Genomic DNA, 60,948 nt, shown 5'->3' on the forward strand with positions numbered 1-60,948 from the left:
CGAGAGAATCACTGACATGATGTCAGCTGGTCCTTTTGTGGCAGGGCTGAAATGCAGTGGAATTTTTTGAGGGGGATTCAGTTCATTTGCATGGCAAAGAGGGACTTTGCAATTAATTACAATTAATCTGATCACTCTTCATAACATTCTGGAGTATATGCAAATTGCCATCATACAAACTGAGGCAACAGACTTTGTGAAAATGTATATTTGTGTCGTTCTCAAAACGTTTGGCCACGACTGTACACAACCACGTCTCAATTGTCTCAAGGCTTAAAAATCTGTCTTTAACCTGTCTTCTTCCCTTCATCTACACTGATTGACGTGGATTTAACAAGTGACATCAATAAGGGATCATAGCTTTCACTTGGATTCACCTGGTCAGTCTATGTCATGGAAAGAGCCGGTGTTCTTAATGTTTTGTATACTCAGTGCAGAGTACTATATGCTGATGTAGAAGAAGCCTCTAGAGAGGAATGATGTACAATTAGAAACACAACAGTCTAAGGACTGGCAAGGACCAGGATATATTGGTCACATCTGGAATCGTAACGGTGGTTGTGACAATCCAAACCATTTTGTAGGTCATTGTGAATGTACATTGCTAATTCAGAAGAAAATTAGGTTCTCCAGTGCATTCCTCTCCTCTGACATCAGTTTGTCATAGCAAGAGGCTTTTGGGGATTCATTTTTACAGTTTATTAGTTTATCACAGAATATAATCAGCATAGTTTTGATTTATGCACAGCAATGCATCAGAAAACATTCTACATCGTTTGGATTTGAGGTATCATTTAATGGAGATTACTCAAAGTATTACATCCATTGGAAACAAGTCAAACAAGCTTATGCTATTATCTCATTATATTGAACATCAAATGTCTCAGATTAATATCTTGCAGTCTGTCACGAGTCCGACTGAGGGTGGTTTCCCTTCCCGGTTGGGTGGCGCTCGGAGGTCGTCGTCACCGGCCTATTAGCTGCCACTGATGGTCTTTCCTCCCCCTCCTTGTATGTTTATTGGTAGCACCTGTGTGTATGATTAGTTTGTCTTTATTAGACAGCCGGCCCGCCTGGTTGTTTGTGCGGGATTATTCTTTGTAACCTTCGGCTCTGTATCAGAGGAACGTGTTAGTTCCTTGTCGTGCATTTTTTCAATCGTCATTTTGTCATTCCCTGTGTTTTGGGGCCGTGATTATTGTTAGCACCCTGTGGTGCGTTTAGTGCATTAAAGAGCACAGCATTGTACTCTCTGTCTCCTGCCTTTGACTCCACACCCACGACACCCGGATTGTTACAGAATCCCGCACCTAAAATTGAATGGAGTCAGCAGGAGCAGCAGCCAACCCTCTCCCATCGATGGAGGAACGGGTTCTTCATCACACCACCATCCTCCATTGGATCGGATCTGCAATGGATCAAGTAATGGAGAGAATGGACCGATGGGAGAGGAGTGGTCTCCTCTCTCCACCTTCGTGCTCTGGAGTGGGCGAATGCAGTCTGGAATGGCCCAGACCCAGCACGGGAGCACTACCCAGAGTTTTCCCGCCGCTTCCGTGCCGTGTTTGATCACCCTCCAGACGGCCGAGCGGTGGGAGAATGACTTGTCCATCTCAGGCAGGAGAGGAGGCGCGCCCAGGATTACGCGCTGGAGTTCCGGACCTTGGCAGCAGGATCTGGGTGGAACGACAGGGCCCTTATTGACCACTACAGGTGTAGTCTCCGGGAGGACGTCCGCAGGGAGTTAGCGTGTCGGGACACCGCTCTGTCACTGGATGAGCTGATAGACATGTCTATTCGACTGGACAATCTGCTGGCTGCCCGCGGGCGTTCGGAGAGGGTCCTGTGCGTTCCACCACCCAGCCCCTCCACTCCCATTCCGATGGAGTTGGGAGGGGCTGTGCCGAGGGGTACCGGAGGAGGAGGCCTTCCCTGCACCAACTGTGGTCGGAGAGGACACACTTCTGATCGTTGCTGGGGGGTCCGTCTGGGAGCAGAGATGGCAGGCGGAAAGCTTCTCGATCACCCCAGGTGAGTCAGCATCAAACTCACCCAGAACCCCTTGTTGGCCACCTGTTTGTCTTAACTTTTTTTCTTCACTTTTTTCCCTCTTCCCAGCATAGGGCGCTAGTTGATTCAGGCGCAGCTGGGAACTTTATGGATCGCGGACTCGCACTTAAGTTAGGGGTTCCGCTTGTGCCGATAGATTCTCCCTTTCCCGTGCACTCCCTAGATAGCCGGCCATTAGGGTCAGGGGTGGTCAGGGAGATCACGGTCCCACTGGACATGGTGACGCAGGGGAATCATAGGGAGCGCATCAGTCTTTTTATTATTGATTCGCCTGCGTTTCCAGTGGTGCTGGGGATTCCCTGGCTGGCCCGGCACAATCCTAAAATTTTGTGGAGACAGGGGGTTCTCCAGGGGTGGTCAGAGGAGTGTTCTGGAAGGTGTTTGGGAGTTTCCATCGGTGCCACGTCGGTGGCGAGTCCAGACCAGGGTTCCACTGTGTGCATTACCCCCGAGTATGCCGATTTGGCAATCGCTTTCAGTAAAGTGAAAGCGACTAAATTACCACCTTATCGACCGGGAAGGGATTGTACAATAGATCTCCAGGTAAACGCTGCGCTTCCCAAGAGCCACGTGTACCCGTTGTCCCAGGAGGAGACGTTGGCAATGGAGACATATGTCACGGAGTCGCTGGGACAGGGGTACATTCGGCCCTCCATCTCACCCGTCTCCTCGAGTTTCTTTTTTGTGAGGAAAAAGAGGGAGGTTTGCGTCCGTGTATTGATTATAGAGGTCTAAACGCCATCACAGTGGGGTATAGTTACCCTCTACCTCTCATCGCTACGGCAGTGGAATCATTCCACGGAGCGCAGTTCTTCACAAAACTGGATCTCAGGAGCGCATATAGTCTGGTGCGTATTCGGAAGGGAGATGAGTGGAAAACCGCATTTAGTACCACATCAGGCCACTATTAGTACCTCGTCATGCCGTATGGGTTAAAGAATGCTCCAGCCATTTTCAATCCTTTGTAGATGAGATTCTCAGGGACCTGTGCGGGCAGGGAGTGGTTGTTTATATTGATGACATTCTGATCTACTCGGCCACTTACCCCGCGCATGTGTCTCTGGTACGCAAGGTGCTTGGGAGACTGCTGGAGCATGACCTATATGTGAAGGCTGAGAAATGCGTGTTCTCTAAACGAGCAGTCTCTTTTCTGGGTTATCGCATTTCCACCTCGGGGGTGGTGATGGAGGGCGACCGCATTAGGGCCATGCGTAATTGGCTGACTCCGACCACGGTAAAGGAGGTGCAGCGGTTTTTGGGTTTTGGCAAATACTACCGGAGGTTTATCCGGGGTTTTGGCCAGATAGCGGCTCCCATTACCTCACTGCTGAAGGGGGGCCCGGTGCGGTTGCAGTGGTCAGCAGAGACGGACGGAGCATTCAACAAGTTGAAGGCGTTGTTCACTGATGCACCCGTGTTGGCACATCCGGACCCCTCTCTAGCATTCATAGTGGAGGTGGCGGGCGTTACGGGCGGAACCTGGACGTCCGAGGCTGGGGTGGGTGCCGTGCTATCACAGCGCTCGGGTACGCCACCAAAACTCCGCCCCTGCGCTTTCTTCTCAAGGAAGCTCAGCTTACTTTGGCTAAGGACGGAGTCGTAACTAGGCACCTTCCTAGATGTGGGGGACCGGGAGTTGCTAGCACCACGGTGGTTAGAGCTCTGAAGGTGTGGAGACACTGGTCTCGGGTGGAGGGAGCTAAGCACCCCTTTCTCATCTCTCCAAGGAGACCTGGGCTGAGGCCCAGAACTCACTACGTCCAGGTCCCCTTTTCAATCCTCACCATGGCATCTGAGCCAGACCGCTCCTGAGTGGGTACGGCAGAAGAGGAGTGCTGGACGGCACCCGCCACCGCAGTGAGGCCCCCATGTTTGTATCGGGGGACAGGGTCTGGCTCTCGACCCGAAACCTACCTCTCCGCTTGCCCTGCCGAAAGCTGGGTCCGCAGTGTGTAGGGCCCTTTAAAGTCCTGAAGAGAATAAACGAGGTGTATTATCGATTACAACTCCCTTCCTATTATCGCATTAACCCCTCGTTTCATGTGTCTCTCCTCAGGCCGGTGGTAGCTGGTCCCCTGCAGGACAGTGAGGTGCCGGAGGTCCCTCCCCCCCCTCTGGACATCGAGAGGTCCCCGGCGTATACGATCCGGGCCATTCTGGACTCAAGACGCCGGGTGAGGGGCCTGCAGTGCCTCATGGACTGGGAGGTGTACGGTCCGGAGGAGAGGTGCTGGGTACCGGTGGGGGACATCTTGGATCTATCCATGTTGAGGGATTTCCATCGCCTCCATCCGGATCGCCCTGCACCTCGTCTTCCGGGGCGACCTCGAGGCCGGTGTCGGCGCGCTGCGGGAGCCGCGCGTCGGGGAGGGGGTACTGTCACGAGTCCGACTGAGGGTGGTTTCCCTTCCCGGTCGGATGGCGCTCGGCGTTCGTCGTCACCGGCCTATTAGCTGCCACTGATGGTCTTTCCTCCCCCTCCTTGTATGTTTATTGGTAGCACCTGTGTGTATGATTAGTTTGTCTTTATTAGACAGCCGGCCCGCCTGGTTGTTGTGCGGGATTATTCTTTGTAACCTTCGGCTCTGTATCAGAGGAACGTGTTAGTTCCTAGTCGTGCATTTTTTCAATCGTCATTTTGTCATTCCCTGTGTTTTGGGGCCGTGATTATTGTTAGCACCCTGTGGTGCGTTTAGTGCATTAAAGAGCACAGCATTGTACTCTCTGTCTCCTGCCTTTGACTCCACACCCACAACACCCGGATTGTTACACAGTCCCTTTTAAATATATCTCAACTATGACAATCATTTACTTCATCATCTACTTCTTGAGGCACAAGGCACCTGATGCAGAAATTACTGTATACCAACAATTAGAGTTTCTACTATCATTATTAATCAGTCTATTTAATAGTTTATCTGTTGGTTTCTCATCTTGTCATTCACAGTTTAATATTTTAAATTCTCATATTGCAATATTCATATTTCAATATTATTACCATAGGCATTCGCTGTTATGTTTTATTTAAAATCAATAAAGGCACAGATCCTTTCTGCCATGTCATTTAGATTGGAACGTTCCGTTGAAGGTATAGGGTGTCAATAATGACTTCCCCAGCTGCAACTGCCTCCCGCACGATAAGCAAAGACAAACCTATCTGGAAAGCCAGCAAATGCTGTGATTCAACACAGCCTGACCATATTCTTCACACACAGTGCCTTCACAGCAAGGGAAGGTGTTTACGACTTCATGGTCACATCTCACGATGCAATTTATTAGTTTTGATTCCATATGTCCATGGCTGGGATATGCTTACAATGATATAGATGTGTTTATTTACTGATATTTTAAGAGTTTATTTAAATGGACTTAGTTATAGATATCTAAATATATATTCTGCTCACTCACAGTATATCCCACATTGAAGGAAGTGCTCTCCTGATAGCAGTAGCTACAGGCTTGTGGACATACAGAGAGCATGATGGGTGTGAATGACCACTGACCACCTGTTTTATGTCTTAGCCCGCTTGCTGTGCAGCATATTTCATGAAGATGAGCAGAATTGCAAATGGCCTACAGAAAGTGTTCCTTTTAATCTAAATTCCATTGATCTTTTTGAATTGTTTTTATTTATCCTTTATTTAACCAGGTAGTCCAGTTGAGAACAAGTTCTCATTTACAACTGTGACCTGGCCAAGATAAAGCAAAGCAGTGTGACAAAAACAACAACACAGAGTTACACATAAACAAACGTACAGTCATTAACACAATGGAAAAATCTATGTACAGTGTGTGCAAATGTGGAAGAGTAGGGAGGTAAGGCAATAAATAGGCCATAGAGGTGAAACAATTACAATTTAGCATTAACACTGGAGTGATAGATGGGCAGATGATGATGTGCAAGTAGAGATACTGGGGTGCAAAAGAGCAAGAGGATAAATAACAATATGGGGATGAGGTAGTTGGGTGTGCTATTTACAGATTGCCTGTGTACAGGCACAGTGATCGATAACCTGCTCTGACAGCTGATGCTTAGAGAGGGAGGTATAAGACTCCAGCTTCAGTGATTTTTGCAATTTGTTCCAGTCATTGGCAGCAGAGAACTGGAAGGAAAGGCAGCCAAAGTAGGTGTTGGCTTTGGGGATGACGAGTGAAATAGACCTACTGGAGCGTGTGCTACGGGTGGGTGTTGCTATGGTGACCAATGAGCTGAAATAAAGCAGGGCTTTACCTAGCAATTCATCTATTCTTCCTCATCTAATTTACAAAACATTTTGGTCATCGAACTAAACCATCGGTTTGTTATTTCAATTAGTTGATCATGAATCCACAGCTGCTGTGACTGCACTACACTGCACAAAATTATTCAGGGCTTAGTAAATATTATCCCCCAAAATATATGATTTTCACTTACAAATTCAGGTTTTACTTCAAAACTTGTAATACCTTACTTCAGTTGTATGTGTTCAAAGAGCATGACATTTGAACATGTCAATTCAATTTAAAATGCAGTGTATAATTTACTACATATTCATAATATTTACTCTCAGCTTAATAATTAAAGAATTTTACAACAACTTGCCATGTGGCCTCGTTTTTAGAGGATTGTGGGTAATTCTAAATTGTTTGACTTGATGATACTTTTACACAACTTCATATGCATGTTTCTGCATCTGTATTAAGCAGCTTGTTGTGCTTTGAGGTATAATGGATCATGATGAACTGATATGAAAACCATCAGGCAAATTGACGTTCAACGATGAGACCACCCATTCCCACCATCAACAAGGTTACACAACCCTTAATGCTAGAGACACATGCAGCATCTTACAATGGCCACAGTTCTACCTCCACTGACTGCTAGTGGAATGCACACTGTGTTCAGCAATGGGTTAAAATGGCAAATAATAAAAGACAAAAAAATATTTGACATGATCACTGAAAGTAACTGATCAAAAAGATCAAACTGTTTTGGAATTGTATATTATACATAGTAATACCTCATGTTGGAAATACTCAAAAAGCTAATGCAAAAAGCTCATTTAAAAAAAAGTAGAATTAGCACAATATATATATATTGTTTTACAGTGTATAGTAATTCAGTGATCCCAGTCATCTGGAATTTAACAGGAAAGTGATACACAGGGTCTGTGAGCAGACCTAGGTGCAAAACAACTTAATAGTGCACTCAAGGCCATCTGTGAGAAGCACAAATTGTAGGCATGACATTATGTGAACTCCCTACCAAAGGGCTTGTTCAAGCCAAGGGAGATACATTGGCAATGTTAACACAAACAAATATTGAGCAGTGGCTTGTGTTTGTGTCACATGCTCTGAGCACTGAAAGAGTGTGTTCTGGCCTTTGCCTCAGGACTAGGATGGAACAATCTGGGCTTTGAAAGAAGATATGGCTCCTTTCTTTAAAGGGAAATGCTAAGAAGTCAAAACTCCCCTGCGTTAATATTTTGTGGAATTTGAACGCCTCCTTACATGTTGTAAATGATGCAAACCTCTCACAATTGATATAAAGCCAATAACCATACTGAATTATGATTTGTGCAATGCAATCATTATCTATTCATCATTAGAAGTGAGATAACGATCTACAAAATTAGAATTTTTCTTCTACCTACAGTTCATGTAATACTATTTATAAACGTTACACTGTGGACCTAATTGCATCTATGACAAATAAACAAAATACAGGTATAACCTTTTCTTTATCCTTAGGCATGAAATTAACAATTTGACAGAGATGTACACTCCCATTCAAAAGTTTGGGGTCACTTAGAAATGTCATTGTTTTTGAAAGAAAAGCACATTTTTTTGTCCATTAAAATAACATCAAATTGATCAGAAATACAGTGTAGACATTGTTAATGTTGTAAATGACTATTGTAGCTGGAAACGGCAGATTCTTTATGGAATATCTACATAGGCGTACAGAGACCCATTATCAGCAACCATCACTCCTGTGTTCCAATGGCACGTTGTGTTAGCTAATATAAGTCGATCATTTTAAAAGGCTAATTGATCATTAGAAAACCCTTTTGCAATTATGTTAGCACAGCTGAAAACTGTTATTCTGATTAAAGAAGCAATAAAACTGTCTTTCTTAAGACTAGTTGAGCATCTGGAGCATCAGCATTTGTGGGTTCGATTACAGGCTGAAAATGGCCAGAAACAAAGACCTTTCTTCTGAAACTCGTCAGTCTATTCTTGTTCTGAGAAATTAAGGCTATTCCATGTGAGAAATTGCCAAGAAACTGAAGATCTTGTACAACGCTATGTATTATTTCCTTCACAGAACAGCGCAAACTGGCACTAACCAGAATAGAAAGAGGCGTAGGAGGCCCCGGTGCACAACTGAACAAGAGGACAAGTACATTAGAGAGTCTAGTTTAAGAAACAGACTCCTCACAAGTCCTCAACTTGCAGCTTCATTAAATAGTACCCGCAAAACACCAGTCTCAACGTCAACTGTGAAGACGTGACTCCGGGATGCTTGCCTTCTAGACAGAGTTCCTCTGTCCAGTGTCTGTGTTCTTTTACCCATCTTAATATTTTATTTATTTTGGCCAGTCTGAGATATGGCTTTTTCTTTGCAACTCTGTTGTCTATGTTAGTTCATGTTTCAACAATAACTTGTTACAAAGGGCAATTGGTTTTGCAGCAAGGAGCACATACAACGTAGAAACATAGAAAAACACATTTGAATCACAAAGATACTAAATGTAAAGGTAGTACATACAATGCTAGTCATTAGTCATGGGTTGGCAGCCATCAATATAAATATATCAATATTAATGTTCAACATGAGCACTAGCAATAGTACAAAGCAAGGCCTTACATAGAAGGTAAGTACATTTTCAAAAACATCAATTCAACATCATCATCATCAAAAATATGGTGACCTAAAACTAATCATAAAAAATGATGATGACATCATCATCATCATCACCATCAACATCAGCCTATGTAATGGAATCCAATACAATAAAGCTAGTTAGGACATTAATACAAGGGTACTGTGAAATGTATAGAGGGGAAATAGTTGTGTTAGTTAAATCTGATATATATTTTAGTTTAATCGGATATGAATTTTTGTTTAATCTGATATGTATTTTCTACACCCCCATAAGCACAATGATAGGAGATCAGTGCAAGAGCAATAAGGATTTTTAGGGGCATTATGATGGTGAAACTGAAACACAAGTGCCCCCAAAAGCCCCTCATTCTCCCTGCGGTGTTACATTTGAACTTCACTGGGCACCACCGCCTGCCACTATTTTGACTATTTATTCTGTCCCAACATAATCACAGTATCATACAAACAAACATAAACTTGGGCTAATTGGTTTTAAGATGAGAGGGTGAGTCCCAGAAGCGGGACTTTGCGGGCCAGTTGGATTCTGATCAAACTCATCTCGCCCACAAGATCCCGTGACTGAGACCACACGAAGGCCACCTGACATTCTCATACACATGACAATTACTTATAGATACAATATTACATCATCCTCAGCTTTTGTCCTCAACTCATTTTCAAAGAGTGCAATTTGTGTGTAGGCTATTGCATAACTGACATTGGGTTATGGTCTAGGTTGGGGTTTTGTCTGGCTATAAAACCACTCACTGTTATTGAGAATGTGTCAGTTTCAGCCTGCTATAATAATGAGTTAATCTAGCTATATCCTACAATAAGGCTGATTTCATGAGAACAATGGCTTTACAGTAGCCTGCGCATTTTATACAAATGATGTGATTACTGATTATGCAATCCTCATGATTTAAATCACTGTGCAATCCTTGAACATATCCTTTCATAAACTACACACTTGATTAGCATCAAGCTGACATTTCCTGTACAACAACTGGATTATAACGTGCACATTAATATCATATTGCTGCAATATACCCCTCTGTATAGAATGTAAAACAACATGTTTTAATATACAGCTCTTGTGTGCATTTAGTGAATTCACTAGGCGTTCGTTGAGTCCCAGACAGTGTCTGGTGCTCCATAGAGAGTTCAGGTACTCTCAGACACAATCTGTCTGCTACTCTGAGAGACCACCCCTTGAAAAGAACAGCACATTTAATATGACAAACTAATCATGCAAACCTAATATCAAAACAATAGCATTATCTAAACATTCACAGACAAGTTTAGCGTTCATTGTGCTATTCAAAATTATCCATAACAAAGTCCTATAATTATTAGATAAACGGAGTGAATAAGAATTACCCTCGCACCTGCTGGCCCTCCCAGCCCCGGTAGACAGACGACATGTCAGCCCCTCCGACCTCTCAAGCCAAACATCTTCCGTGTGTCATGGATATAACATCGCTTTAAACTTACCATGATAATATCAGACCAGTCAGCAGGATAGGAAGGAACGACTGTCTGATTTTATCTGTTGTTGTTTCTTTAAGTATCCGTGCTCCTAGTGGTGAGCTCAGCGGTGTCTGGCGGACTTGACTCAAAGCATTAAAATAAAATCTCGATTACCAGCGCCTCAAACATTGCTTCGTGGTCACGCCACGAGGTAAGAGAGGCCGTGAAAGGGGTGATGCAATCTTAAAAACAGACAACAGCAATATGGCATTTATCCAAATATTTGTTTTTGTTGTTAATTATAGGCTGTTGGAATTCAGAAAAACATTCTGGGGGGGGGGGGTCGTATCAGAGTCAGAGATGGCGTTGTCCTGCGTTGTTTTCTGCAGCTATCAAGCTATCGGGGGAAAGTTTGGCATATGCTAGGTCTACTGTAAATGGAATTATGAGTTTTATTTTCCTGAAAGTATTATACAAATATTGAAACAGGGAAATGTATTCCTCGAAATCTATGGAGCTTCACACTGTTTTGTGCGTGTATGGTGCCCAGAACAGGGCTCCGCGCGCGCCAAAATATTTTCACAATAAGGCTAATGACGAAAGGGTTTGAAAATGCAGATGAAATGGAATGTGACAAAAAACAAAACAGTGCGTTGTTTTAATGTAAAATTCTTACAAAAGTCCCCACGTCTCTTTTAAAATATAAATATATTGCGCAATTTAGCACACTAATTTAGGCAGTTGCTGCCAATATGTCACGTTTCACTCGAGCAACAATGTTATGTACACATTGTAAAGGAAAGATTGTATGGACGCATTAAAAACATTAGTGTTTGCTACCCCCTATTGATGGTAAAGTAGTCCCACACAATGTTTCAAAAGTCATGTATGCAGTCGAAGTAAAAATCTGCAAAAAATTGACTGGTGTGGCTAACCACGCTTTCCATTATAAATTCTACGTCGAGATAGATCTTTGATTTAACAGAAATGCTATTGATAATCTCCTAAAAGGCACGGACGGGGTTCGAACCCGCGATCTTCGGTTTACGAGACCGACGCCTTACCACTTGGCCACCGCGCCTGCGCTGGTTAGCGCATGAAAGAGTGTTCCATATCTCATGTAGACGTACATGTTACACAGCGAACTCGTGGTGACCCTATGCAGTTATATTCCACTGATTTTTTAAATTTTAGAATCATTTTTTTCATGGCCGTGTGCATGTATTTTTTGTATGTTCTACACTCAAACTATTTAAATTGGAAATAGGTAATGTTTTGTTTAAGACAGAAGTAACACAATTTCACTTGAAAGGGAGTAGCTGGTAGGGCCCCTAACAATGCATGTCAAATATAATGTATTTTAGCATAGGCCTATTTAAATGAACTGTCACTTTGGATGTGACATTTGGTTTGAGTAAAAAAAAAAGAACAAGGAATTTTTTTTTTTTACATGAACCACGAGGGGAGGCTATTACACTGCAATGTCTTTCAATACTTCACAAGGCTAGCTAGTACACACACGCTCATACACACGCACACGCACACAATTTATGCAATAAACAGTCCAATTAAAATGATTATTCAATCAGCTTTTTATATTTAAATTACCCTTCAAAAATGTGATATTCAATCAGGTTTTCATTGTTGCAGACATGGGACACATTTGTCACAACATTTTAAGAATGACCCAGCTAGTAATGTAAAAGTAATGTAATTGCGATTGTCCAAACATTTATATATTTTTTATGTGCAGTGAAATGTTATTTTACAAGATACAGCCATAGTATTGACCATTTACCATAGCCATTTACAGCCATAGTATTACAGCGCCCTTGAATGCCTTGTTCAAGGGCACATTGACAGATGTTTCTCCTCGTCGGCTCAGGTATTCAAACCAGCAACTTTCCGGGTTACTGGCCCAAAGTTAACACGTCTGTAATTTTCATCCATCCAAACAGTGCTCAAAATACTTATTGAGGTCTAAACATCAATGCAGAAACGACAAGACACCTAAGCAGAAATGCAATATAATCTGTAAAAAAAATAATGTTTTTGTTAACGGCAGTGTGTGTTCTGTGCTGTTGGCAATGTGTTCTTAGAGGCACAGATGGTTTGGTCAGCTGAGTTACACCAGTTGTTTTACTGGGTCCTTTAATCTTCTCTGTCGGTGGGTTCTTTGACAGTGGGAGTGGGCTTCAGTCCTACAGCCTGGAGGGAGGAATAAACAAACACCTTTGGGAGAGAGAGAGAGAGAGAGAGAGAGAGAGAGAGAGAGAGAGAGAGAGAGAGAGAGAGAGAGAGAGAGAGAGAGAGAGAGAGAGAGAGACTGCTAGTGATGGGGGAGGGGAGAGAGGAGAAGGAGTCATGAGACAGGAAATGTAAGCGTGAGATGTATCCTTATTTTCAGACTGTTAATTGCAGAACACTGGGAACAGACGGACTAACATTCAAATTGAATTGCCTTTTCTAGGGGGGATGTTACATTGTTACTAAGGGTACATCGTTATAGAAATACAAATCTGTATTTTAGAATACTGTAGATAAATGTAAGTGTTATTTCTGAGTCTGGGAAAATGCACCCCAGAAAAGCTAACGAGTTGAACTGCTCTACGTTATAGATAAGGATAGTCAGTACATTTGTATTGCCTCTACATGTAGGGATATAATATGCATGAGGCTGGTGGAGCTCTCACTATCTTCTTCTTCCCCAAAACCTCAGAGAGAAATACTTGCCTTGGGGCTTTCATTTGATCAGATATCCTAGGGGTTGTTTCAAAGGCTTTCCAAAATGAATAAGACTCATTACCATTGGGAGTGAGTCAGTGTTGAAAACCAACAGATGTTGTGGATGAAACCTTGACCTGCTTATCCCTAATCATCAGTACCTAGAGACAAACAAAAGCTTGCTCTGTTTTATGTTAAACTATTCCTGAGGTTTGCTGGTGCTAACAATGTCTTTATTACACTAGTGTTGGCTTTTATGCTTAGTAAGTATAGCAAGCAACTATACTGAGCCATATTTAAAACAAAAATGAAATCTAAAAGCACGAGTTGTGTTTAGTTTGTCTTTGCTTGCTACATCACGGCACAGGCATGGCCAACATAAATAGAACTTCCACCACAGCTAATGAAGTCCCAAATAGTTGTGATTGTTTCGGAAGTAACATGAGCAGAGTGATTTGAGAAGGACAATAGAAATGCAATATGTCATGATGCAATGTTCAGGACACAAATGGTTTGAATGAGCTCTGCTCCTGCCATAGTGTCTATGACATACAGAATGTGTCAGTCAAGATTAGTTGTGGAGGGTGTCTATTGTTTGTTTCCGTGCTCATTGTTTTGTTTGTGACTGAATTGTAGGTTGAGATTAAAAGTGACTGCAGCTGCTGGCTGCTACTTTGTCCCCTGCTGATCATTGGTTGAATTTCATTGCGTGCAGTTTATCTCAGGGTTACATGTTCTGTAGTCTGGGGATGCTGATAGGTGCAGGGCTGCCCAGTTAGTGAAATGAGGTGAAAACAACACCAATAGTAGGAGATTATTTGTTAGTTCACAGGAATTGTGAAATCCATAAATACAGGGTATAAAGTGGTGAAGCGTGGAAAGTTATGGAATTTGTGGATTACAATAATCATCAACCACAACCCAAAGCATTTCTATGAGGTCTAAATTATGATCCTTGAGCTAAAAAAAACTATTGTTAAAACAATAAAAATTGGTAACAAATCTGTAGCTCACTAACCAAATTCAGGATAAGAAAGTCACTTGTATAATGAGGATGGATCTTATTGCATACAGTAGTGACTTCCCTCAGACATCAATACATTTAAGTCATTCTTATCCAGAGTGACTGCACACATTGTTGTACTGGTCCCCTATGGGAATCAAACCCACCACCCTGGCATTACAAGCTCCATGCTCTACCAACTGAGCCACACAGGACACTGAGTCAATATCAATTCCATGTTGGTTCAATGTAATTTCATTGAAATGACACGGAAACAACATTGATTCAACCAGTATGTGCCCAGTGGCTCGAATCAGCAAACACAGCAACACACAAGTTAGGTTATTCTTGCTTTTCTGCTCTGCCAGGCCCTTATTATAAATGCCAAGCACCTGCCTATAACATCTTAGGATATATCACACTCTCCAGTAGCCAGTGCTCAAGGTTCTGTCCAGAGCTCAGTTGGTACAGAAAATGAGTCTCTGGCCTTGGACATCCTGATCCACACAGGAGGACATTCATCCTAGTAGTCATTACAAGCCATATCCATTGTCCATTGCACTTCTGTTGATAGGATTTTGTTCAGTGACTTTAACTAGGCTTTTACTGCCCATTATGGATGAAGAACAAAGGCTACAGAACATCTAGGCTTTATAGTAAAGAACAGGTATCTGAGGCATGGAGAATGTAGGGGAACATTTGAAATGAAACTGAAACAATGGTGCCTGCTCCCGTGGAGTTTGTAATGTCATACAGCATTGATTTTGTGCTCAGAACAGCTCCGTAAATCTGTAAACAGAATCGTAAATCAATTCAACCCTGAGAGCTATTTCTTAGCCTGAAATTACATCATTATGAGGCATTTTTATTCATGTGACAAAACACCAAGAAACTCACTATCTCCCGCTGAGAATAAGACAACTATTTAATGTAGCTATCTTTTTAATAATGCATTGCCCCTTGTTATAGACACACTGGCCAAACTGCTCTTTGATAAGCAGGGCTTGTTTTTCCATTCATGAGGGGAAATATGGGAGTGAGTGTGTCCATGAAAACACAGTCGGCTTCAAATGAGAAATCCACCACTATGGAATATTTCCTGATACACACACAGAGTACAATATAAAACACTTGTGTGGCCAGAAGTCTTAGCACTTGTAGTTTATTTTGTCCAAACGGAGGTCTTTGAGTGTTTGTCTCTGTGGTCATACAATGTAGATGTCTTCATTTGTGTACGTGGCGGGGTATTGTTTGCTTTGTATTTTTGTAGCAGTGGATCTGTTTGACGAGTCTCTCTGATGTAATGAGGACGTCATAGTCAGAGAATGTGCAGAGAATGCTGGGAGGTGGCAATGCGAACAAAATCAAACACAATATAGAGAGGACAATATGTTCCTAACACACCCATGCACACACAGACTATTTTGTCAAAAGTGCATCTACAGTACTATAATAGTCACTTCCACCAAATGAAAGATTTGTAGACTGTACTTTAGATCTAGATTTTGTTCCTTCTCTAATCCATTTGTTCAGGTAAAAATACAAAAAATGTCAGGCAAAACTTTAGATCAAATTTCCTCTCCGTGAATATTTCCTCTCTGTAGGTCTGCGTTCCGCTGGGGGAGTGTTAGAGAGAATCTGCAGGATTAGAGGCAAATAAGACAAAATAAATCCTTGTGTCCATGACAACTTACAACTCATCTTCGATGAAGAGCGACGTAAATAAAATCTTTCTCCTCAAGTCAGGACTTTGCTCCAACATCTCACCCCTCCCGAACATTAATCCTGGCTCTCCTTGATACCACTGGCCAGCTGTTTGTCCTGTGATGCTCTCTTCTTTTTAAGAGTTACATGTCTTTGAGCTTTGTAGCTTCTCTTGTTTCTATTACAGATGCTGACCAATGTGCCCAAAGGAGCGAAAAGAGAACCACTGAAATCAAGCGAAAATCTGAAAGTAAAATTTGTTTTAGTGTGGCGCAATCAAGGCAAATGCAAGTGGCAGGCGACACCATGGATGTTCGTTGGGGTAGTGTGAATGGAAAATCGGTCATTGTGGGAAGGGTTTGTTGAATCTGACCCTGGCTGCTACATGACAAGCAAGTGTGAAATTCATATGAAAGGTAAGCAGCTGATAACGCTATACAACAAAGGCAATATCATCTCTCCCCCGTTTCCCCAATGTTCTTTTCACTACTCTCATCTGCTTATACCTCTTCTCAGTGGCTGTTGTGTGTTTTGTGGCATTTCGCAATCTTCACTTTCCATTAAACACATGCTAGCTTTGATCTAAAAAATAACCCAACTTCAGATTTTATAACAAAGCACAGCTATTTCCACCACTCTCCATGACTAGAGAGTTTATTTTTTAACCAGACTGGATAAAACCAGACTGGATTGCGGAAGAGGACTCCGTTCAGCTTTGTTTGTTCAAAGCCACTTTCATTTTTGTAATTGTCACCCCTAAGTCTCATCACAAACTGTGATCATATCTGCTAATAGTAAGTGGGCTATTTCTAATGTTTACCAAGCAATTAGGTGCAAATCACTCATGCCTGCGGGGTCTGTTGCTATAGTTACAATAGGATTCTGCAGACTATCATCTGGTCCTCAAATCCTCCAATGGGGTTGCAGTGAAGAAGCTGCAACATGAAGTAAAGATGCACATCTTTCAGCAATCCACTAGTAAGAAACAGAAACAGGTTCATGAGTATAAGAAAGTAGTCGAGAGTGGCAAGCAGGCGACTGCGCCCAGTCATGGCGGACCAGAGAAATCAGAACCGACGACACACTCAGCAGGAGAGCCAGGTGAGAGCTTCGACCATTTTTGAGACTTAACTGGTTATTGTACGAAAAAAGTACTTTACGGAATAACAAAAAAACTGTGACAGTAAAACAAGATTATCCTTAAAATCGAGTCTCCGACCATAAAAGAGGGAAGAGAGTCATGTGAGTGGGGTGTCAGAATGGATGAAGAGCGTTGTCGGGATGAAAGCAACAACAAAAACGTAGTCAAAGGCCTCTCAGAATTGTTTTGGTTTCAAATGGCGCGATCATAGAACTCCAGCTGAGCCCTTGTTTACTTACGATATGTTTTTTTGCTCTCGGGTTTTTGTACATCGGAAGAACGGAAGAACAACAAAGTCGGATTGGTTGGATCAAGCGTTTGTGTCTCTACCTTAGTTATCCGTAAAATTTGTGACTGAGACTGTACGGGTGACAACAAATTGGCCTAGATCAATCAAAGTCCTCTAAATCTCATTACTCGGAACATCTGACAGAAAGATGTATTCAATAGACCCTATTGAGGAGCTTTGAATTCGGCCTTCCACACATCAAAGGCCTCAGTGCTGAGATTAATTTTTGCTTGGAATCGCTATTTTTTGGAGAAATTTTTGAAATGTGGTCAGTGAATGTGCGGCGAGGTAAAGGAGAGCGGCCAATGCTGCTTGTTTTGAGCTGCCCCCCTACCAGGCAGCACATGAGCCTGTCGATATGGCGGTTTGATGTCAGTCAGAAAAGAAGAACCCCCACAACAATCGCAGAGGGGGCCAGGACAGAGAGACAAGAACAGAGTAAGAGAAGGGAGAAAGGAAAGAACCATCGACAGATGAACTCAGTTGTGATTAAAGATGGCGGCTCTGCATACCGCAGACTGCGTAGCACGGGACGTGATCCATAGCAAGACAATCGGAGCCGTCTGCATTTCAGCAGAACAAAAACAAGCATCGCGTAACAAGGTAAATTCAAATGGAAGTGGTAGTTATGCTGTCTGCACAGCTTTGAACCTTTGAGAGCGATGGCTGCTTTTGCATTGTTTATCGCTCCATTTCTTTGTCATTTCGAAACAGTTTCTGTTTTTTCTGTCCCAGATGATCTTGCTACTGTCACGGGCCTCCTTGTTTGCCAAGGCAGAGCACATCAATTGTTTTGACTGCTTGAAGTGCATCCCAAGCCCAAAATACTGGGCATAATGACAAGCTTTCATGCCTAATTTCATGTGCATTTGTCCAACCCAACAGATCTTCTTTGATCAGAGGACTGTCGCCATTGGGTGCACGGCCACCGCTGCATGTCACTTCAGGGTTCCATTCCATAACAAACAAAAAGCAGCCAGAATATGTAGTTATATTATATGCATGTTTCGAAGAGTAGAAACTATAAGTAGTAATATAAACTCAAGACGGCAAATCGTTTAATCCTCTGTGCCTAATCCACTCTTGGGTTTGTTAGTCACGATATATTCAGCAATGACAAAGAACATCAGCAGGACTCCAGAATACATTTTCGGACAGTCTTTCGGGGTATTGCTCTTTTAAGACGTTCAAGCACTAAAAAGAGCAGCATATCAATACACCAAAGAGACACTCTTTCTTTCAAGTCCCTTCTATTCAAGCAACTTAATTATTCTTGACCAAAGCTTGCACTGTGGTTCAACGTATCAGCCGCTGAAAACATTTGTCTGTGTTTAATTTCATTGAGTCTTGTTCATAGTTTTTTTAATGAGAACCTTGAGACAAATACATTTGATTTGATTGCTTTGGTTCTTATGCAAACTTAATTCTTTGTGAGTGACTTGAAAACTACTGGTTTTGAAAACATGATATCACCTTGTGTGTACAAAGAAATGGAGCATTCATTTTTAATGTATAGATGGGCTATTGTCAAGTGAAGAGGCCTCACCAGAGATAAGCCTATTTCAAGCAAGGCCTACAAAGGGAGTGAAAATCCACATTGGCAGCTGGAACAAAAGGCAATAGAAAAGAAGAACTGGGGATGTATTAAGTTGTTAAGATTATTCTATGAAAGCAAGCTTGCATCATTCAATTAGATGATTGCAGATTTTTTGTTGTTGATTGCAATCATGTTTTTTATCCTATCACGAAGGAGAGGAAACACAAAACATACTGATGAATGTGCTTTTTAATTCATCGTCATTAGTTTTCATTGTCTGTATTTTAACCTCAAAACCCCATTATTTATCTTGGTTTATCCTAATTCAGTCCCAATGATAATGCAAACAAATTAATCACATCAAGTAACAAATGTGAAATTAAGGATTTATTCATGTTTATTAAGAAAAATTACAGTGTATGCATTGTATGTATGCTTTGTCCATCCATCTCTACATCTTAAAACTGTTCGTAGTGAAGCTAGAATGGTGGCAATTACTAGATTTACAGTAGTATTGAGTCGATGCCTATTTCGAAAGATCCATCTACAGCCAACAGCGGTTCTCCAGAGCAGTGTGAAAGGAAGTCAAAGGAACATCTGCAGGTCTCATTCTGTTCCCTCTCAATCTCAATCGGCCGTTATGGCTGTCACTGCCTGTTTATTGAAAGCTTGAGCCACATATTATTCAGTCACAGCCACTGACATAGTTGGAACAGAACTTGAACATTTTGAATGGGTACATGAATTAGTGACATACAGCTGAGAGATCAGAATGTCTTTTGTCTTCGTTCCTGCTGATTAGGATGTAGGAGTGATTGTCCAGCATGTCCTCAAAGGAAGTTAGAAACTCTGAAATAAAAAGCAATGAATCAAGTAAGTAGTGTAAAGAACATGTGCACAGTATCCTAAACTGGGTCGTAAATGCCATACACAAAATAGGAGTTTATGTGTCTGGACTTTTGGCAAAGTGGTATATAGCATGTTGGGTTGGCAAGCATCATGTAACTACAGATCCCATTCTCAATACTCTCCACATTTCTACAGCAAGGAATAATGTGTCACATACTGAAGGAAAATAGAGAAATAACTCTACAGTCAGTAAATTATCCCAAAAAGGAGTGAAATTGCAAAAGAAAGGCATGCCCGTTGTTGCTTCATTACATTTCAGCTGTTATTCTGGGATGTGACCTTTAACATAGTCACTTTCAAAATTGCACATTGGTCGTTTTTCCCCCCCTAACCAATGAGACTTTACTATCTTTAAGCAAACACAGCTCTCAGATGTGCAAATGAGATAAAATGAGTAGGCCCGGGGGAGAGCCCTGAGATTTATTTTGGATTTACAGGAAATGTGTCTGGAAAATGAGAAGCTAAGCAATCTTAAGGAGAGGAGGAGGAGATGAAATTGAAATACCACTTGCTATGCGGAAAGCTCATTTCATGTCATCACGGTCTAAGACAGTGCATGGATCCCCTGCGTGGCCTGGCTCAGGCTCCATTCTTGTGTGATATAACTCACTGGAGGGATCCCTGTAGAAGCATTTTCATCTGCTGTAGGTGAGCAGATGGCTGGGTCACAGACAATGGAGAACATGAAAGACACCTAGAGGCCTGGTTTAGGTTACCTTATCATCTTCGGCAGCTGTGAATTGCAGCACAGGAAATCAAGTGCGCCATATCCCATCGGTGGCAAATGTTTAAGCTGCTGTTAATTCAGATATGAACATTTTGAATTCTGGTCTATGAGACATAAATAAAGATGGAGTATTCCGTTGCGTGTACCTGTTCGTTCTATTCACTTGTAACACGATGGATCTCAGTTCAGTGAATATCTGACTATGGGCTCAATTCAATCAAGCTCACATTGCAGTGGCATAAACATGCTTTTCCACACTAGGTAGTCCCCCCCCCCAATTCTATGTCAGGTCTGATTGAATTTTTGAAGTTTTACTTGGTTTTTACCACTAATGCTAAAAGGCCTCATGTTAAATTATATCTCAATTCATAACACGTCCTATGTTGACGGTAAAGCAGTAGGGATGATTAATTATCCATGAATATTCTTGCAATAAAGAAGTATGGTATTTTGCATGCACAGCACAGCAACTTTGTAAACCTTGCACTTTCCACACCGCATGCATACGATATGTTGATAGTGTACCTACAGATAATACATATTACTTGGACCATTACAATGGATTGAAGGAATCATCCATGGGTATAACATAAACATTATTGTACCCAAGGGTTTGTCTCCTGATAATTCAGAGAAGAAGACAACTTAAAGCATAGCGGAAACCAAGATATATTCCTCTGTATTGCATCACTTTGCATTGTTTCACGTGTACAGAAAAATCATCAACATTTGAGACATAGTTTAACAAAGGCATTCAAAAGGAAATCCATCTCATGCACAGTATATGTCCCTGTTTTAGGAGCTAACTACCACCATGATGTAATGATGTCAGGTTAATGTGTAACGTAGAGGGTATGATAGGGTTGGGATTACCACCCTGAACATTGTATCTGATGTCCTGACCACCTTACTCATGCTATTCTCTAGCTCTGCAACATGCAATGATAGGATATTTGACCATTTAACTGTTTGTTGATCTCAAAGTGATTTTATTACAAGCAACAAAAGGCTCCATTTTTCCAATTATACTTATGAGAATAATGTGTAATATTGCTACGTGAAGTTATGTGTATACTTATAAAGGAAGTGACCTCGTTAGTTACAAGTAGAGACAGTTGGATGGCATGGTGTCAATAAGAAAGTGAGAGCAAGTGCTTGGTTAATGAATTTGTTTTATTTTGTTAGATAATAATTCGCTGCAGTGGATGACATCATTGTACACTTTGGAATCTATTTGAACAAACTAACCTCTAACATAAATCTAAGCACACTCAAGTTGTGGGTGTGTCAGAAATATTTTTGCTATTTTGACAGTGGGAATTATGGGCGCAGGTTGTAGGTGTTACGAGGGTCCGCCAATGAAAAACTGCTCCGAAGCCTTTTATGGTTGCTTGAAATTGTGTATTTACGGTGTTTGGTGTTCTGTTGTCATGAACTCCGACAGGAGAAAATGTTTGTCCTATCCGTGAAAGATAGGGCTGCTAGTTTATGAAATAGCATAGAGTATAAATAACTCTAAAGTATAAATGACATAGGGTAGTAACACTATAGTAGTCCTAGTTATGACAAATGTTTATGTATCCAAATTTTCATATGCCTTTTAAAAAAGGTCATGTCCTTCAACATGGGAATGTTGCATTCAAATTTTGGTAGCCTTTAGCCCAAATTGCATTGCATATTATTTTTCAACTAAATGATAAATGCGATACAAGCAGACTATTTTAACTACTTGATATTTCTAAATAGGCTTCCTACACATAACTACTTGATGTTTCTAAATAGGCTTCCTACACATAACTACTTGATGTTTCTAAATAGGCTTCCTACACATAACTACTTGATGTTTCTAAATAGGCTTACTGACATCTTTCATTCAATGGGCATCGCACGTGTCTAAAGTTTTTTTAAGGGACCTGGAAATAAATATTATCCAAAAACTGCCCCCAAAAGTTATATTTTAATATAACATTGGTGATATGCTATTCTATTGATTTGGATACCGGGTGCCTCCGCAGGCTAATTCCATGCCATAGGCAATGCCATTCTGCTAAGACCAGTTTTTGGTCTGTCCTTAATACCCCCACAGTGCTGCCTGAAATTGTCACCTTAGTGCGCGTTTTTAAGGACACACCTCAAATATTTCCACCCCTCCCACCTCAGCGTAAGCGAGCTGAAATAAGATAGGTAAATTACCGACCCTGGCGCAATGGTTTGAAAAGAGCAGAGTGCCTGCTTTAAGAACTTGAAATTGCACAATATTGTGCATTTGAGAATTGTGCTGGGTTAACGGCCGCCGAAAATAGAGCCCTGCACCTTTACGAGGCTGTCATCGTGACATGTGTTGTGTCACGTACCATTCTGTTCCTTAGCTGGGTTTATGGTCAGGGATGCCCTTGAAAGCTAGTTTATACCACTTGAGACAGAAAGACTGTGACACGGTGTCTTGATTTTAAAGGTCAAGGAGAGACCGTTAAACTCCCTAAGTACATGGTAATGGTGGTACATAAAAATCTCTTGCCACCCCAAACTTGATGTGTACCCCATCTTTATGTTTGTTACTGCACTGTGCTTTCCCTTGCATATCAACTGTGTATTCCCACCAAACCTTGTAAGGCAGGTAACAAGATTTGCCATACCTGCAAAGCAAATGTGATTTTGCATAACACAAGGGTTTGTTGGACCTTCACTGTACCTTTGCTGCTGAGGAATTGGCATGGGTCAGAAAAGTTAGACTGATGCCGGTTACACTTGTGATTACACACTCAGTGGAGTTTTCCTTATTCAAACTTGTTCTGAGGGCAGCTCTGCCTTGAGGGCAGGACAGAAGACAGCCCTTACTGTCAATAACACACCCACCCTTCACTAGCTTGTCAGCTGCCTTGTAGAGGGGGCAGGTACTAGCAGCCTGCACCTGTCATGTCATTTGTCAATCAGTCCCAAGGCCAATCAACAGGTAGCTGATAGGCATCTGCAGCTGCCAGTCGCAATCCCTACACATCATAGTCGAGGAAAACTGCAGAACACAGCTGTCAAATGATTCTAATAGTTTGCTCTATGGGGGGAACATGATGTCCATACGTTATGTGAAGACATCGATATAATGTAGAATGAACGTGTCACAAGCCAAATAAAATTAATGTAAGGGTTAACGATTATTTGAAGGCAGCTTCAATGGCTTTATGTAATACTTTATGCAAGACTGACCAGAATTGCAAAAGTAGTTCCTCAATCTGTGTAATAAATCGTTTCTCTTGCTGGTCAGCTGGTGTTGATCTGAATTGGTATTCCCTGGACTCCCGGAGCCCTGGGATTTGTTCGCTGTGGGGGGCCCAGCGATCAGGAAGGCCAGGGAGAGGGCTGTGTGTGCAGCTGCTGATGGCATCTGATGGGAGATCTGCTCTGCCGTTTCCACTCAATTGGGGAACACTGCTACAGACCTTGTGCTATTATTCACCAGGTTATGTTGAAATAGCCCCTTATCTGGATGACAGTGCTACATAGCTGAGAAATATTGAAATAAGCACAGTTTTGAGTTAAAAAGGGGTACAGCAGTATGTCTCCTTCAAGGTGCTGTTTCTGGCAGGTTTTAGATATTATTTTGAGATGCTGGTTTATTCTCTAAATAATGGCATAAATTCATTTGATGTTTATGCATTTCTTCAATTTCTGTCTGAGTGAGGTGTCAAAACTAAAAGCACAAGTAAAAGTTTCATTAGCATTTCACATCCTCAGAGCATTGTTGTCAAATTGAAAATATTTTATATTTGGTGATAATGCAACCAAATGTTTTCTTGTTCCTCTGTTTCAGAACCGAATGGATAAAAAATACATCCTGGTATGGCAAGATTCTCCATGGGCAGGCACCTTCATTTTGCTAGTATTGAGAGAGATGTTGTCTTTACTGGTACCTGATTTATCCAATGAGATTGCAATGGGAGCCTCAGCAAATGGGTGTCAAATTGGAGGAGAGAAATCCATTAAACAATGGAGTAACATTTTACTAAAGGTAAGGCATGTTGCTTTACATAATTAAGAAATCTTTTCTTATTTTATTTCAGAACTTGTGGCATTTTTCAATATCGAGCCTATTCATTATGTCATGTCTTCAGTCACATGGGCCTGCAGCCTTATAATGAGACACAGATGTCAGGCAGATACAGCATGTCTGTAAGCAGTGCTGCATGTTCTCCTCTCTTCATCATCATCATATAGAATAGCCCATGGTTAGGTGTGGTCTTTCAAATGGTTTTCTTCACCGAGAGAATAGAGCATTCTATTACTAGCACACCACTCTGCTGCTGTTTCTGTATCTCTTCTGAACATATTTCTTGGAAATGTTATACACACCGCACACTGCTTGCTGTGCAGTCATATGTAGACACTCCGTGTAGACACTCCGTGTAGACACTCCGTGTAGACACTCCATGTAGACTCTCCAGATAATAAATGCTTATACCATGGCAACGTTTGAATACTTGTTTCTGATTGGCTTGAAGGGCATTCTAGAGTGTGCATTAGTTCCCTATGGCGCACGGTAGAATTCTGAAAACAAAAGTGAATTGAAAACATTAATGGCATTGTTGAATTTGATTTTCATAATAGGAAGCTAGGACTGATGGTTTGGTTAGCTAAACTAGCAAGACTGTTTGGTTACCATCTAGTAGACTTGCTAGCTACTTCAGTGGATGTTAGACAGGTTTCTAGCAGCAAATGAACACGTCTAGTGGTAAATGTGTTAAATTACAGCCATGGTATAAAAGGGACAATCAACTTGTTGCTCTATGCGTTCTCTGGAAAATAATGCAACTCCGTGGAAGGTCAGGTCCACTCCGCCAGTGTGTCGTTCATTAGTTTCCATAGAATGCATAGCCTCTTATCCCTTACATAATGAATACATGTACACGTGTCATAGAGGAGGCGTGATTAGCACAGGGGCACTGCACTCCAAGTCACTCTATGTTGACAGACAATTCCTCTAGTCAGCCATTCTGTGTCATTTGAGACCTCTGGCATGCTGTGTGCCCTTGTGGCTGCAACGGTTGAATAATAGTGCACTTGAATGCAACTGGGGTGGCAGGGTAGCCTAGTGGTTAGAGTGTTGGACTAGTAACTGAAAGGTTGCAAGTTCGACTCCCCGAGCTGACAAGGTACAAATCTGTCGTTCTGCCCCTGAACATGCAGTTAACCCACTGTTCCCAGGCCGTCATTGAAAATAAGAATTTGTTCTTAATTAACTGACTTGCCTAGTAAAATAAAGGTTTAAAAAAAAAAATTTCAACTGCAAGGGCTTCGTCAGGAAATCTTCACAGAGGAGGAGGAGAGAAAAGTTGACTTAAAGAAATGTATGTCACTGTAGTTTACAACTTGTCCTCATTGTTCATGGCTGATTACAGCATGATGGAAATTACATTTGCATGAAAAATCACAACCTTAATGTCTCACAGAAGGGACAAACAAAATATAAATGAAACATTTCAGTACCCGTTGGGGTGAGTGTACATCCTCTAAAAGTGGACCTCTACATATTGGCATGTTGGAGAAATAAAGATAATAAGAAGTGTTATGGATGTTAAATTAAATGGACATACTTTTTGGGGAGACTGATGCTGTGCATCCCAAATGGCACAGCGGTCTAAGGCACTGCTTCGCAGTGCTAGCTGTGTCACTACAGATCCTGGCTCAATCCCAGGCTGTGTCGCAGTCGGCCGCCACTGGGAGAAACATGAGGTGGCGCACAATTGGCCCAGCATTATCTGGGTTAGGCCGGCCGGCCGGGTTGTCCTTGTCCCATCGCACTCTAGCGACTCCTGTGGCAGGCCGGGCCCAATGCACGCTGACACGGTCACCAGCTGTACGGTGTGGCTGGCTTCCGGATGAAGAGAGCATTGTGTCAAGAAGCAGTGCGGCTTGGCTGGGTTTTGTTTCAGAGGACGCACGGCTCTCAACCTTCGCCTCTCCCGAGTCCGTACGGGAGTTGCAGCGATGGGACAAGACTATAACTACCAACTGGATATCACAAAAAAGGGGTAAAATAATATAACAAAAATAATAATAAAAAAACAACATAACTACAGGCAGCCTGAATAGAATAGGAGGCCAGGCACCACCTTTAAAAAAAATCTTTAAACATATACAGCTTTCCTCCAGTGTTAGTTATAAAGACGAGATGTTAATGAAGCAATACAGACCCGGTGAATGTCGACACAAATATAAGAGGTTTTTGTCATTTAAAAAAATCTGAAATATTGTAACAAAATATGCACATGAAACAATATTCAAGACAAACAAATTGTTGATACACTCTTCTCATCTTTCTATCTATAAAAACAGCACTGCATTGCATGAGAAATCAGAATATATTTTCCAAGAGAATCTTATCTGGAACGCAGCATTTTCAAGATATCAACCATCACTTCAGGGCAAGTCTGAAGAACACTTCTCAGAACAGAAGCAGTCAAAATGTAGTGGATTCACAAGCTTCTGAAGCTAAGATATGATACATCAATATCCAACCCATCCACAACCGTTATGGATGTTATGGCTAACATTGCGCTGAAAAAGGATACTCATAATGAAATGTAAGAAACCAATTATAGACCATATGAAACCTTGTTGAAAGTTGGCTTTACGGAGAAAGTTTCAAGATGATCCAATATACGGTGCATATTTTACTAAATCGTTTCCTGGATGGATGTTACATTGCCTGTTCCAGTCACCCCACTATCTTTATAAGATAGTAGAAAATGAAACAAAACTTTGGTCTGTATTGCTTCATTAACGTCTTCAGAACTAACACTGGAGGACATCTGTGAGTGGGAAAACAAGCTCTGTGAGCCCTTTCTGAAAAACCTTTTTTTGAGACTTGGAAGCCTACTCTGTAATGGTCCAAATTTCCTACATAAATTGGTCAAATAAAGCTTGAACTCCAACATATAGAATAATTATCAACGTGGTTTCATTAGGAAATGACTAACTTTATTTGTACATGCTCAGGTCGACCTTCCCATGGAATCACCCTCATCTTATTTGTATTGCACAGTGGTGTATACTGAAACATACCATGGTGGCATAAAATCTGCACTTCAAAGACAATCCTCAAAAGAATATAACAAGAATTGACCCTTCATTCGATTCATTTCTCAGACTTTCGTATTTGTCCATCTTACTTTAAAAAACAATAAAAAAATGTATTGAGCTGATAAGAAGAGTCAAAGAAAAACAGGATGAGGTCACTGAATTCTCAGAAGAAGATGGCTCCAGGCCAATCATATAAAGTGGATCATTTACAGTACATGACACACACCTTACTGTTGTTACATTTTTTTGCCATTGGAGGTGAAAGAGTTTACGAACAACAAAAGACAACTTGTGAAATACCAGCAAATACCCTGAGCAAGGTCAAAACACTTTTTTTATGTAAGTGCACACAAAAATTCAGACCAATGACATTTGTTTTTTCAAAATAATTATTTTTGGTTGACAAATGTGTCATTTAGTTGAATAGAAATTACAGTTGAAGTCAGAAATGTACATACACCTTAGCCAAATACATTTAAACTCAGTTTCACAGTTCCTGACATTTAATCAATCAGAGTAAAACGTCCCTGTCTTAGCTCAGTTAGGATCACCACTTTATTTTAAGAATGTGAAATGTCAGCATAATAATAGAGAATGATTTAGTTCAGCTTTTATTTCTTTCATCACATTCCCAGTGGGTCAGAAGTATACATACACTCAATTAGTATTTGGTATCATTGCCTTTAAATCGTTTAACTTGGGTCAAACGTTTCGGGTAGCCTTCCACAAGCTTCCCACAATAAGTTGGGTGAATTTTGGCCCATTCCTCCTGACAGAGCTGGTGTAACTGAGTCAGGTTTTTAGGCCTCCTTGCTCGCACACGCTTTTTCAGTTCTGCCCACACATTTTCTATAGGATTGAGGTCAGGGCTTTGTAATGGCCACTCCAATACATTGACTTTATTGTTGTTAAGCCATTTTGCAAGTATGCTTGGGGTCATTGTCCATTTGGAAGAACCATTTGCGACCAAGCTTTAACTTCCTGACTGATGTCTTGAGATGTTGCTTCAATCTATCCACACAATTTTCCATCCTCACGATGCCATCTATTTTGTGAAGTGCACCAGTCCCTCCTGCAGCAAAGCACCCCCACAACATGATGCTGCCACCCCCGTGCTTCATGTTAGGGATGGTATTCTTTGGCTTGCAAGCCTCCCCCTTTTTCCTCCAAACAAGGATGGTCATTATGGCCAAACAGTTCTATTTTTGTTTCATCAGACCAGAAGACATTTCTCCAAAAAGTATGATCTTTGTCCTCATGTGCAGATGCAAACCGTAGTCTGGCTTTTTTATGGAGGTTTTTGAGCAGTGGCTTCTTCCATGCTGAGCGGCCTTTCAGGTTATGTTGCTATAGGACTTGTTTTACTGTGGCTATAGATACTTTTGTACCTGTTTCCTCCAGCATCTTCACAAGGTCCTTTGCTGTTGTTCTGGGATTGATTTGCACTTTTCACACCAAAGTACATACATCTCTCGGAGACAGAACGCGTCGCCTTCCTGAGCGGTATGATGGCTGTGTGGTCCCATGGTGTTTAGACTTGCGTACTATTGTTTGTACAGATGAACGTGGTACCTTTAGGCATTTGGAAATTGCTCCCAAGGATGAACCAGACTTGTGGAGGTCTACAATTGTTTGTGGCTGATTTCTTTTGATTTTCCCATGATGCCAAACAAAGAGGCAGTGAGTTTGAAGGTAGGCTTGAAATAAAGTGGGGCAAAAAAGTATTTAGTCAGCCACCAATTGTACAAGTTCTCCCACTTAAAAAGATGCGATATGATGAAAATTACAGGCCTAGGTACACTTCAACTATGATAGACAAAATTAGATTTTTTTCTCTCCAGAAAATCACATTGTAGGATTTTTAATGAATTTATTTGCAAATTATGGTGGAAAATCAGTATTTGGTCAATAACAAAAGTTTATCTCAATAATTTGTTATATACCCTTTGTTGGCAATGACAGAGGTCAAACGTTTTCTGTAAGTCTTCACAATGTTTTCACACACTGTTGCTGGTATTTTGGCCCATTCCTCCATGCAGATCTCCTCTAGAGCAGTGATGTTTTGGGGCTGTTGCTGGGCAACACAGACATTCAACTCCCTCCAAATATTTTCTATGGGGTTGAGATCTGGAGACTGGCTAGGCCACTCCAGGACCTTGAAATGCTTCTTACGAAGCCACTCCTTCGTTGCCCGGGTGGTGTGTTTGGGATCATTGTCATGCTGAAAGACCCAGCCACGTTTCATCTTGCCCTTGCTGTTGGAAGGAGGTTTTCACTCAAAATCTCACGATACATGGCCCCATTCATTCTTTCCTTTATACGGATCAGTCGTCCTGGTCCCTTTAGAGAAAAACAGCCCAAAGCATGATGTTTCCACCCCCATGCTTCACAGTAGGTATGGTGTTCTTTGGATGCAACTCAGCATTCTTTGTCCTCCAAACACGACGAGTTGAGTTTTTACCAAAAAGTTATATTTTGGTTTCATCTGACCATATGACATTCTCCCAATCTTCTTCTGGATCATCCAAATGCTCTCTAGCAAATTTCAGACGGGCCTGGGCATGTACTGGCTTAATTAGGGGGACACGTCTGGCACTGCAGGATTTGAGTCCCTGGCGGCATAGTGTGTTACTGATGGTAGGCTTTGTTACTTTGGTCCCAGCTCTCTGCAGGTCATTCACTAGATCCTGCCGTGTGGTTCTGGGATTTTTGCTCACCGTTCTTGTGATCATTTTGACCCCACGGGGTGAGATCTTGCGTGGAGCCCCAGATCGAGGGAGATTATCAGTGGCCTTGTATGTCTTCCATTTCCTAATAATTGCTCCCACAGTTGATTTCTTCAAACCAAGCTGCTTACCTATTGCAGATTCAGTCTTCCCAGCCTGGTGCAGGTCTACAATTTTGTTTCTGTTGTCCTTTGACAGCTCTTTGGCCTTGGCCATAGTGGAGTTTGGAGTGTGACTGTTTGAGGTCGTGGACAGGTGTCTTTTATACTGATAACAAGTTCAAACAGGTGCCATTAATACAGGTAACGAGTGGAGGACAGAGGAGCCTCTTAAAGAAGAAGTTACAGGTCTGTGAGAGCCAGAAATCTTGCGTGTTTGTAGGTGACCAAATACTTATTTTCCACCATAATTTGCAAATAAATTCATTAAAAATCCAACAATGTGATTTTCTGGATTTCCTTTTCTCATTTTGTCTGTCATAGTTGAAGTGTACCTATGATGAAAATGACAGGCCTATCTCATATTTTTAAGTGGGAGAACATGCACAATTGGTGGCTGACTAAATACTTTTTTGCCCCACTGTACATTCACATGTACACCTCCAATTGACTCAAATGATGTAAATTAGCAGCTTCTAAAGCAATGACATTATTTTCTGGAATTTTCCAGGTGGTTTAAAGGCACAGTCAACTTAGTGTATGTAAACTTCTGACCCACTGGAATTGTGATACAGTGAGTTATAAGTGAAATAATCTGTATGTAAACAATTGTTGGAAAAATTACTTTTGTCATGCACAAAGTAGATGTCCTAACCGACTTGCCAAAACTATAGTTTGTTAACAAGAAATTTGTGGAGTGGTTGAAAAACAAGTTTTAATGACTCCAACCTAAGTGTATGTAAACTTCCGACTTCAACTGTACATTTCCCTCCACGTAGGCCAGCCCACTACCAATTAGAGTTCTAGTCAATGAGCGCTAGCCCCTCGCATTGAGTCCCAGCTAGGAAGAGGCCTGCCCAGCATTATCCAATGAGATTACAGTGCAGGCCCAAATGCTCAGTGGACGAGAGAGAGAGAGAGAGAGAGAGAGAGAGAGACAGAGAGAGAGAGAGAGAGAGAGAGAGAGAGAGAGAGAGAGAGAGAGAGAGAGAGAGAGAGAGAGAGATTACTTTGTTCACATATCTGCACATATGTTGCGTAGTACACAATTTTCAGGGACCACTTTTGGCTATTGAGTGATACTTTCAGAACTACTGGCTAAAAAGTATACAAAAGTACACGGATAATCTCTTTAAGAAAATGTGCCTTGAAGCACATACAGTTAGTTATATCTAACCTCAACCAGGTTACAACACTGGGTGTAACTTAGTATACAGCAAGCTGTTGTTTACTCTGATCATTTTACACAACACCAGGACCTCCAATTCTTGAAGGGTTGGGTTGTGTTGGCTCATTCAGTTCAGGTGTAACCCCCCCTAAAATATACTGTAGTTGAAAAATATGTACAGTCATTCTCTGTACTTTTTGAATGATCTAATCAAACAATCAAGACCAGTAATAGCTTTCTGCATTCCAATGGCCTTTGATCTCAGTACAATAAAGCCTTGAGATTACAGACATGATTGTTTGCAGGTGTGTGCAGCTAGTTTGCAGGTCTCGATCAACACACAACATGTGAATACACAGTCAAAACACATATTGCCCTTGCAAATATACATTCCAGTAATAATAAATGTTCATTCTTACTCCCTTGTGTATTGCTTAAAGGGGGCAAAAGATTCAGATAGCAAGTTGGAAGGCACATGCATGATCTTTTGTCTAAGCATTTCTCTCCTTTGGTCAGGTGGAGGAATACAATCACAGGCATACCTTTGATCTGTATCTCTTTACAAGCTGTGAGAAGGGAGCTAGAAGAGTTAAAGAGTAACATCATACCACCCTGCATTTCTCTTTGGTAAACTCCGGCAGAGCTGATAGAATTAAATGATAATATACAATAATGTATTGCCTGTTGTAATGTAGTGGACGTATGGTGATAATAAACCTCTCTCTGGCTCTCTTCTTGTGTGACCTTCAAGGTAGACAAGCTGCACTCCACGTTCATATTCCCCGTGTGTTGATATTGATGTTTCACGGACATTTTCAAAGTGAACTAACTACAGTACAGTGGCAGCAGGCAAACACAATAACTTCATTCTTCATTATTCTGTGCCCGCCTTATACATAAAAGAACAGGGGGAAAGGACAAAAACATGAAATTATTACTTGCCTTTTTGAATCTATATTCTCAAAACAGTTCCTTGGCAACAGTTCTTGTGAAAATATTGTAAATAGCATTTGTATAGTGACAGGTGGTCGACTGTCTCTTATTGCCACATCATCTGCTTTTACATGCGGCATTGCTCCTCTCCGTACAAATGTTATGTTTATCTCTGTAAGAATATCGCTTATACATTTTTTTCATTTGACCCTTTTCTGCGTAAGGATTTCCAAATAATGGTATAGATGTAACGTTATCATTCTAGGCTTTTGATTTGTTTAGAAGGTGTGATCCGGTTGTCTTCGTTATTATCAATACATGTGATATGATAAAAACATATATTGTCGCCTGGGTAGAGAAAGCTACAATATAGAATATTTGAAGAGAATGCACATCATCCCTCTCTCTCTAGTTTAGCCCCCCCCCCCCCCCCTTCCAGTTCTTCCACACGCGGCAGTATGTTTTTTGAACGCTCGTGGCGCTGTACATCTTCTGAACCACCACACAGACAGGAGTGAGAGACAGCCATGGAGAGGTGGAGAACGGACTGTTTTCTTTGTTATTTTTAAACTCTTGCTATTCGCATCTATGACACGATTCACAGTGAGCTGTACAAGCAAAAATTCCCGATGCACTCGAAAACGGCAAGTAGGTTTTCACAGGTGAAGTATAGAGTACTTTTTTTCAGCTCATGGTTTGGGATTGCGGTAGCCGGAGATGATATGTGCCATCGCTTTGCTGTGTGTGTGCGCGCTAGTCAATTCCGAGATCGAGTGTTCTATCTCTGCTGCGTCTTTTATCGATTCTGAAAAATGGTGGAGTGTTGGTCGTGAACAACTCTGAACATTCATTACCTAAGATGCTTACAGTTTAGTAGGCAAATAGTGTTGCAAAGTTGTGTACTAGTCGGTCGGCTGCGGAAGGGCCTGGCTGTGTGTACGGAGTTTGTTTCTGCCTCCCCTCCCCCATCCGTTCTGCTGCTGTGCTGCTCATACTCAGAGGCCAAGACATGAATGCAATGAATGTGGGGCTCACTTCAAAGCATTAGGGATGGTAGGGAATGGGTGTAGTAATACAATTATAGTAGCGACAGATTACGCTCTTTGGAAATGTTCGTGCATATTACGAAACTGAAGACCGCAACACAGTATTTGTGAATGTGCGCATGATAATACTTGCACGATCTACGTGTTCACAGTTGTAATCATATCACAGCCTGTTCTTGATAATGTGATCTTGCTATTTTGGTAAATGTGCTACTACGTAGGCTGCATTGTGGTTTAATAGAATTCCAGCATCAATATTGTTACTTTTTTTGTTCCAGTATAACGTCAGCTTCCTACATGTTTGTTACGTTGTTGCTGGAAGGCTATGTTGCTAAGTTAATTGATTCCAACAGTGTTGTTTTGGTATTGTCCACAGTGAAAGTTGTGAATTCATTGTAGGCTTCGTTTTTCATTCTCACCTAAGCTTTTTCCCCTGATTTTTAAATTGAGCCGTTTAATTAAAGCAGTAAAGAGGGGAATTTAGATTTATGGTTTGATATTGACATGATAAATTGCATATAATGTTGATGATTGTACAAATCATTCTGAGTAGTTGGCTGAACTAATGCCCAGTGGTGAAAGCAGTTGTTATGAGCTAACGTCCACACCTATAGTGCCAATAAAGATCCAATTCTTATTTACAATGAGACCTCAGGTAGCAGGCGCAGCACGTATAACACACACATAGGTTAAACAATATCATAGATACAACAGTCAAAAGTACACACAATGCCCAGCCAGTAATCCAGTCAGTAAGATATTGAGTAATGTGCAGCATTTAATTAAGAGGTAGTGGGAAAACACACGTAGTTATCAGTTAAAATCTCAGACAGTTTGTTTTTAAGTGTACCAGTTGGCACAAAAGAGCATAGTTTGTGTTTTTTTTTAGCATGGTCCAGTCTCTAGCAGCAGGTAATTGAAAAGCATTTTTCACCAAAGATGCTGAGTGTCTTGGGGATTGCCAGGTTTATGTAATTGCTGGATCTCAGATTGGTGTTGGTGGTGCGTCGTCTTAGTAGCGAGCTGAGATAAAGGGAGGCCTTGCCGAGGAGGGATTTGTATATGAATGTGAGCCAGTGGGTTTTATGTCATACATGTAGGGATGGCCAGTTAATGAATAAGTCACAGTGATGAAGTTGGAATGGGGCACTAGTGACAAAGCTTATGGCAGAGTGGTAAAGTATGTCCAGTTTATTGAGGGTGGACTTTGGGGCCATATTGTAGATGACATCACCACTATCCAGGATGGGAGTATTGTCATTTGGACCATGGTGTGTTTAGCACTGTGTGTGAATTAAGATTGGTTCTGGTAGAGAAAGTCTATTCTGGACTTGACCTTTGCTTGAAGATTATTGATGTGTGTGTGGAATGATAGTGCCAGATACCCAGGTTTTTGTATGAGCTGACATTCTAAGTCAATTGGTGTTTAGATAGATGATGACTTTCTAAAGATATTGAGAATCTTGAAATGTAACATTTTTTTAAGAGAAGTACTACTCCTGCTACTAGAATTGAGCGTATCACATTTTTGTGTATATTCATCATCATTGTCAACGTGAAAAGGAGAAATTGAGGATAGTTAGTGGTTCATTGCACTGTGATGTGTAAAAGTCCCTGTCTGTCCACTCCATAGTTCCCGGACAGCCACAGGGGAGGGCCACTTCCTCCAGGTCTCAGCAGGGACTGAAAATATTTGACTCAAGGTTGTCCTCTGATATGATCAGTCGGAGTGCCTGCCTGGCTGCATTCACCACACACAGCAGCCATGGTCACAGTCATGGCAGATTGGGCTTTGCCTGCACCCCACAGTTCCTCTTTTAACCTCCAGAACGCTCTGCCCTTGTCGCTCTATTTCATGCTCAGGGTCGGCTCCTGTAGTACACTGCTCGGATCTGTGTCTGTCATCAGTGGCCTCAAGTGAAGTTTTTGTTCTCTGTGTCCTTCACATGACACATGTCAAACATGCAAGTATTTTCAACAGTGAAGAGGGGTCGATGTGCACATCTGTCTCTACTTACAAGGGGGAAAACAAAATGAGAACCCTGACAGTGTTAAAGAATGGAAGGAAGAGGAACCCTACTACTGGGTGTCCATAACCCTTTTCCGTTCAGTTATTTTCATCCAATCATTTGAAGTCAGAAATACATTCAATATGATTGTCACGAAGCAGTTAGGCTATCTATATCTGAAATAGTGCTCTTTATTTTCACTACCTCTGCATTTTATAGAATAGATTTCATTCACACTAACATATAGCCTAGCTGCAGTTCAGAAACCCAACAATAAAAATATGTTTTAGAATCTTCTGATGTTAAGGTATTGCTGTGGGGAATCATTATGGAACGTGCTAATCTGTGTGAACATATGACACACAGATCACTTTTTTTCGTGTGCATCGATTTCTTCAATGCCCTTTGCTTTAGGGGATATTGAATTGTATTTCTTAGTAGTCAAAATATTTTTTTCAACCTTTAAATGGGTGCTATCGATGTGAGCAATGAAATAATTTATTTAATCTCTGTTTTGGCAGGATTTCTTTTTGAAATATTAGACTTGTGTGAATTCTAAGCTTAGACATAGATATGCAGTCTGCTTTTATTTTCTCAGTATTGAATGGATTTCCAATTTGTCTCAAACGTTTGTTCTTTTTTACTAAGTTGTCAAAATGAGATAATAAACGTCTGAGTCGTTGCCTGTGAATATACGTTTACATTTTATGTGTTTAAAGTTTCCACTCATTATATATTTTTGTATTTTTCTTACAGGAGAAATTCTTTCACGGTGGCATAAGTAGAGGGGTGGATCTGATCGTTCTGCACTGTGGGCTGTACTGGGGAGGGGTGTATGGACGCTGTGAACATGAGCGTGGGCGACAAGGTGGGGGGTTGCCTGGTGGATCTGGGGGGCAGCTTCACTGAGGATGCCCCCAGACCCCCGGTCCCTGGAGAGGAGGGAGAGCTGGTGTCCAGCGATGGACGGCCCTACAGCCACGGTTTCTATTCCTTCAAGAGCGAGAGCCTCAAGAACGAGGCCTCCACGGCCACGCCCAGGCGACCTGACCTGGACCTGGGCTATGAGCCGGAGGGCAGTGCCTCCCCCACGCCGCCCTACCTTAAGTGGGCAGAGTCCCTGCACTCTCTCCTGGACGACCAGGATGGTATCCACCTGTTCAGGACGTTCCTCAAGCAGGAGGAATGTGCCGACATGTTGGACTTCTGGTTCGCCTGCACTGGCTTCCGGAAGCTCGAGGCCAACGAGGGCCAGGGCGAGGAGAAGAAGCTGAAACTGGCGAAAGCCATTTATAAAAAGTACATCCTGGACAACAATGGAATAGTCTCGAGACAGATCAAACCGGCCACCAAGAGCTTCATCAAGGACTGTGTGATGAGGCTGCACATTGACCCGGCCATGTTTGACCAGGCTCAGACTGAGATTCAGACTATGATGGAGGAGAACACCTACCCTCTGTTCCTCAAGTCAGATATCTACTTGGAATACACCAGGACTGGGGGGGAGAGTCCTAAGCTCTACAGCGACCAGAGCTCTGTCTCTGGGGGTGGGAAGGTTTTACCAGGGTATTTGCCCACGCTGAACGAGGACGAGGAGTGGAGATGTGACCATGAGTTGGAGGAGCAGCAGGAGAGTGATCCCAGCAACCGGCTCACTCAGAAGCTGCTTCAGGAGACCGCTTCCCAACGCGTCACCAGCACCAAGAGATTCCAGGACAGTCACGAGTACAGGTAAATCCTCTCCCGACATCCTCTCTCTCTCTCTCCAGTCTCTATAACTATCTAGCTTCTCTGTGCAAGTGCTGAATTAGAAATGAACTTGTCCCCCCCCCCCTCTGTGCGAGTTGCTGCCTGAAGTTGGAGATGAAAAGTGGCTCTGAGTTTAGCACAGCGGACAGCTTAAGATGAGAGGAATGCAGTGTAGGCAGAGGCCTTTAAGTACCTGTGATGGTGAGGCAGTGGCAGGGGTCGAAGGGAGAGCATTTGCTGGTTGTTAGAAGGTGGAGGCAGCCCCTCTTTGTGTTCCCCACGCAGGTTTCCTGTGAATGGCAGGCTTTTCTAGTGGAAGAAAGGTTCTCTCTGAGAAAAGCTCAACACGATTTCTCTTTTGACTGTGGAAAATGGAGAAGTCTTGTTTAACTGCAGCAGAAAGTCAAAGGAATTATTCCCTGTCTAAGGAAATGAACCTGGCACAAAAAAAAGGAAGTACTCCACATATTTCTCTTCTGGATGACTAAAATATGATTGTAAAAGTACAGTCTTGTTTATCTGTCTTCCATTCTTTAATTAATAGTAATATGATGCTTGTGTTATATTTGACAGAAATCTTTGTGTCACAGCCTTCTGTCATTTCATTTGCGCAGAATGGGATTGTGCGATGTGACTGACTACTTAAAACTCTAATCCTCGCCCTGTTGGAACAGAAACAGCGCATCTGGGCTTTTTAGTCCACTATGCAAAGGATTAGGCCTACAAATGTTCCTGCCAGCGTCTGTGAATTAAATATCAATCTTTTTTTTTTAAAGACATATTCGCACATCTCTGAATTTGTTCTGTATTTGTCACTAAGCAAAGCTTGCTATCATCACCAGTTGTGAGAAGAATATGTGGAGGGATTTTGCGGATTTATTTAGCCTTGCTCTGAAATATGTAAGACCACAGCATTTTTACTTTTCAGATGTGCTTAAGGATACTGTATTCACTGTTGGCATTGTCTGGTGCAGAGATGGAAGATTGCAGAATTCTATCCCTAGAAGTTGACCCACTTTTCCATCAACAGTCTTAGACAAACCTTGACATATGCAGAAGTTGCAGTAGCACCATAGTGTGCAGAGGATGTGTTGAAGAGTTGTGGTCGCAGGGCAGAGGGACTTGAAATCAGTCTTTTCAATTAGCCTGACTAAATGGTAACGTTTCCAAGTCTTTGTTCCAGTTTAGGACTAGTGTTGTGATTTGAAAATAGGTCTACTCAGAAATAGCATATTGTTTAGGCTAAGGAATATTGTTTTGTCTGACTTTAGTCTATTTGGATGCTCCGAACTGAGTTTTTAGTATAGTTACAGTGTATAGGCATATATGTTGCCTTTTCTCATTTACAACGGGCCTATAAATGTGCCAGAATGAAAGACTAGGATATTTTAAAACCACAAACACTCCCCACTCCACCCTACTTCTGATTGTGTATTCTATGGCCCCTGGATATGATTGGCTTTAATTAGTGAGAGCAGTGCATTTGTAAGGTTGTTTTCAAATGACTATTTCATTAGGTCTAGTATTTGGCGGAAATTACAAAAAGATTATACCCTCCATTTTTAAATAGCCTTTTAGCATCACCCTTCGGGTTTTTGTGCAACTAAATTTTGCACCAGTCAGATGTCTCTTAATGTGTGAAGACCAGAGTCCAGGGAATTAAAAGGGAGAAAAACATTTTTTTCTTTCTCAGTTGTGTGGTAATGCACAAAAAAAATGTTGCGTGATATTTTTACGTCGTTCTCAGACAAGCAGGTGATGGCCTCAGCCAGTCACTGTTCTTGTAGAGCCAAAGCTCTCTGGATATGTTTACATGCTACGAGGAGCATGAATACACATTTTATATGAAACTGATCATTCTGAAAGACTCGTACAATTCACACCCGCGGAACATTTCTCCTGGTGCCCCTCCTCTCTCCAGGTCTCCCTCGGAAAGTAGCTTAGATGGTTCATCTCCATGACAATTTCTGGTTTGAACAGGTTAGATATATAGCCTCCATTCTTATATAACACTATCATCTTCAGAGTAATTGTAGAGAGAATGTAATGAGTAACTAAGCTGCTAACAGGTCTGATTCCTTCACATATATTGCTGTGTAACCAATCAGTGGTGATCCAGGGGTGGCTGCACTCCAATGTAAAGGGCAGTGACCAAAGGACCAGTAATTATTCTCTAGGTGCAAAGAAATGCGCAAGTCGTTGGAACAACAAAAGGCCCTACATCTAATGCTTTGGCATTGAGCTTCTATCACTGTGCACCAGGAGGACAAGTTAATTTAGTTTTTCAGGACAGGGCTATTCAAAGGTATGGATGATGTTTTGATGGGCTTTCTGAGAGGTACGAGTAACGTTTAGGTGAAACGAAAGCCCATCTGGCCTACTCGTTGGTCGTAAGAAACGTGATGAAATGTCATCAATTTACAGCTGTGCACCCACACTGTCATAGCTAAACAGCAGATAAAAAATCAACCATGATGAAACCGGTGTTGGTTTGAAAGCATCTCTCTCCTCCAGCCTCCTCTCTTTGCTCTCTCTCTGTGATTCTGTGAACATTGACATCATGGCTGCTGCTTCAATCATTAGAAGATTCTAGATCATGGGCTTGAGTGCTACCTGGGAATAATCATCAGAGGCTGCAGTAATCTGAGAGCTGCTTCCACCCGTGATCCATCCCTTTCCTCCTCTCAGGCTGAACCAGGCTGGGCTTAGAGGCTCATAAACAGATGCCTCACAACCAGTCAGTAGGATGGATGGCTGTGGTTCAGGTTCTGGTAGGAGGCTGCCATTTTCCCTGTGGTGCCCTGAAGAGAGAACACAGCCAGGTTGTGGAATTGGAAGCCCTGGTTTCTAGGAGGCAGCAGGGGAAGCAGGCTTCCAGGTCAAGGGGAAACCCTGGTAGAAAGGAGGCTTCCTGCTTGGCGCTCGCTCCCCTGCCGTGCACACTCCTTAAAACAGACTGTGGCCTCCTGCAGCTGCCCCTTTCAGTTGCATTTTCTCTCGCAACGCTCTTTCCTTTAAATGAATCCCAATCAATTTGAAACCTTGGCCATAGAACGTGGTTGTTATCCACAACCACGTTGCACCTCAGCCACAAAATGTACATTTCTATGCATTGACGGCTCGTATTGGTTGGACTTGTTTTTGTTTGATAAATGTAGCATGAGGGATGCCATCATGGTTTGTGTTTTGTTCCTCAAAGCAGTTTTTTAGAGCATCCAGAGCAAAGATGTGTTCTCCTCAGAGCCTCTGTTTTGAGAAGGGAATCGATTTTTACTACTCAACTGTTGAAATGTTGTTGTTTTTTTGAGAGAGGCGTTTTTGACTTCAACGGAAACTCACCTTTATTGCAAAATTGCTGACTATTCCAAATGAAGTACTTATCTGACCTCTTTCCCTTGTTTTCTTGGTTGTTCACGTTATGACATTTCATGTTTTGTTAGATTTGGCTTGTAAGCTAAAAGCAAATGTCATGCATGTTCGCCATTGGTAATTCAGTAGACTTCCCTTGAAGGGCAGATTATGTAATGGTTTACTGCTCACAGTGCTTATGGACGGAAAATGCTAAAAGGCCATAAGCATCATTTCATGACTAAAGTGCTTTAGTATTAAACTGTAATCTCTTTTCCAGTGATAAACGCTGATAGGATTTATGGTTGATGGACAGGACAGGGCTCTCTCTGTTCAGAAAGCATGACTGGACACATGTTCTTTTAGAAGATTAAACCTGTGTTTATGTCCATGTTATGTGGAATAGGAAGTGAGGCATGTTTCTGTGTTGTTTTTCTCGGGGGAAATTTGACTCCGAGATTGTCGAGGACTTTATTGCTCTTTGCCGAATAGTTGTACCTCACCCTGATATGGTCCTGGTGGAATGTGACGGCAGTGCCACTAGCCTAGGTCCTGTCATTTATAGCCAATACCCATGTTTCCATCCATATATTTTATGTGAGTAAAGTCATCCAGTTGAAAAATATAACAGCTGTGATTCAGTTTCAGTACTATTTTATTAGTGCTGACAGATAAGTTGTTCGTTTGACATGGTGGGATCTCTTTGTTTTGGTAAAATGTTATTATGCGAGAAATGGTGGTGGAAATGCCTTTATGCGCAAATATTGATAGCCGTTGTATCGAAGTAAACTTGGAGTCACTCGATCACATGGTGTGCGGTCCCTCCCACCACGACTCAGGAAACCATGCAGTTTATTAGGCTACACATGAAATAATTTACGATGAACTTCACAGGGTGGTGAAAGTGCACGGTGATGAGCTTGATGCTCCTTTCCAATAAATGTTTAGGTTCTTATTCTGGTAACATGATGATCGATGCTTGACCCCCATTTGACAAATCAAAAAAATATTCTCATATCTGTGATGATATCATTTTTTATTTATTTTTTATTTCACCTTTATTTAACCAGGTAGGCTAGTTGAGAACAAGTTCTCATTTGCAACTTCGACCTGGCCAAGATAAAGCATAGCAATTAGACACATACAACAACACAGAGTTACACATGGAATAAACAAAACATAGTCAGTAATACAGTAGAACAAAAGAAAACAAAAAGTCTATATACAGTGAGTGCAAATGAGGTAAGTTGAGGAAATAAATAGATAGAAATAATAATAATAATAAATAGAAATAAATAGGCCATGGTGGCGAAGTAATTACAATATAGCAATTAAACACTGGAATGGGAGATCGACAGAAGATGAATGTGCAGGTAGAGATACTGAGATGCAAAGGAGACTAGCCTACCGCAGAGCCGACCCGATCTGTGTCTGCTGTTGGCTAAAGCACATGTACCAAGAACAAACTAGTCGCATTTAGCTATTTAACGCAAAAAGTGTTTGTGGCAAAACCGTCGGTAGAGTTGAAAATGCGATGGAAACACGTTAAACATTCACATTTTATTCAGTAAGCCGAAAAAGTACATTTTCTGTGCACCACGTCATCAGGCACAGATATAAAAAAAATATCGTCGACAATTCAGTTGGGTGGAAACACCACTGGTGGGAAAATGCGCGGATTTACTTTGTGGATTTAGGAACATTCGCATGAAAATCTCTCAACAATTGGATGGACATCTAGTTTATATCGTCATTTTATTCGATAAGATTGGCAGTCTAGTTATAACAAAATAAATGCTATCTTCTGTCACGACTGCCATTGCTTTTCAAAGAGAACCATTTGTCATTTCTAGACATATTAGAATCTCATCCCTTTACTTACATAATGTAGAACTAAAAGACATTCTTCAACTACTCTACATTATTGTCTTAATCCAAAAATGATTTACCACTTTGCAATAGATGTTATTTTTCTTCGTCCTAGGCAGAATATGGGCTGACTAATGATACCCAGTCAGAAGTAGCCTGGGTTTGGTTTGGTCTCTAGTAAGACTGAGACCTTCAGAGTTCCCAGGGAGGGAGCACGCACTGACCACTTTAGGGATCTTTTTCAGTTTAAAGATGAAGAGAACAGAGGCCTAGCCAGATCTATAATTCATGTGAAGGGAGCAGTTTGAGGAGTGTGTTGAGGGAGGTTGAGTCAACGATGGAGTCTGTGGTGATGCGATGCCTCCAATAAGAATTAAATCAGGATCTCTACTGTACCTACCCTTAGAAACCCTCTGAAGGATAGTCATTATGACAATGTGGGTGGTTTTGGTGTGAAAGGCATGTATTACTACAGAGATACTACAGCAGTCTTATTTGGAAATGTTTCTTTGTTTTATATCTAAATGACATTTACATTGTCACTAACTAACAACGTCCTTCCCTTCTAATGCTATGATAATACAGTGCTGTGCAATAATCTCTGTAAAAATGTACTTGCATGTATCTCATGTGAACCTGAATCTATTGTTTAATGGTGCTAATACACTGTGACATCATTGATTGTGTTATATCATGTGCTATGTATTGTTAATGACTTTGCCTTAATGCTATCTCTCTGAATGTTGGCGTTTCTTCCAGACGCGTGCCGTGGCGGGAGCCTGTCAACCCGTACTATGTCAACTCGGGCTACGCCATGGCCCCTGCCACCAGCGCCAACGACAGCGAGCAGCAGAGCATGTCCAGTGCCAGCGACGTAGACACACTCTCCCTGACAGACAGCAGTGTGTACGTACTCGCACAGCCTCCGCGTCACCTCCCACTCACACGCGTACACACACACACAATCGGTCAAACTGTAATAGTACATACCAGAAGTAAGGGCAGAATGCCTTCGAGATATGAAGTTTAGCTTCCTTGTTCCTTGCTATTCAGCATAAGGACCTTCACAAACCATTTCATGACATGTGAGTGTGTGGGCATAGAAAATGGTGAGAGTGTTATTTTCAATTTCATCCATGCCCAGTGTATCTGAGCTCTACCTGGGTTGTATTCATTAGGGCACACAGTAGCAAAACGTTTTGCCACAGAAAACAGAATTGAAGAAGTTCAGGTAGTCCCTCTTTTTGAGTATGTTTTCTTCCGTTTGGTGCCAAATGAATAGGACCCGAGTCTGACTGTAGCACCTCCTGCTGCACGCAGACTGGTGCCATTTCCCCCTGTCTGTCTGCCACTGGGAGCAGCAACACATCTCTCTCTGCTCCTCTCCTCAGAGAACAGCCATCTGTTCATTACCCACACGACTGAAAGCTGCTAAATGTCATTACTTATGCTAATTATAGAGCTATGAACTGGGAGGTATGACAGGGCCACAGTATGTCATCTGAAGGCATTGACTTGTTACCCTTTAAATCAAGTTTCCTGGAATTCTGAGGAAATGGTGGAGAATTGGCAGTGAAAGGTTGAGTAGATTTTGACTGCCTCTCATAATTGTGTAGAATGAGTCGGTACACAATGAGTGAAAATCTAATGTTATAAGCCCACGTCTTATATGACATACCCACAACGGTTTGTTTCAAGATGGGTAAATGTACAAGCAGTGCCTTTGGAGGACCCCATGTTGGACACAAGCTGTTATTTAGCGCAGCAGTCCTCTTTCTTCCGCCTTAGCGGGAAGCAGCATGTTTCCTTTAGAGTAAATCGAGCTAGGATGTGTTGGCAGAGGGAAGCCAGAGAAGAGAGAAGGCAGGAACGGTGCTGTAAGTTCAGAGATGGCACAGGGGAACGTATGTTTAAAGAAACATCAAAGGCTGCACAGCAGGACAAAAACATGTGTCTGAAGCAGGATAGATTAGAGGCCATTATCAGCTGTTTGTTCCACAGCTCCTGGCGCAGACGAGTCAAACCCAGCAGGGCCACTGAGACTTGGGATAAAACAATTCATAGTGTTGGTGTCAGCGACCGCACCATTCTCTGCTTGTTCACTACTGTGTAGGGCCACAGAGGAAACCCTCAGGGTTTAGATACTCTGGTATTTACCGAAACCCAAATCCAGAAATCTCAACCCGCTCAATTTACCATGAACTCCCAAAATGTTGTCCTTCTCTTAGGATGATTGAGCTACTGTTTAGAAAGGTTACTTTGAAGCTGCATTTACATATGAGTTTTCTCGTTTTGAATATGTTTATAAAATTGTCCTTTTGGTTTTTGTTCCAGAGATGGGGTTCCACCATACAAATATCGTAAACAGCATCGACGAGAGATGCATGAAAGTGCCAAAGCAAATGGGCATGTGCCACTACCTCATATTCCTGTAAGTTAACCTTGGTTTCGCTGCACACACACACACACCCCCCTACACAAACAAGTATACACACACACCTGCAAGAACCACACTCGCTCATCAAAGACTGCTGACATGACTGTTATCTGCTATTCTAGAAACATCCGTCTTTCTCAAATGTTCCCATCTCTCCACCTTCCTGCATTTGTAAGATGCCTGACTGCATCTCTCTCTGGGCCTGTGTAGGGTGTGTGAATAGCTCATATTGAGGTTTGTGCTTTCTAAACTGTGCCTGGTACTCTCCCCAGCCCTCAGCTGTCTGTCTGTGTTGAAGCCCATCAGACAGCAGTGTTTCTCCTCTGTGGCAGTCCCGCCTCCCTGCATGCCTCTGCAGCTCCCTACAGGAGAACTGCCATCCTAATTGGGCCTCGGAGTCAAGAGTCCTGCTTAACAAGACTCTCTCCCTCACATTAGGATGCATTTATTTTTTGTGTAGAATATATTATTTTGTTCATTGACTTCTGTTTTTCGGTACACAGAATACAAAATAATAAAGAAAGTAACTCTATGCATAGCAGAAAAATGGAAACGCTGGCTGCCTTGTGCTTGATTGTTCTGTTTTTGTCTAATGGATTAGTCCCAGACACATACTGCAGTGGTAATGGAGAGACGTACAGTGCATTTGGAAAGTATTCAGGCCTCGGGATTTTTTCCCCCCCACATTTTGTTGCGTTACAGGCATATTCTAAAATGGATTAAATAAAAAATAATCATCAATCTACTAAATAATGACATTTTTGCAAATGTATTAAAAATCAAAAACAGAAATACTTTATTTACGTAAGTATTCAGACCCTTTGCTATGGGACTCCAAATGTAGCTCAGGTGCATCCTGTTTCCATTGATCCTCCTTGAGATGATTTTTCAACTTGATTGGAGTCCACCTGTGGTAAATTCAATTGATTGGACGTGATTTGCTAAGGCACACACCTGTCTATATAAGGTCCCGCACAAACCAAACCATGAGGTCGAAGGAATTGTTTGTAGAGCTCCGAGGCAGGATTGTGTCGTGGCACAAATCTGGTGATGGGTGCCAAAAAAATGGCGGCAGCATTGAAGGTCCCCAAGAGCACAGTGGCTTCCATCATTCTTAAATGGAAGAAGTTTGGAACCACCAATACTCGTCCGAGAGCTGGCGACCTGGCCAAACTGAGCAATTTGGGGAGAAGGGACTTGGTCAGGGAGATGACCAAGAACCCGGTGGCCACTCTGACAGAGCTCTAGAGTTCCTCTGTGGAGATGGGAGAACCTTCCAAAGAGACAACCATCTCTGCAGCACTCCGCCAATCAGGCCTTATGGTAGACTGGCCAGACGGAACCACTCCTCAGTTAAAGGCATATGACAGCCCGCTTGGAGTTTGCCAAAAAGGCACCTAAAGGTCACTCAGATAATGAGAAACAAGATTCATTGGTCTGATGAAACCAAGATTGAACTCTGTGGCCTGAATGCCAAGTGTCACGTCTGGTGAAGCATGGTGGTGGCAGCATCATGCTGTGGGGACGTTTTTCAGCGGCAGGGACTGGGAAACTAGTCACGCTCAAGGGAAAGATGAACGGAGCAAAGTACAGAGAGATCTTTGATGAAAACCTGCTCAGGACCTCAGACTTGTCCTGTTGGAAGGTGAACTTTCGCCCAACGACCCTAAGCACACAGCGAAGACAATGCCGGAGTGGCTTTGGTACAAGTCTCTGAATGTCCTTGAGTGGCCCAGCCAGAGCCCAGAATGGACCTGATCGAACATCTGGAGAGACCTGAAACCTGAAAATAGCTGTGCAGTGACACTCCCCATCCAACCTGACAGAGCTTGAGAGGATCTGCAGAGAAGAATGGGAGAAACTCCCCTAATACAGGTTTGCCAAGCTTGTAACGTCATACCCAAGAAGACTCAAGGCTGTAATCACTACCAAAGGTGCTTCAATAAAGTACTGAGTAAAGGGTCTGAATACTTATGTAAATGTCATATTTCAGGTTTTTTAAATTTTGTTTTTATCAATTAAACAAAAAATCTAAACCTGTTTTGCTTTGTCATTATAGGGTATTGTGAGTAGATTGAGGAAAATAAAAAACATGTATTACATTTTAGAATAACCCTGTAACGTAACAAAATGTGGAGAAAGTCAAGGGGTCTGAATACTTTCTGAATGCACTACATACACTGAGTGTTCAAAACATTATAAACACCTGCTCTTTCCATGACAGAGAATGACCAGGTGACTCCAGGTAAAAGCGATCGACCCTTGTTGATGTCATTGTTAAATCCACTTCAATCAGTGTTGATGAAGGTTATGTGGATCGTGTATGTGTGCCATTTCAGAGGGTGACTGGACAAGGCATTGCCTTTGAACAGGGTACGGTAGTAGGTGCCAGGCGCACTGGTTTGTGTCAAGAACTCTAACCCTGCTGGGTCTTTAATGCTCAACAGTTTCCTTTGTGTATCAAGAATGGTCCTCCAACCAAAGGACATCCAGCCAACTTGACACAACTGTTGGTACGCTCCGTGTACATTCTTCACTAATAGAGGGTAATAGCCAAAGTAGTGAAGTAATTTCTATAGCCAGGTCTTCTAACAGCCATAAAGCTACTCTGGGCTGTTTGTGTGTAAAACTTTGTCTGTGTTGGGGTCAAATGAATATGAATCCAACTGAAACCGAATTCAAAGAGAATGGCAGTCAGAGCTGGAGAAGTGTCCGGCTTTGTACTCAGCATGTGGACATATCTTGTGTGCTTTGGTGGGGCCCGGTGTAAAACGTCCCTCTACAATATTTAGGCTATCCCCAGAATGTACTTTAATCTCTCTTTGCTAGATTACTACAACAATGCACCTTACAGGCTTGAGTTGTGTTTGGGATACCAGCTAAGAGCTGCATATTCCCAGCATCTACCTTTTGATAGAAAATGTACTTCACTTTGCTGCCTGTAAGTAAACATGCAATGATAGGGATTATTTTGAATGGACAATCACCTTTTAGAGATGAATTCTGGTCTGTGGTGTACCAGCGAGTTTTCACTGTGTTTTTTCAGACGTGGCCTGTAGCTCAGACACTGTTAACCTTTTATTTAACTAGGCAAGTGGGGCACGGTGTCACGCTGCGACGGGTCGATCTGGAGATTGATTTCGGTGTTGCTGTTTTTTAATGGCTATTATAAAGTCGCTGACCAACAAAGTTGTTTATGGCTGATATTTGACTATCTATCTTATACATTTTCTCTAACTTAGGGTACTTCCAATGTTGAAACGTTTTATTGTTGAGAAGAATGCCTGCGCCTTACAGCATACATTATGCAGAGCAGCCTATATCAGACTATTCAAAGCCTTAAACCACGTCAAATCAGACCTTGTAGGTACTACATTAGCTACTCAGCAACAGTCTTCTTGACTTTGGTTTGAGGTTATTGTTTTGGCACCTTCATTTCCATTACAGGTCCCCTGTTAGCTTTTCCCTGATAAACTGTCGACGTGTTTGATAAGCCTTTCCTCCTGTTTAGTTTTCTCCCTCTTTGTTCCATCAACTGAAGTGAACAGCACAGTGACCACAGGTTTTTACCTTCCAAGAGAAAACGGTAACATTGTTATGAGCGAACGGACTACTGGTACAACTTGAAATGAACTGGAAAATGGTGTGTTCCCCTCTGTTAGCGCACAAACCGGATACCAAAGGACATTCACGTGGAGCCGGAGAAGTTTGCGGCGGATCTGATCAGCCGGCTGGAGGGAGTGCTGAGGGAGAGGGAGGCCAAGGAGAAACTGGAGGAGCGGCTGAAGAGAGTCCGATTGGTACGTTGTTGTCCACAGAAGTACCACCATGCTTGTCGGTGTGACTCCCCCTCCCTGGTGGGGCGCTATACCACTCTATATACCATCATCCTCTTAACAACCTCTTACTATGTTCTCTACAGCTGGTCGCCGTTTGTCTGGCTGTCTATCAGAAGGTACACTGTAATATCTCTGTTGTTTGAAAGGACCGGGTTGATTGATTAAAAGGAAACAGACATTATTCCATTGTGAATCATTTCTAAAAGTGTAGCTCTGGCCTATCAGGGATCCATCCCCACTGTATCTTGGATCCCTTTGTCTCTGGCATCAGATGGAACACCCGCAGACAGCCTGAGCCACTTGTGAGCCTGGCGCACTGTAATGACTTTGTTTGATGTCCGTTGGACCGTGAAGAAATGCCTGCGCTCACCGCAAATGGAATCTCTTTCGGTACACAGAGCCAGGTCTTAAGTCTCAAGGCAGATATTTTATGTCGTTTGGCCCCTCCGTAAGAGGAACCGCCATCATGGAACAGTAGGTTTCTCTTTATTAAGAGCTGGTGGCAGACAGGGGAGTGACAAATAGTGACTCTATTAACTGATATTCTTACCTTAATCAAAGATAAGCTAGTCCCCCCCCCCCAATTCCTCTCCTCTGCTCTCTTACCTGGTTTTCATCCACAGACTTACACCCTGATTTCACTGAATGTGGCCTCAATCCGATGTTGATTGATGGAGAGGTCACATCCGGTCTCGGCATACTCCCCAGTAGTGTCTGAAAGGAACGAGTCAATATTGCAGGATAGCCTGTGGTATTATGGTGCTGTTGACTGATTAAACCATTTGTCTTTATCTCGCCTCTAAATAATACAGAACCTTTAGGATCAATGCATTGGTGCCACTGAGAGATCAATAACTTAATAGGTGTTTTTCGCTTTTCTTTCCAAAGCTCTGAATATTGGCCCACCTAATGTATAATTTACATGTTCAATAGCAGCAGTACGTTCCTCTTCCCTGAGGTGAGAGTGAGTGAGAGAGACTCGGTACATCACATTCATTAGTAGATGCCTTTTAGCAGGATGGGCTCAGCAGGTCTGGATCTGGCCTCATTTTGGCACGAACAGGGTAACTGAGAGTGCAGAGCAATGGCCTGCATAGCTGCTCTGAGCCAGGCCAATATCTGCATGCGCCAGTCAGACCCTCATCAAAAAGTCCTTAGCTCCCGCCCAGGATTCCTCTACCTGGAGTGAGCATCAAAGCCTCCACCACATAAATTGCCCACTGTTATTTGCCAATGAGTCCCATGTTGAAATGCCATCAAAGGTGTGTGGGAAGGGTGAGGAGCCAATGGGGGCTGATGTGTTTTAGTTAGGGGAGTGGAAGACCAGGTCAACACATCCTTAGCAATTCAGTTAGTTACAGAGGCAGACCTGGTGAAATAAGGGCACAATGGTATGCACTGCTGCTACATGTCATACTGTTAGTTACTATGGCTGTACGTGCCATACTGTTAGTTACTATGGCTGTACGTGCCATAACGTTAGTTGCTATGGCTGTACGAGTTATACTGTTAGTTACTATGGCTGTACGAGTCATACTGTTAGTTACTATGGCTGTACGTGCCATACTGTTAGTTACTGGCTGGTTGTTTGTGCCATACTGTTAGTTACTGGCTGGCTGTTCGTGCCATACTGTTAGTTACTGGCTGGCTGTTCGTGCCATACTGTTAGTTACTATGGCTGTACGTGCCATACTGTTAGTTACTGGCTGGTTGTTTGTGCCATACTGTTAGTTACTGGCTGGCTGTTCGTGCCATACTGTTAGTTACTGGCTGGCTGTACGTGCCATACTGTTAGTTACTATGGCTGTTCGTGCCATACTGTTAGTTACTATGGCTGTACGTGTCATACTGTTAGTTACTGGCTGTACGTGTCATACTGTTAGTTACTATGTCTGAATGTGCCATAGTTAGTTACTATGCCTGACCCTGCCATACTGTTAGTTACCATGGCTGTTTGTGCCTTTGTCTAGAAACTAGAACATAGCAGTGTTGTAGCTTGAAATACATAGAGCTATTTAATTGTAGTAAAGATTATGCTGGCAGGCGTGATGTGGGGTGAAATAGCTTTGCACCACAGAGGAAGAACATTCCCTCTGCAGCAGAGCCGTGATAATGCCACGGACGTGTTAACACATGGTCTTGTGGAAGTGTGCCATCTGCTGGTGTGCCTGATTCTAACAAATAGCCTTTTGAAATGACTTTAGCAGTTGTTCTTTCGCAATGTGGTAAGTTGGGACTCCATTTATTTTCTTGGGAAATGACCGGACACTGAAGCTCATACATGTGGGTAGGGAATGTTTGTATATTATATACTGATATAATCTCTATGTCAACTTGTGGTATTGCTGTTGAGTTGGGTAGTAACCATTTTCAGTATATTTAATCATCTTTTTCTTTCTGGAAGGAGGAAGAGGGTGAGGATGCCGACATCTCCACATCCACCTCGTTCTTCAGTCACAGACTGCCCCCTGGTGCCCACCCACAGCACTACAACAACCCCCGCTACTCTGACATCGGCTACAATGGCCTGGCGCTGCGGCCTGACGCCCACGAGGAGAACCCCGAGAGCATCCTGGACGACCACGTCCAGCGAGTCATGAAGACCCCCGGCTGCCAGTCCCCGGGCACCGGCCGCCACTCCCCCAAGTCCCGCTCACCCGACGGCTTCCCTGCAGGTGGCAAGGTGCCCGGACCTGGGATGCCACTGCCCACAGGCCCAGGCAAACACCCAGCTCGGCTGGGGCCCAAAGGGGAGGCTGCCAGCCACCAATACCACCACAAACACGTGCACCACATCCACCACCCAGCCGGAGGGAAGCCCAAAGAGCAGGTGGAGGCTGACGCAGCCACGAGGGTCAATGGTAACTTCCACTGGGGGATGGAGCAGCACAACTATGGGTCCAAGTCTCGCAACTATGCTGACGGCATGGGCCCCAGCCCGATGGATCCTATGGGCTACAGGTACACACAGAAGCACACAGCCTCTTCATGTCTCTTTTGAATTATGTTTTTTAGATCTTCCATGTCTGTTTTTTTTAATATATTTTTTTAACACTTGACGTTTTAACATTGTTGTCCTTTTATCATACAATTTTCGTAGTAGCAAAGGTAGCACGCTATCGAAGCGGCCGTTTAAGAAAGCTGAGGAGGTGCGGACCTTTGAGGTGCCCGTGCCTCCGGAGGACGTGGAGAGGAACCAGAAGATCCTCCAGTGGATGATGGAGGGAGAGGCGGTCCGTAACAAGAAGAGCCCCTACGGGTGAGTTCTGGCTTTATGGGTCTTTCCCGCGTAGGGAATCGGTAACGTACAACCACAGAGATGCAAGTCATTTGAATGAACTCTGATCTGTATTATGGTGGTATGTGTACATTTTGGTCAAACAATGACAAGGATGTCTCCCAGGAGCACCACAGGGTCCAAGAAGACCCCGTCGAGCCACGAGGTGTCGCGGCCCAGCTCTGTGGAGCGTCCCGGGGCAGTGCATCCGTGGGTCAGCGCCCAGCTGCGGAACAGTGTGCAGCCCTCACACCCCTTCATCCAGGACCCCACCATGCCCCCCAACCCGGCCCCCAATCCCCTCACCCAGCTGGAGGAGGCTAGGAGGAGACTGGAGGAGGAGAAGAAGAAGACGGGGACCTTACAGACCAAACAGAGGTGAGTCTGCGTTACCTGGGGAGGAAGGGAGATGTTTCTGTCACAGCCTGGTTCTTCAGGTCATGTCTAGCCAACCGTTGTATTGTTGTAGTGATTGTGGAAGCCATGTGACTGAATCACCAAACTCATCCTTTTGGTAATACAGGAAAAAAGAGTAACGTTGTTATCGAAAAGTAATGTTTGTGCTGAAACAGCAAATGTTTGGGTGAGCTGAAGCATGACAGGGTCTCAGACTTCTAAAGAATTAAATATTTTTCACTTTTTTTCCTTCACTTTTCTCATTGATCAAAACCCCCCTTTGAGTAGCATGATGCACTGATCAACCTTGTTTTACATTTTCATTACACATCTGTGCATGATCCCTGGTGTGTGTATCCTGGTTGGTGTGGCCCTGTGGCTGGTCCGTGTCTAACTCCCAGGGTTGTTGGGTCCTTCAGGTATGTGATGGAAGTGATCCAGCGGGGGCGCGCTGCCGCCAGGCCCGCCCTGTTCCCACCGCTCGGCGTGGTGCCTGCCGTCTCTGACACGGAGCTGTCCGAGTACGTCCAGTCTGGTTTTACCCCAGTAGCCCTTAACACCCACCCCATTAGTCACAGCAGCACCCAAACCCCCATCCCATTGGTCACAGCAGCACCCAAACCCCCATCTCATTGGTCACAGCAGCACCCCACCTCACCACCTCCCATGTCTATCACCAGCAGCATCCAGACCCGACTGCTCTGTATCTGCACAGCCAAACAGAGGCCTGTCTGTATGACTAGACTCCATAGAGATTAATTGAGGCATATATGTTTGATTACTGGCATTAATACTTGTATCCCCATAATCTAGTTGTAGTTTCCTGTACACTAACATCTGTGTGTAGTTTAGTTTTTTTGTCAATTATAAATTCATATTTGATCTGATTATTTGCTTATGTATGGGTGGGGATTAGAACAATCAGTCTCACCTCTTCAGCCATCTCTTAGTGAGACGGTGGGATGGCAGTGAGAATGATCATACCTCTAGCTTCACACTGGTAAGCAGAGGGGATGAGAGGGATTAGAATGATATTAAGTGGAGAGAGATGGGGAAGATAGAACTGGGGAACAGGGAGGGAGGTAGTAGGAGGTAGCAGCTAGGGAGAGGTGTGTACTGTAAGCTGTGTGGGGCGGGAACGCAGAGCTTTTGATGTTCTCTGTGTGAAGTTGCAGTCTGTTTGATGTCCCGTGGCTTCTTCCTCCGATGGACATTTTAGTGATGTAGGGGGACAGGATAGCTGCAGTGAGGACCAGATGAAAGCCCGGCTATCCTGGCATAGCCCCTGGGTCTCTACCACCCCATCCTATCGCTGGGCCTCCACCACCTCACTCCACACCATCAAACCCAAAAACAGGCCCGTGGGCATGCAGTTGGAACACTACTTACTGTAGTAGCCTGCTCCCTGCTGGTTGCATTTAGGCATAACACGTCTTCATCACAATCCCATTTAAACTCAGCATTTCCTTGCTGGAACAACATTACCTCCAAGAACTCTGATTGATAAATGAATACTTTCCCTGGACAAGGTCCTTAGGGCAATATTACCTGTACCAGGAGTGCTCAATTTGATAGCATTTTAGAGGAAATCAATGCTGTAAAGTCACACATTGTGGATCATGAAGTATTCAAATCATGAAACTGATTCTTTGAATTTGTTTGTCAAACATATTTTGCATTTATTGGTTGTCTCCTTTTTGGCAGACCTCTGGAAATCAAACTATGGGCCCCACTAGGGGTCCCCGGCCCCTGGTTGATTATGCTTCACCACCTAAACAGTCTGCATTGCAACTCTGGTGGCTGTCACAGCCTAAACATTTATAAGTTGTAGAAGAGGGAGTATGAGTGACTTGAAATCTTGTTTTCGTACATCAGATTCTGACTGAGAGGAAATTCTACCTCGATGTCAGAATTATTGACCCCCCCCCCACTCCTACTCTGTCAAAGGATCAGAGCTTGGAGTTCTGCTGAGGTCTTTGAAACATCTCATTCGAAAGATGAAAGGAAGCCTTGACTTGACACATTTATTTAACCTCTTACTTGTTTGTTTGCAGACATAAAGTGACGAAGAAGCCCGCGTGTGAGAACATTACGGTGGCCTACTACTTCTGTGGGGAGCCAATCCCGTACAGGACATCGGTCAAAGGTCGCATGGTCATGCTGGGCCAGTTCAAAGAGCTGCTGACTAAGAAAGGAAGCTACAGGTGAGGTCACTACTCTACTCTACCTGGTGAGGCACAGGAAACTAGATTTACAGGATGATGTTATGTAACATTTTAGTCTATTAAACTCTGAAGTCCTTGAAATTGAATATCACGTTTTTGTTGTGTTTATGGTAATGTGGAAAATTATGAACCACATTCCAAAGTCCATTTTTCATCTTATGTAAATTTTGTGCATAATAAATCAAGCTTTTTCAATGCACTTGAACTAACAACCAACTGTTCTCTATCCAACCAACTCTAGGTATTTTTTCAAGAAGGTGAGCAATGACTTTGGGGTGGTGTTTGAAGAGGTACGCGAAGATGATGCTGTCCTGCCCATCTTTGAGGAGAAGATCATTGGGAAAGTGGAAAAGATTGATTGATTGATTGACATGGAGGTGGAGAGGAAGGAGACGTTCACAAAGTCGGCCTGCGATGGACCTATCGACGGATGAGCTGTTCACTTGAGAGAGACGGAGAGAAAGTGTTTGACTAGAGGGAGGAGGATTGGCAGGGGAAGAAAAGGTACGGAGTAAGTCGCTACAGGAGGGAATGGATGAGGAAATGAGAAGAGTGCATAGTGATCACTATGGGAGACACTCATGACTCCAAGGCTTTCATATCTGCTCAGTGCCACTGCATTGTGCAGACAGAGTAGGAAAGCATTGGACAAAAAAAAGCAGACATTCTCTCCTTCAGTGTCTTTCTGAGTGTAATGCAATGTAGCATTGTACAATTTGACAAGAAGAAAAATGCTATGAATCTGCTTACTAAAGCAGCATATTATTTTTGATATGACGTATCAGAAGGTATCCTTTCTAATGTAACCAAGCGTGTCATTTTTCTGTGTTCGTACCAGATGTGTACAGATTGTCTGTTTAAAACATAACGATAAAGTTTTATATTATCTATTTAAATATTTTAAAAAGCGGTCGTTTTAATCCTATTAAAGCAGTGGCGCTGTTCCAATTCGACGAGATCCAAGTGTTTTGACATGGCTGTTTTTCAAGTATTGTTGGAACTATTATACAGCCCCATGTTCTACCAAGTGCTTTTTACAGGAACACTCAACCTTGCCAGTCCTCTAAAGTTAAGTGGCATTGAGTTGTCATGCTGCACTTATCACTGTATTATGCATTAGTGTCAATGGAGCAAAATGAAAAGGAATGCCTTCTTGAGGTTGGCCTCATGTTTTGTGTTTTTCAATTAGGAAGAGACTCCCCAGCAGTAGCTTGATCTGTGTACAATTTGTCTCTTCCCCATAGTGTACGTGTGTGTGTGTGTATGCACATTAAATACATTATTATACCCATACCTGCAGACACCTGCCAACTTAAATTGATCCCCACTATGTTCGGTAACTTTTAGATTTTGCTACAGTTAGGTCTTAATTGTAGCAGATCTGTGCAGAAAATAACAATCTTTGATCAGAGATGATCACAGCCAGTTGTGTACATGCTACTGACAGTTCAGATCCAGATTCTATTTACAGTCTAGAGCTTTTGTTAGGCATTTAAGACCAGAGTCCATAGTAGAAGTCTCCTGAAGGATCATACACAGGTGTCTGTGTAGAGAAAGGGTCTGTGTGCGGACGTTTGTCTCAATAGAGCATTGATCATCTAATGTGTGTTCACATGCATTCAAAAAGGCTCCTGACCCCATGGTTTCACTCTGGACAACGAAAGGACATCATATATGTTTACCTAGTTAATATATCACAAATACAGCTGAATAATGACTTGTAGCCTTTCATAGCTCTATAGAGCTAAATTTGGTGCCTGGCAGAAATTGTCTCTAGAAATAACTTTAGTATGAAATGATCTACTTTTTTTGATAGGTCACAATACACCAAAGAGAACAGTAGAAGTTGATATGTTTGTCATCCCCTTTTCTCTTCTTTGTTTACCCTCATTCACATGGGTACTCTTTGATTATTCTCCAAATCCCTGTGTTGAAGTGGAATTCTCTTGTACAATTTTCTAGGGCAGGGCTCTCCATCCCTGTTCCTGGAGAGCTACCCTCCATGTAGGTTTCCACTCCAACCCCAGCTGTAACTAACCTGATTCAGCTCATCAATCAGCTAATTACTACAATCAGTTGCACTAGATTAGTGTTGGAGGGAACCTGCAGGACAGTAGGTGTCCAGGAACAGGGTTGGAGAGCCCTGTTCCAGGGCGTTGTGCCGGGGTCAGTGCAAGGTGGAATGTGCTATCCGTTGTGTTTGGTTAGGATGGGAAGGACCTTTTTCATCAGAGTGCTGTATTGCTGGGTGTTGTTCTCTATCAACACCACGTATAAGAGGACGATCTCCTTTTCTGAGATGCTGTTTTTGTATTTATTTAGATGGATATTTTTTAAGAATCTGTATGAAGTTAACATACGTAGTGGACAACCCTCTATTGCTCCTGTTTAAAGATTTGAATAACCGTACTTTATGTTTTTTATAACGAGAGGCATTTACTCCATGATCTTTGACAATATTGGTACTCGACCATCTGTCACACTACATTGTAGAATTTGGCTCTCTGTTATGATTATCATTAGATTATTAGATGTTCACTGTCTGTATGTATTACTAATGGAGGGCAGTGATTCTTACTGTGAAAGCCCCAAAGTGAAAGCCCCCCCCCCCCACTTATGGTCATTGAAATGTATATAACAACCATCACAGAGTGCCTTTTATTGCCATCCTCTCATGACATCCGCTGTGTGATTCTCAAGTGTTACCAAGGCCTTGCTTTATATTTTTATTTAGCGTCTTACAAACCATGTTCTGTTGAAGTGTTTCCTATGTCACATCTCACTTTGGATAAAAATGTTCTATGTAAATATGTAAAAAATTGTACATGTCATCAACCAGCAATTCACTTAGGAGATATTCATTACCCCGGACCTGTTTCTTAGTGCTGAGTTGTGCGGTTATCATTTTAAAGGTACTTGAACAATAAATATGTAATAAACCCGAACTTCTCCATTACCTGTAGTCATTCAAATGTGTTAACTGTTTATTACTGATTTTAAACTATGAACTAACAACACTTTATGAAATACTTAATGTCCTATTAAAGTGTACTTTACTATAATGTGTCGCCCACAAAGTAGATTTAGCAATAAATAAGAAATCTGCAGTGTTTGACTGGCACAGCTTCAACTGAAGGTGGCAGTCTTGATCCGCTGACATTGAGCATTGCTTGAAGTGGGCTGGTTCTCACCCATACTGGTACCTGCACTTCAAGTGTTCTGCTGCTTGACTACTGGGAACCTCTTATAGAATATTGGCTCTAGAATATGACACCTAAATATCCAAAATTAGTACTGTAACCTGTTGCAGTCCATGTCAAGCAGAGTGAGAGAAACATTTCCTAGTGTAAGGAGTAGATTCTCCAACGTGGCTGAGATGACCAGTTACAGATAGATCTTTTGATAATGGTTCTGGTGGTGAACTTTGGAGAGTGTGGGTGTTCAGTCTTCCAGATTGAGGTGATTAATTAGAACATTGCTACAGAATCTAATCTTGAGAATCAGAATCAAACTCTTGATTGTCTCTTGTTGTGGATTGTAATTAGAACAGCTTTGCTTTTTGTTCATGAGTTTGAATCAAGTTTTGTATTTCAGGTCTAATTACAAAGGAAGATGTTGCAGTGCACTCTTGTCAGTTAAAAATCCTTACTAGTCTATTGACACACCCGTGAGTCAATCTAAGTAACGTAATAAAAAAATCCCCATCAAAACCCGTCATGAAACTAGAGAGAACAGTTTGCATGGGTTGCAATCCACTGATTCTGCATGTAGTCAAATCGGTCTTTTCGCAGAAGCTTCTGTAGCATCCAACCGGTTTGGCCTACAAAACTATGACCCCCCCACAAGTGTCACAGGACTAGTCTGAAGGTAACCTATACAAATGAATGGAAGTATGGAAGTGGATTTGTGCCCCAAAAATATGGGGTTAATTATGTGAGAAGAAAAATAATCCAGAGGTTTCTTTATATCTCCTAGATATCGGACAGACACTTCAAAGCCTTATTCCTTATGATTGATTTTCTTTTAGAGGTAAACCTGGCCCATTACTGGCTACATCAGAAATAGCGGCATATACAGACACAAGTCAGACGTGAGTGGTTACATTTAATGAATGACAGACTTGATTGATTCACTTTGATGTAGACTTACGGAGGGATAATGTGATAAGAGTCAGATTTGAGTATTTGTAAGATGGTGTATATGTGAAGAAACCTTATTAGGTTAAGATGGTTTGTGGAAATACTGGACATTTGTATAAAGCGGAAGCAACATTACATTTAAAACAAGTGTTTTCAGAAATGACAGTGTTTCGAGGTTCAAAACTGATAAGTACATGTATAGGATGTTCTCCATTAACCTTCAATGACACTCTTCAAGTCATCGAGCAATCTCCTTATAAAGAGTTCTGTATATATCTGCACATTAGCTACTGTTACTGCTCAGAAATATCTTCCTTTGTCTTCCAATCCCAAGTTTGTGGCTTGTCCTAGTCCCAGACAAGGGTTAAAAACACTGCTGCTAGCAGTCTGTTGGTTAATTGTGTTCTCGCTCACTTCTTTCCAATCCAATAGCAGTACCATGAGGCCCCTGCTGTTTCAACCCAACAGGGCCCCAGCTCATATTGACTTGTAATTAATTCTGGAACACAATGTTGGGCTCCGTTTAGAAAAGCAAGCAGCTTAATTGAGAAAGTAAGGTCATTAGTGTGTTCTCCAGCAGTGCCTAAAACTAGCCAGACCAAATAAAATTAAATAGGCCTTCATTAGTGGTCGCCACAGCTCCAAGAGATATATAAATATACTATACAGTTGAAGTCGGAAGTTTACATACACCTTAGCCAAACACATTTAAACTCAGTTTTTCACAATTCCTGACATTTCATCCTTTCATCAAATTTCCCTGTCTTAGGTCAGTTAGGATCACCACTTTATTTTAAGAATGTTTAATGTCAGAATAATAGTAGAGATAATGATATATTTCAGCTTTTATTTCTCTCATCACATTCCCAGTGAGTCAGAAGTTTACATACACTCAATTAGTATTTGGTAGCATTGCCTTTAAATTGTTTAACTTGGGTCAAGCGTTTCAGGTAGCCTTCCACAAGCTTCCCACAATAAGTTGGGTGAATTTTGGCCCATTCCTCCTGACAGAGCTGGTGTAACTGAGTCAGGTTGTAAGCATCCTTGCTCGTAAACGCTTTTTCAGTTCTGCCCACACATTTTCTATACGATTGAGGTTAGGGCTTTGTGATGGCCACTCCAATACCTTGACTTTGTTGTCCTTAAGCCATTTTGTCACAACTTTGGAAGTATGCTTGGGGTCATTGTCCATTTGGAAAACCCATTTTCAATCAAGCTTTAACTTCCTGACTGATGTCTTGAGATGTTGCTTCAATATATTCACATAATTTTCCATCCTCGTGATGCCATCTATTTTGTGAAGTGCACCAGTCCCTCCTGCAGCAAAGCACCCCCACAACATGATGCTGACACCTCCCGTGCTTCACGGTTGGGATGGTGTTCTTCAGCTTGCAAGCATCCCCCTTTTTCCTCCAAACATAACGATGGTCATTATGGCCAAACAGTTCTATTTTTGTTTCATCAGACCAGAGGACATATCTCCAGAAAGTACGATCTCTGTCCCCATGTGCAGTTGCAAACCGTAGTCTGGCTTTTTTATGGCAGTTTTTGAGCAGTGGATTCTTTCTTGCTGAGCGGCCTTTCAGGTTATGTCGCTATAGGACTTGTTTTACTGTGGATATAGATACTTTTGTACCTGTTTCCTCCAGCATCTTCACAATGTTCTTTGTTGTTGTTCTGAGATTGGTGCGAAAAGTGCAAATCAAAGTAACTTCATCTGTAGGAGACAGAACGTGTCTCCTTCCTGAGCGGTATGATGGCTGCGTGGTCCCATGGTGTTTAGACTTGCGTACTATTGTTTATACAGATGAACGTGGTACCTTCAGGCATTTGGAAATTGCTCCCAAGGATGAACCAGACTTGTGGAGGTCTACAATTTTCTTCTGAGGTCTTGGCTGATTTCTTTTGATTTTCCAATGATGTCAAGCAAAGAGGCACTGAGTTTGAAGGTAGGCCTGGAAATACATACACAGATACACCTCCAATTGACTCAAATTATGTCAATTAGCCTGTCAGAAGCTTCTAAAGCCATGACATCATTTTCTGGAATTTTCCAAGCTGTTTAAAGGCACAGTCAACTTAGTGTATGTTAACTTCTGACCCACTGGAA

General features: G+C 42.4%; 1 protein-coding gene and 1 non-coding gene across 7 annotated transcripts; one reads left to right on the top strand and one right to left on the bottom strand.

The window, feature by feature from the left end:
- Positions 1–11,417: 11,417 nt before the first annotated feature.
- trnat-cgu (transfer RNA threonine (anticodon CGU)) lies at positions 11,418–11,489 on the bottom strand. The gene has a single exon. It is a non-coding gene; the product is annotated as a tRNA-Thr (tRNA).
- A 21,511-nt stretch (positions 11,490–33,000) lies between these two features.
- On the top strand, positions 33,001–57,655 carry LOC135555671 (axin-1-like). Of its 6 annotated transcripts, XM_064988309.1 has the most exons (11): positions 33,001–33,166; positions 36,316–37,290; positions 43,285–43,431; positions 44,860–44,956; positions 48,625–48,762; positions 51,206–51,762; positions 51,902–52,060; positions 52,205–52,456; positions 52,894–53,004; positions 54,529–54,678; positions 54,941–57,655. In XM_064988309.1, exons 2-11 carry the CDS (start codon positions 36,395–36,397, stop codon positions 55,059–55,061), a joined length of 2,628 nt encoding a protein of 875 aa, XP_064844381.1. In that variant the 5' UTR covers positions 33,001–33,166; positions 36,316–36,394; the 3' UTR covers positions 55,062–57,655. The 6 variants fall into 6 exon arrangements, with proteins under 6 accessions (XP_064844381.1, XP_064844379.1, XP_064844378.1 ...); XM_064988307.1 differs by lacking the exon at positions 52,894–53,004; XM_064988306.1 differs by lacking the exons at positions 54,529–54,678; positions 54,941–57,655 and having other exon boundaries at positions 51,905–52,060; positions 52,894–54,519.
- Positions 57,656–60,948: the final 3,293 nt, after the last annotated feature.

Source organism: Oncorhynchus masou, chromosome 15 (assembly GCF_036934945.1).
Source record: "Oncorhynchus masou masou isolate Uvic2021 chromosome 15, UVic_Omas_1.1, whole genome shotgun sequence".
NCBI lineage: Eukaryota > Metazoa > Chordata > Actinopteri > Salmoniformes > Salmonidae > Oncorhynchus > Oncorhynchus masou.

Coding starts and splice junctions, on each gene's coding strand:
- LOC135555671 (XM_064988309.1), top strand. CDS start 36,395: ATGGACGCTGTGAACATGAGCGTGGGCGACAAGGTGGGGGGTTGCCTG. Junction 51,763..51,901: donor ATGGATCCTATGGGCTACAG/GTACACACAGAA, acceptor CAATTTTCGTAG/TAGCAAAGGTAGCACGCTAT. Junction 52,457..52,893: donor ACCTTACAGACCAAACAGAG/GTGAGTCTGCGT, acceptor TGGGTCCTTCAG/GTATGTGATGGAAGTGATCC.